This window comes from Nesoenas mayeri (genome assembly GCF_963082525.1).
Source record: "Nesoenas mayeri genome assembly, chromosome: 25".
NCBI classification, from domain to species: Eukaryota; Metazoa; Chordata; class Aves; order Columbiformes; family Columbidae; genus Nesoenas; species Nesoenas mayeri.
This window is the reverse complement of record NC_137549.1, coordinates 2,343,604-2,412,673: the sequence shown is the minus strand read 5'-3', so window position 1 is coordinate 2,412,673 and position 69,070 is coordinate 2,343,604. Positions and strand designations below refer to the sequence as shown.

The following is a 69,070-nucleotide window of genomic DNA, read 5'->3' as shown; positions in this document are numbered from 1 at the left end:
CATAAGCTTATGAGGATGGGACTATGTGAAACACATGGTTCCATTTTAATAAATATTCTTACATTTCCACTGCCCTTTTTTTTTTTTTAATACTGAGCAGTGAATAGCAGTGCTTGTTTTGTTGTTATTGTTGTGTTTTATGAGGACAATAGCATGTCCATAGCCGCAGACATCAGATATTTTGGTGGGGCAGATAAGCTGCCGGCAAGAGCTCTTGGCTCCTGCCCAGGTCTCTATTAACTCCTCCTGGGATCGCTCAGGGTCTGACAGCCGGGGATGGGCAACAATGGAGTGGTCAAGGAGCCCTATATGCTCCAAAATATTTTATCTAATCTTCCCCCTTAAACAACTTCAGCCTCTGGAGTCGGATTCTTCAAAGTCCTTCATGCTTTCTTGGTGCTCACAAGCAATTTCCCAAGAGATAAGAGCACGATTTTAATCGCTCCCAGTGGGTGGATGAAACCCGGACTAAGATAGAGAGAATATTCAGATGCCCAGAATATTCCTGGAGATTTCCACGCTCTGCCATTCCACTGCAAGACCCTTCGCCCCCACCAGCCTCTTTTTCCACTTCCCGTTTTATTCCTGTTACATCGTCTTGTTCGTAAGCAGGGAAATGAATCTGCTGCAGTTACTTGTGTTTTCCCCATCGCTAAGAAGAAGTGCCCTGGAACAAACCCCAGATGCTCAGCACTGGTTTCATAGTCTCTGCCCAAGTAAAAAGGGAAAGAAATCCCTCAATTAACCCTCCTAAGGCTGTAGGAGCTGGAAAAGGACTCAAGTCCCATCCCAGCTTTGCTGAGCCCATTGGTATTTTACTTTATCACCTCCAGAACTCCCCAGGCTGGGACGTACCACTCTCTGCCACTCTGCTCCTTTTACAACTGAGCCCCACACTCTCCCCCTTCTCTCTTTCCTCCCCGTTGGATAGTAATGTGTTTATTTTGGTATTAAGTAGAAAAGCCCATTTTCTGCTGGCTGTAGAGAAAGAGGTTTAGGTGAACGAAAGGGAATAAAGAGAGGAAAACAGGTTAAATGGGGGGCAGTGGGTCTCGGACCCCTAAACATCATCTGAACACCACGGGCTGCTGTGCCACATGGGCGCTCGGAGAGACCCCGAGGGGAAATCTCAAGGCTTTTTCCAACTTTCACCAAAACCAGTAGGATTCTGCCCACTTCCTAGAACATTCCTGGAACTGGGGATCGCAGAGGTGCAGCTCTCCAACGCCGTCACGTTCCATGTGGACGGCTGCCACGGTGCTGAGCTCGGGGCCGCGCTCCGCTCGGAGCCCAGGACGGCGGCCAAGCTCTTGGCCGCTTCCCCACGCCGCGCGTTTGGATCTGCCGGGCTCAGCCTGAGCATTTCTGGCGCTAGGGACATAACACAGAAGTCCCGCTGGGGTGTTTTAGCCCCAACATGCCACTGCAACATGGCAAAACAGCTCCCAAGAGATGCCCAGCAAGTCCCTTCAAGCTCATCCAAGGAACAACCCGTCGTGGTCCAGGAGCCGCAGCGCAATTATCACCTCCTCACAATTATCTGCAGTGGTGCGCACACACAACCGTGACTTCACTTTAAAATAACCCTGTCTTCAATAATTCACACAAGCAGAACGCATCCTGTTGCATATATTGGGAATCGGAGAAATATGACAAATATACATTACCCATCGAGGTGTGTTCAGCGTTTCAGTTGCTCTATCGACGTAGACACTGCTGCAGCAGTAGAAAATGGGCAGGTAGGAAATTCATTCTGTGCCAGTTTGGGGTGCGGAAGGACTCGTTCCATCTATCCAAAGTGTTACAAGCTGTTAAAAAATATTATATAGAGTCAGCCTCTCACTTCCTTTGCCACTTCCACATCATCTGCATCAGATTTTGGCTCCTGTTTGAGCAGTTTACACTCAGCCTCTGTGCTGTGTCCTTTTCTTTTCCCTGAAGTCACCCAATGGGACATTTCCAGTATTAACTCTGAGCACATCTGCCTATAATGCAACAAGAACATTTGCCAACCAGTGATAACCGCAGCCATGGGCAGGAACGGAGCATATTAGAAAACCTGACAACTGTAGCTACGCTTAACAAAGCAATAGAGGCTTTAGGAGAACATGGGGGAATAGGGGCCCATGAAAACCACCCTGAGAAAACAGTTTAATTGCCTTTGTTCGCAGAGTAAAGCTTCGAAGAGACAAAATGCACTGGGAGTCGTATCACTCTGCTTTATTAGAGCGTCTGACACGGTTCATGGCCTCAGAGAGAAACCAGAGAAATATCCAGCTGCTCTAAGATGGATAGGAAAGAAATGAAAGGCGTGAACACAGAGTGATTGTGAAGGGTCGGTGTGACGCCAGGAGAGGCAGTGGGGTCAATGGGATCCCCAGAGCTTCAGCTTCACATGCGACAGAGCAACCAAAACCCAGTTGGGTTTAACAACAGGCTTGGATATCTCCAAGGAACCTCATTTCTGGCAAGTTGGCAATAAAACAAACCAATCTTGTGGTATTTAACCTCTGTGTTCAGACACAACTAAGCAGCAAGGGAGCCCGAATTTGCTGTTTGCACAGCGAGCGAGCACAAGATGTTCACAGCCCGAGAGCGCTGCGCTTCTGGTCAAAGCTTTTGGACTATTTCTTCTGATGCAAATTATCTATTCCAGCCACTGTGCTGACAGACTCGGTCATTCCCTACAAGGAAGGGCTGGAATCAAACTCAGGCTGACCCACGGAGGCAAGAAAACCACAAAACTCCTCTGCATTATGTACAGCTGAAACTCCCAGAGAAATAGTAGAAGCTGGAGTCCAGGAAAGCGGGGTAAGTTGTGCCCACTAAGCAGAAATATCCCTGTGAAAATAAACCTGGAAGTATCTACTAGCCCTGTGCCAAAAATCACCAAAAGGCCACATCTTGCCATTGCACAGAGCTGTCAGATCTGGAAGATCCAATAACAAGAGCAACATGTCCCTTGTACCTGAAATGCTGCCCTGATTCCTCCTCAGTTCGAGGTCATCTATTGATTAATTACTTATATTGGTTCTGGCTGGGATGAAGTTAATTTTCTTCAGAGTAGCTCACTGAAGTTTTGGATTTGTGACTAAAAGAGTGTTGATAACACATCGATGGTTTAGTTCTTGCTGAATGCTGGTTACTCAGCATTTATTTGTATGTGATAACCGGCCACGAGCACTGTTTGGTTGTTCACCTACCCTGGAATTCCTAAAACACTGAGTCAGCTGCACTTCTAATCTCTTAACAGGACAAATTTTTAAAGTGGTGTGATTTGGGGAATGAGGAAAATATCATCTCTGTAAGGCTGGATTTCACTCGGTTAATCTACTTCTGATGTCACTCCTTTTGGTATAAACTGCCTCCCAATGCAGAGTTAACCAGTGTTGGGTTTGCTCTCCAGCTGAAGTGACGTTTTTGTTTTGAACAGTGGCTCTTCCCAGCCTCTCCTGCCCAGGATCCACCCTGTGCACACCTGCACATCCTGAAGCCACAAAACCACTGGAGCTCCTGACTATTTGCAAACGTTGTCTCTGTCTGGCACTGTCAGCCACACCACCATCCACCTGCTGTTGACTTTGAGTCACTAATGGTTTGGGTGTCACACACCTTTTTCTTACTACACCGGAGTTACCTATCGCATAAATCAGATCGGAGTGTTGCCCACTCTTTTGAGCCCTTAATGACCAGTGCAGACCTTCCTTCGCATCAATTCACAGGATCCCAGAATGTCAGGGGTTGAAGGGCCCTGGAAAGCTCATGCAGTGCAATCCCCCCATGGAGCAGGAACACCCAGATGAGGTTACACAGGAAGGTGTCCAGGCGGGTTGGAATGTCTGCACAGAAGGAGACTCCACAACCCCCCTGGGCAGCCTGGGCCAGGCTCTGCCACCCTCACCCCAACAAGTTGCTTCTCATCTTTAAGTGGAACCTCCTGTGTTCCAGTTTGTACCCATTGCCCCTTGTCCTGTCACTGGTTGTCACCAGAAGAGCCTGGCTCCATCCTCCTGACACTGCCCCTTTCCATATTGATCCCCAGGAATGAGTCCCCCCTCAGTGTCCTCTTGTCCAGCTCCAGAGCCCCAGCTCCCTCAGCCTTTCCTCACACGGGAGATGCTCCACTCCCTTCAGCATCTTGGTGGCTGCGCTGGACTCTCTCTAACGACTTGATTAAAAGTCCTCCAGCAGTCACTGTGTCTAAGGTTCGAGACATCACTTAAATTCCCTGCCATCCTCCCAAGCCTGCAGTTCTGCCTTCCCTGACCTCGAGTGCTGCTCTCACTTGCTTCTAATTAAACAGACTTGTGTTTAATTCAGCAATTGCTCAGCACCTGACAGAGCTGCTCCATTCAACGCCGAGGCTGCAGCTCATCTTCATCACGTTACATGGGTCACTTCACCTCCTAACGACTTGTTTCCAGCTAAGAGAGCGCTTGCCCTCCCCAGAGTCCAGCTGCAGGGTGGGAGGTTGCAGGGCAACGTGTCCAGACAGTCCTACGAGACCAAGAAATGGTGCTCCCAAGGGGCCTGGATGACACAAACCTTCAGAAATACGTATGAGCAAGGCGAAGGTCATGATAAATCGCACACCTTAGCAAAAGGCTGATGAAGGAAACTCTTGGCTCACACTTAGGACACTTTTTTCCAAAGCGTTTCTCACTGGCACTCCCATTAACACATGTCCAGGGTGGAAAAATCTGTCCAACAGATAAAACAACGCTGCGTCCCCTCCCTGGTGCATTCTGCTCCCGAGGCTGCCGCTAGACAAAGGCAAGTTCAGCTCAAAGTAAGTCCAGCCTGAAGCTGGGTGTTGTCAGCCCCTTCTGTGCTGAACCCCTTTCCAGAGACACCTGTGCAATGGGTCCTAAAGAGCTGTTAGCTCTGCTTATTCTCTGGGTCTTCCCATCCATCTTCCCTACTTGTTTGCCTTTTAAGAAGTAGATGAGCTAATTCCTGCACTAGACGGAAAAGCCTGGGTGGAAACCTTACGTCGCAGAGAACAGAGCAGGAAGGGATGTGGCGTCATTCTTGCTGGTCTGGACACCAGTCTGACTTCATAGCGCTGTCCGGGTGTTGGAGAAGACTCTGGCTGTGCGCCCTAATCCCTCTCTAAATACAAAAACCAGATTAAACAAGCTAAGTCATCCATAAACCTAATCTTGGGAGGACTGCAGAGTTTTCCTGGTGCCCCAGGCAAGCGGCTCTGGGTCTGATGAGCCCATTTTACTACCCAAAACTCATGGGGTCCCAAGAAATTAATCCCCCATTGAAGCTGGGGCAATGTCGCCGTACGTCTCCATCCGCCAGGTTCAATTCCGAAAGGAAAGAATGCTGCTAAAGCCACACAGCCCTGCTGCTCCTTTTGGGAATGAACCAAAAATGTACCTCCCTTCCCCCTGCGTTTCCCCCCGACACACCTTTCCTTCCACTGGAACATAACCCCAAATAAGATGTTGGCCTGACATTAAAGCAAAATATATAAATATTTTCAAAAAGAGAAGAATTCCTGCCTCTCTAACAGTTTGCTCCAACTAATAGGTTTCAGATGTCTCACATACTTCATTCATTCAGCCCCATTCAGTCTCCTAGGAGCCCCCGCTGTATTTATTAAACACAGCAATTGTGGAATGTTCAGCACTTACAGAATAAAACACACCATTTCTTTATTATTTTTTTTTTTCCAAAAAAGCGTAATTAGAAAGCTTTGTGAGTGACCTAAAACTGTCATTCTGGTTCCAATCCCAGTGCCCACTCCAGCATTCTGCAGCTGTCCCAAATGCTGTGCCACAGCTTAACCCTTTCTGGATTGCACAAGAACATATATATATATATGTATATTTTTCATTCTTCGCAGGATCGTTTTGCTGCCTTGCTGGAGCACTGTGTTATTATTAAACATCTACTTTGGGACACTTTTGGCTCTCAAACACCTCTTGTCCCTGCAGCCTCAGTAACTCTTCCCAGCGCTAGATGGGAGAGTCAAGCCCTGAAATGCTGCAAGATGCCAGTGCTAATTTCAGCAGCAAAAGGCTGGAGAACACGAGATCTTTCCTAGAGGGATTCAGATGGAAGCAGACATAATAGAAGAGCCATTTTTCATTACAATGCTGGCAGTAAAAAGCGGAGGAGGATGTCTGGACTAGAAGCATCATAGAGAGGCAATGGATGGAGTTTGTTCCAGCAACATAACCTGCCAGCGCTGGGTGACTGGTCAGAACGGTTTACTGGAGTCTGGCGTCGTCCCAGCCCTTCTTTGGGGAGAGAGACATGAAAAGCAGATCTGAAAGGGTATGTGAGGCCCTGAGTCTGGGCTGGGAAGATCTGGCGGGAGCCAGCGGCGGAGAAACGGCCTTTGCTTGAGGCCACAACCAGTTCGTGTGACTGATGCGTTTCTGTCGGGGTCTCCAGTGCGCTAAAAGGTCGTGATTGTCCCCAAGCAGCCCCAGCCAGGACATTGCTCCCACCCTGTCCCTGGGCCAGGAGCTTCAGCTCAGCCCTGCCCAAGTTGCATTCAAGGTGGGACCGAGCGGGATGTTCATAGAATTGCAGAATGGTTTGGGAGGCACCTTAAAGATCATGTCGTCCCACCCCTGCCATGAGCAGGGACATCTTCACCAGTTCAGGTTGCTCAGAGCCCCGTCCAGCCTGGCCTGGGGTGTCTCCAGGGATGGTTCATCCACCACCTCTCTGGCCAACCTGGGCCAGGCTCTCACCACCCTCAGGGCCAACAATTCCTTCCTCATGTCCAGCCCGAATCTCTCTCCTCTAGTTTAAAACCATCACCCCTTGTCCTATCACAACAGGCCCTGCTGTGTTGCCAAACCATCAGCAAGGCCTGGGGGAGACAAAAGGATTTAGGAGAGCTGTGATGTCCCCAGTCTGCAAATTACCACCTGTGAATGTCCTTACAGCCGCTCTGCTGTCATTCTGTGTGACCAGAGGAGATTTCTCCATCCCCATGTACAAGCTCTGATCACCACCACACTGTGCCGCTGCTCTGGGATTTTTCTTCCCATGGTGGCAACAGCAACAGCCGAGCCCGAAGCAAACACATCATGGGAAGACTGACCTCTCCCCCAAGGTGTTATGATTCATTTTTCGCCCTTTTTTGGCTGAAAAGCACCACACCCATGCCCACACGGGAGACCCCCTGGTTCATGGGAACTGCCCCAGTGTCACTGTTTCCACATTAACGCTGCTTCAAAGCCCCCAGAATGAGTCTTGTCCCAGTCGCGTCCCCAAGGGAGTTGCTGTTTTAAAGTCGGGATCCTTGATCCCTCCCGCTTCAGGAGGTTACATAGGAATAGATGAATATTAGTGTGTTATAAAACACACCAAACGTGCCCAGAATCACTTCAGAGCAACCGTAATGCTTCATTCCAGCACCCGCTATGGCCAGCACATCTGCCACTAGAAGGCAGAGGGACAACTCCTTGCTCTGAGCACTTCCAGGGGTTTACAGTCATTGCTATACTTTCCACCAGCTAATTGCACAGAAAACAAAACACCCCTGGGAGCTCTGATTCCTGGAGCATTGCAGCTGCTCCAACTTGCTCTCTCTCCAGCTATTCTGCTTTAGCACCACCTGGTAGCATCATATCAGCAAACTCTTCATTTCCCCTCCACCTGTCCCCTTTGCATCATCTCACACTGTTGCTTTTCCTAAATTTCACATACGTCAAATCTTATCTGGCCACCACCTGCAGTCAATGTGAAGGATCTAGTAATGCAGATTAATTCTCCAATGGGTTCAGGCCCATTTTACCGACACAGAGTGTTTACACAGGCCCAGGTGCCCACCTAACACTGGGATATCTCCAGCAGCGCCACGTCTCCGGCTCTTCCCATCAGTTCTCTTACCTCCATCAGATACCGTCTCCGTTCTTCAGGGCTTTGCCTATTTGCAAACATTAGTAACTCCCACTCCAGGGGCAGTTACGGTGTCACCTGAGGCAACCTGGTGTAGCTTTATGTGGGTACAGCCCTCACATGCTCACAACAAACTCAATTATGTCACGCTCTACCAGATGGAAGCAGTGCCACCTCTACGTCGAAGCTCCACAGAAATTTGCGTGTTGGTTTTTAATTATACCATAAATAATAGTTTCTGCAATATTGCATATTTCTAAGTCTATATCCAAAGAAAGTTCCGAAGTTTGGGGAATACTTTCAGCGTAGTCACTGCTATAACTTCTTCAACCAGAGTTCCTTTAATTTTGGCAATATATTCTGCAGCAATGTAAATATTTTTTGGTTCATTTCAAGAACAAGCCAGGGCTTAAAGAGGTTAAGAAAACCACCGAGAGCAACATCGCTCTGACACCCCCGAGTGACAAGGACGGAAACACGCAGCCTGTGACCTGTTGTGTGTCACAGTGAAGAAGTAGCAGGAGTCAAGGAGACATTCTTGAGGGACAGAGATGGTCTGGGGACCCAACAAGGCAGGACCGTGGGCTCAGGAGTATTAGTCTGTTTATCAGGTTGTTTAGTCTGGAGAAGAAGAGGTTTAGAGGTGAGCTCAGCACTCTCCAGAACTACCTGAAGGGCAGTTCTAGCCAGGTGGGGATTGGTGCTGGACTCACCGGCCCTGGAGGTTTTGAAACTGAGATTGGCCATGGCACTTAGTGCCATGATCTAGTCAATGGGCTGGAGTTGGACCAAGGCTTGGACTGGATGAGCTCTGAGGTCTTTCCCAACCCAGTCCATTCTGTGGTTCTGTGAGATTCTGTGATTCCACCAGCCTTTCAAGTCCAAGGTTCCCACATTGAACACAAATCTCCAGAGATCTGGGGTTTCCACTGAAATCTTCAAGGACCTGGAACAGCAACCCACGGAGCAACCCAAATTTTCAGCTCCCCCTTTCAAAGTTGCTTCATCTTGAATTGTTCCCTGATATTTCAGTGTCATCTGCGTGCTTAGGGCATATTTACAGATTTTCTGGAGAGATGCCCGGTCCATGAGGTTGAACTGGTGCCACAGCCTGAGCATCTGACCATGTATTGGAAAAACTCCTCAGGATGATTCCTGCCTATTCCTGAAATTTGGTGCCACTGGGACAATATTCCCCATCCCATTACGGGTTTCCAGCTCGTTCTGCGAGCCTGACTAAGCATCTGCTGGTGATTAAGAGCTTTGTCATTTGGAAAGAGCTGACAATTACATTTAATTATTCAAACTAGGTCAGGTTCTTCAGCACAAGTTTATGTGGTGACTGTTGGCTGGAAATAAGGCTTTCAGACCCCACTGGAGCAGAATCCACCTCTCATCTCTCAGGAAAAAGATTCCTCCCATAAATAACAGGTTCTGGACTTGTCCTTTGTGTGCTCCTGAGTTACCCAACATGACTTTGTACAAATTCTCCAGGTGTTATGGAGTTTGCCTATAGAATTACTGGTGAGAAGAGACGACAGGCAGTGGGACCCAACAGATCAAGCAAGAACAGACCCTTCCTTGTCAGTTCTAAATACCTGGAGAGGTTCTGCGCAGCCCGGGCAGGTAACACAGGAGCTTTCTGTCTGATTCGCTTTGCTTTATTAAACTGCCTTTATCTCAACCCAAAAGCTTTTCACCTCATTTTCTTCCCACGTGCGTGTCTGAGATGACCACAAATCCCTCCGGGGCCTCATGTGCAAGGGAAGAGCATAAAGAGTTTTAACCCCACGTGGGCAAAGGACACCTCAGTCTTCTTTCTCAGAGGCTCCCGCTACCTGTTGTCTTTATCTGACAACCGTGGCAGCCCTGGGCAAGCATATAAGAGTTCTCTATATACTTCTTCCCTCAAAAGTCAAGCCAGTGATGCCATTGAGGACAAACGCGGGAACAGCCCAGCACAGGTACCTCATATCCACTTCCCAGGCAGTTTTTAGACAGGTTTTTGGCACTGCTGTCTACTGATTCCTTTGAAGACAGGAGCGAGTCACAGAAACCCCAACGCAGAGCACAACCCCAGTTAATAAGATAGTTAAAATGGTACAAACACAACTGGAAAATATGCTAGGCTGAAAAAACAGTATATTCAAATTGCTTCTACCTAATTACATGTGATTGCTTTTTGGCAAGAGCTCAACCTGCCAGAGCAGTGAGGTTTTACAAACATTCACAGAGGCATTAGATCATTGTTTGAATGAGTTATTGGCAGCCCAAATCTGAAGTAAAAACACAGTTTAAAGAAGACCATATTGAAGAGGGTGAAGCTGTCTGCTTTCATGTCACCGGACACCCAAGACCCATTTAGCTTCACATCACTCACATCCCAACAGCATTTGTGGGTGAGGACGTCACCGTTTTGCGGTGTCCCGACACAGACTTGTCACTCATGCAAACAACAGGCCAAAGATCACAGAATCATTTGGGTTGGAAAAGCCCCTCAAGATGATGGAGTTCACCCATAACCCACCCTTGTCCCTGCCCCATGTCCTGAGAACCTCATGTCCGTCTGTCCAGCCCTCCAGGGATGGTGACTCCAGCACTGCCCTGGGCAGCCTGTTCCAATGCCCCACAGCCCTTTGGGGAAGAAATTGTTCCCACATCCAACCTCAACCTCCCCTGGTGCAACTTGAGGCCGTTTCCTCTCATCATCTCTTGTTCCTCGGAGCAGAGACCTTGGGAGAGCCCCTGGCAGGTTGGCTGGTGGATAAAAACACCCTTTGCTCCGGCAGCCTGAGCACTGCACAGTGTAATCCCACCCCAGAACACCCTTGCCTTCCATGTGCTTCCTAAATTAGGTCTCCTGAGACCGACATCAGCTTTTTAAAAGAGAGGTGAGCTTGTTAGTAACCAACATTATCCATTAAACAGGAATCGGCGGCTTTTATTAGACTGCGAAGTGCTGTAAAAGGAAAAGAGGGAGGGTAGAGCATCATGAACCCCCTCACCTCCCCAGGGGAGCCCCTTTGCCTGGCACACAGCGGGTTTCAGTCAAGGTTTCTTGCAGGTTATGGTAATCGTGAAGTTACCTAATGCTGTTAAGCCACAGCAAGGTCCAGGCTAAATACAGGAGCCTTGTGGAGGTGCAGGAAGATAGAGACAAGTTTGGGAAGGGCAGCTCTCCGGTGGCCCCTTCTCCTGAGGCCAAAGAGAAAGAAAAGCCCAAGCTGGAAAGGAACGATCTGAGGACTTGCCAAGCTCTCCACCCAGGAAAGTCAGGGTATGCGGCTGCTCTTACCAAATCCCAGTTTTAGTCAGGCTCTGTCTGCCACCAGCTGTGCTGCTGGCACACAAATCCCAGCTAACTCACGTTTTTACATAGCGACAAAAAAAACAAATGCACTGTCACAGTGATTCCCTTCCACAACATACTCCGGGACAATCTCTACCTGTTGGAGAAGGATCTCATGAAGCTTTGGTCTGAGGTTTCATTGTTGGAGAACGGGAGATGAAGGAAGACCATTGAACTGCCTGAAAGGAGCTTGGAGCCAGAGGGGTCGGGCTCTGCTCCCCAGGAACAAGCGCCAGGAGCAGAGGAAACGGCCTCAAGTTGCCCAGGGGACGTTGAGGTTGGATGTGGGAACAATTTCTTCCCCAAAGGGCTGTGGGGCATTGGAACAGGCTGCCCAGGGCAGTGCTGGAGTCACCATCCCTGGAGGGCTGGACAGATGGACATGAGGTTCTCAGGGACATGGGGCAGGGACAGGGGTGGGTTATGGTTGGACTCCATGATCTTGGGGGTCTCTTCCAACCCAAATGATTCTGTGATTCTATAAACTAAGAGACTACTGGTCTTGTAGTGGCGTCTGTTCTCACATTCCAGCTACAGACACACCAACTGCCTCGGTTGCTTTGTATTCCAGAAACTCAGCTTCCACAAAGAAATTAATAAAGCGGTGTATTTTGGTCACAGAGGAAACTGCAGAAATAGAATCTGAATGTAAATGATGGAGAAACATCTGTGAAAGTTTTGAGACCTGCCAGGCAACAATAAAAAACTGCCCTGTCAAGGACGTTTTTAAACCAGAACCCAAATTCAAAGATTTCTTATTAAAAAGGTACAAAGAGAAAACAAACAAAAACTACACATGATGTTCAGATGTCAGGAACCATCCTGTAAATTGTCTCATGAATTTGCTGTCACATTTTAGAAACAAAGTGAAATTTATGCCGTTTTAAACTGACTTGTGTTGCAAGCAGCGGCTTTATTATGATCTGTAGCAAGAAAAAGCTTAAAGATCTTTATGAACATGAAACCAGTTCCACCCCAGCACCCTGTGAGGTCTTAGTTATTACCTTAATCCTAAGGATACACAAACTTCGCAGCAGAGCTGATGTCCTTCCCAAGGTCTGATGCAAGTGACAAAGCCAGGAAGAAAAACACATAATCAGTCTTGGCTTTTAAGTATTAATTAACTCTGCCTCCCTGAAATAAGTAACAATTATCTTTTTAAGCCTCAAACAGCAGAATCCACAAAATGCAAAGCAAATGAGGAGGTGGACTTATGTCCCCATATGTATAATGAATTTTGTAATTAATGAATTTGTAATTACAATTGTTCCCAATTTGTAAATATGCATTCCTAACTTAGACATGACTGTTAGTTGCTCCAAACCGCACAGATTTCCCATCCCAGAGACCCGATTTCACTCCATACCCCACAGTATCAACCCAAAATCTGTTTGGCTTATAGAATTGCCCCAGGAAAGCCCAGGTGTTGGACCCAGCCAGTTCGGGGTCTCTTTGAGCGCAGCTCAGATCACCAAGCGGACGCACAATGGCTGATTGTCAGCGTGGGGCCAAAGGGAGCCGACACTTTCCCAGAGAAAAGCGCCTTTGCTGTGTGTTTGGAAGGTTACGCAGCTGTAAGTCAGACACAGAAGGAGCTGAAACCCTGGAGGGATTACTGCCGCAAGCACATGTGCTGTGGAAGGAAGCTCTCCTGTGGACCCACATGCCATTAACTCCTGCTGGTGGGAGCCCGTTCCTGTGGCTGAAAACTCCTTTACAGCCTCAAACTGCTGGTTGCTCGTCCTCCCGATCACTCTTGTCTCATCTCTGACCCAGTGACTCGGCGTGACTGGTATTTATTTTCTCATTTTATAAGAAACAGGCTCTTCTCTGAACCCGTTATTGGTGGGAATATTGGCATGGCGCGGGGCTGAGACCCGCGCTGTGCAATAGCAAATACTTGAGCGGGAGAACTGGGACTTTGTCCAACACGCCGTCTATCTTCCTGGGGAAAAAAAAGCCCAAAAACCAACAACCAGACTCTGCTCTACACGCTCCCAATCGTGCCATCAGCTGGAGCAAGGTGGAACTTCACTGCAGTACATGAATAAGCCACTATCCAAAATGACCTTCGGGACCGCGAGTGCTGTCTGGGCTCAGGCAAAGCCAATTGAAGGATGTAGGGCTCTCTGAAGGACAGAAGGACACAGAACGGCCCCTCCAAAGGATGGTGAAGGTGCCAAGGAGCTCTGGAGGGCAGCAGGGTCCTGCCTGGGCCCTGAACGCCTGGAAAAGGACTCGGAGAACTCTGGAGAATCACAGAATCATTTGGGCTGGAAAAGACCCTCAAGATCAGAGTCCAACCGTAACCCACCCCTGGCATTGCCCCATGTCCTGAGAACCTCATCTCCACCTGTTAAACCCCTCCAGGGGACAAAAGCTGCTCTGGGGCACAACAAAAGTCCTCAGGAGGTGTTCTGAGGGGACAAGAGGGACAAAAACGGCTGTGGGGCATCAGGAAGAACTCAGCAGGCCTTGTGATGGATGTACATAAAACATCTCTTCTAGACATGAGGAAGGAATTGTTGCCCTGAGGGTGGTGAGAGCCTGGCCCAGGTTGGCCAGAGAGGTGGTGGATGAACCATCCCTGAGACACCCCAGGCCAGGCTGGACGGGGCTCTGAGCACCCTGAGCTGGTGAAGATGTCCCTGTCATGGCAGGGGGGGCACTGGGGGGCTGGGACAGTCCCTTCCACCCAAACCATCCTGTGACTCTATGAAGGGGCAAGAGTGACAAAACAAGGCTTGTGTTAAAAACTGAAGGGATGTGGGAGAACCACGCTTCCCCTGGCTACATTCTGGTTTTTAAGACTTATAACAATTAAAAAGTAGGAAGAGGAACCTGGACAACTAAAAGCAAGCTTGTGGTTGGTTGCTATTTGAAATATTAGTATGTCTAGATCGATTCATTCAGAATGACCTCAAAGATAACGAGCTGGTTCTTATTTCTGTACTTACGTTTAAGAAACACAGAGATTCCCCGGTTTTACCACAACAGCTTCCAGGTAGGATTGCACCGAGGAGCCATTGGGCATGCGCCAGGCGGGGAGCGCCGCGCCGGGCGGACCGCTCTGCGCATGCGCGGACCCGGTACTGGCGGCAAGCGGCAGCGAGCGATGCCACGGCCGCATTGCACGTGTGCGAACAGCGCCGCCTGGCGGTGCCGCCGCGTTAACGCCGCGGGGAGCCGCACCGGGCCCAGCAAAGCCCCAAATCCCCCCCAGGGCTCCGCAAACCTCCATCGCAGCTGCCCCAGGCTGTCCCTGGTCGTACCCCACAGCGCTGTCCCCATTGTCCCCATTCACAGAATCTCAGAATGTCAGTAGTTGAAGGGCCCTGGAAAGCTCATCCAGTGCAATCCCCCCATGGAGCAGGAACACCCAGATGAGGTTACACAGGAAGGTGTCCAGGCGGGTTGGAATGTCTGCACAGAAGGAGACTCCACAACCCCCTGGGCAGCCTGGGCCAGGCTCTGCCACCCTCACCCCAACAAGTTTCTTCTCAAATTTAAGTGGAACCTCCTGTGTTCCAGTTTGCACCCATTGCCCCTTGTCCTGTCACTGGTTGTCACCAGCAGAGCCTGGCTCCATCCTCCTGACACTGCCCCTTTCCATATTGATCCCCAGGAATGAGTCCCCCCTCAGTGTCCTCTTGTCCAGCTCCAGAGCCCCAGCTCCCTCAGCCTTTCCTCACACGGGAGATGCTCCACTCCCTGCAGCATCTTGGTGGCTGCGCTGGACTCTCTGCAGCAGTTCCCTGTCCTGCTGGAACTGAGGGGCCACAACTGGACACAAGATTCCAGGTGTGGTCTCCCCAGGGCAGAGCAGAGGGGCAGGAGAACCTCTCTGACCTACTGACCACCCCCTTCTAACCCACCCCAGGTCCCATTGGCTTCCTGGCCACAAGGGCCCAGTGCTGGCTCATGGTCATTAACTCTTCTCTTACCATTGTCCCCGTCCCCAGTGCTGTTGTAGGGAACGGAGCAGGCAAGTGCCACAAAAGCCACCACCCAAAGCCACTCCATGTCAGGGACACTGAGCAGAGCTGCCCAGTTCCAGGGACCTGTAGGAACAGGCAGGATGGTCAGACCCCGGGGCAGGGGACAGCAGGGACACTGCAGACATAGAGGGGGCACAGAGACACCCCAAATGTCACTTTAGGCAGGCAACAAGCTCCAAACAGAGCTGTTCAACAGAAACCAACTACAAACGGGGTTTATCCAAATTTATTCAGCACTCCAACAACATTACACAATGCAGGTTCGATTACTGGTGGGGAGTTAATTACCACACAAGCACCTGAAACTCAAGGGGATCTGGTCACAAAACTCCAGAGTGATGATTTAAAAATAAACCCAAACTTTTCTGTGTTTCTATGGGGAAAATGTTGCCCTCAAGCACCCTGGGGTGCAGGTGATCAGGGTCCCGGGAGGCCCAGGGTGCCCTGGATGAGGGCAGTTTTGGGGTGTCCCAGATAGGAGGGGTTTTTGGGTGCCCTCGATGGGCTTTTGGAGTGTCCCAAGTGTGTGTGTGTGGGGGCAGTTCGGGGTGTCCTGGGCTGCGGGGAAGTGCGTTACAGATGAGGCTTCTCAGGATGTCCCAAGTGGTGTCTTGGGGTCCCCCATATGGGGATTGTCGGGGTGTCCCAAGTGGGGGGTCTCGAGGTGCCCTGCACAGGGCGCTCTTGGGGTGCCCGAGCTGAGAGGGACCTTGGGGTGCTACAGTCGGGGGACCCACCCAGGGGATCTTCTGGCCGGGAGGGGCTGTGGGGCGGAACCGGAGGCGGAACGGGGCGGGACCCGTAATCCCCCTCCCCTCCAATTAACAGCAATTAGCGGCCATAAAGGGGCTGCGGTCAGCGGGGGTGGGAGCGCTCACAGCAGCGGGGGGGGCACCATGGCTGTGGGGGACCTGTATGTGCAGGTGAGGGGACCGGGGGTGTCCCACCCTGGGGTGCTGGTGGGGGACCTGGGGTACTTGTTGCAGACCTGGGTGGGGGGTTAACCCCGCGGGTGGCTGCAGGTGCTGTGGGCCGGGTGTCCCCTTGGGTCACCTCCTGGGGTGCGGGCTGCCTCGTGGGGTGTCAGCCGTGGGGCGTTCGCTCTGTGTGGGTGCTGCCCCCCAGCTGGGCTGCTCTTGGGGGTCTGGCAACCGCAGCACCTCACAGGGCTGCTCCCCACAGGTGAGGAGGGTTGGGTGCTGCCTGGGCACCCACCTGTCCTGCTCCTTGCGCAGCTGCTTCCTCACCTGCATTGTCCTCTCTGCACTGTGGTCCAGCTCAGCACCATGATGATGCTGCTGTGAGCAGGTGGCAGGACAGGTTCTTGCTTATTGTTCTTGCTACTGTGTATCAGAAATGATCACTATAGCTGTAGGACAGACCCAGAACATGGTCCGTTCTCCCTGGGGGTACAACATTATTCTGCAGGGGTCAGGGGTGCAGCATCCACTGCTGTGCTGTGATTGAGGTGCCAACTAGGGCAAAGCGAGGAGGGTTTCTGTGCTTGAGGCATCGTGTGTTGCTTTGTCACAAATAGCTGGCCAGGTGGAGACCAAAGTGGCTGCAGGACTGAGCCAAGCGCCCCATGGAGCTGTGACGGGACCTCCAGCCTGTGCCAGCCCCACGCTCCCTCGGAGGGGAGCTGGGCCATGGCAGGGATGCTCTTAAGTCCAGATGTGATTTCAGACTCAAATCCTTAAGTGTCTTGCCAGGAAGCTGCACATGGTGCAATTTTTACTACCCCCAGCAGCTACTGCTCATAAAAGATAATGGTTTCCCGCTGCCGCACCTTTGTGGAGCAGCCCTTGTGGCCCCAGCCCACTCTTGATTTCAACTGCAAAGCCAGACCTTCAGTTTTCTGATGACTCCTGGGATGTGAACCTGAAGTTCAACCCCTTCCTTCCCCCTCACCGGATTTGCAGGCTGTTCAGTGCTTGTTTGATCAGCTTTAATAATGCATTAACACATTGCAGGCCATTTGCTGCAAGCCAAGTTCCCTGCATTTGCAAAATGGGTGAAAACAGGGTGTTTTTTCAGGGCCTGGATTTTGGCACAAGGCTGGCTCCAGCACACCGATGGGAGTGATGGGTTAGACCTCCATTCCCACTCTGCAATAGCTCCTGGAGTTTGCAAAAGCAGATTTGTGCTCCCATCTCAGCCTGGAAGTTGCGGTTCCCTGCCCTGGGAGCCTGTGCCAGCTTGGGGCTGAGTATTCACTGTCTTGCTCACTGATGGGGTACCTGCAGCAGGGGTGTGAGGTTTTTTAGCCCAGTTTTTACTTCTCTGCCCCCATGGTGTTGTGCTGCTCTGCTTGTGCTGAGCGTGGGGTCCTGCTCCCTGGGAGGTGGCTCTAAAAAGGCTTTCTCCAGGTGTGAGGGATAAGTTAATGCTCAGGTGTGAGTGCAGAGGGAGGTCAGGGCTCACTGTGCTGCAGAACTCGAACTTCATCAGCACCCAATGTCTGCAGAGGGGAAACTGAGGCTGGCAGGGTGCTGGCAGCACTGAGTCCCATGGGTACCAGTGGGTCCTGTGCACGAGGCTGCCTGCTGCGGCCCCAGGGAGCTGAGAATTTTGGGGGTGAAAAGAGGACAGGGTGATTTTTCTTACTGCTGTCCCTGTTCTCTGGCCTGTTGCTGGGTCTGCAGAGCTGGTGATGGTGTCTGGATCCACCCAGTAGTTGTGTTCAGTTTTGGGCTCACGCAACTAAAAGCCCTTGAGGTGCTGGAGCAAGTGGAGAGAAGGGAACGGAGCTGGTGAGGGGCTGGAGCACAAGTGTGATGGGGCTGAGGGACCTGAGGGTTCAGCTGGAGAACAGGAGCTGAGGGGAGACCTTCTGATCTCTGAACTGCCTGAAAGGAGCTTGGAGCCAGGGGGGTCGGGCTCTGCTCCCCAGGAACAAGCGCCAGGAGCAGAGGAAACGGCCTCAAGTTGCGCCAGGGGAGGTTGAGGTTGGATCTGGGAACAATTTCTTCCCCAAAGGGCTGTGGGGCATTGAACAGGCTGCCCAGGGCAGTGCTGGAGTCACCATCCCTGGAGGGCTGGACAGACGGACATGAGGTTCTCAAGACATGAGGCAGTGCCAGGGGTGGGTTATGGTTGGACTCAATGATCTTGAGGGTCTTCTCCAACCAAAATGATCCTGTGATTCTACCTGCTTCCAAGCCTGGTATCTCTGCCCAGCCAAACCATGTGGCCATGTCCCAGTGTGCTGGGTGTTCAGAAGTGCCCGTGCTTGGCATCTTCTGTGTGTCCAGAAACTTCCCCACAGCAGGTGTGGTCACATCCTTGCTGTGGGGCAGAGACCCCCATGCCAAGGACAGCAGAAGTTTGACCTTCCTGGGGTGGGCAGTGGGGCTCCACAAAGGCACCTTCATGCACATCTGGAGAGCAGCTGGGTGCTGTGTCCATGGCTCACCCCGCTATGGCGATGCTGAGTACCGGGCTGGCTGTCTGAAGTGAGAATTGCAGGTGGGCTGTGATGCTGGGTTCAGAGGCTGGTGGACAGATGCTTTCCTCGTCCCTTGGCCATGGCGCTCCACAGCGATCCCCTCTCTCCCGTGTCCCCGCAGGGTGCCCGGGTGTGGATCCCCGACTCTGTCAATGTCTGGAGGGTGGCAGAAATAACCAGAGGCTACAAGGAAGGAGACACTGTTCTCCATCTCTGCCTGGACGATGGCTCGGTAAGGCTGGAGCTGTGCAGCCCCATGGGTCCCTGCTGTGTTCCCCCCATGGCTGAGCATCCCCAGATGGGAGATGGTTCACCTCTGCACCCCCAGACCAGCCTGGCTCCTCAGCAGCATGTGGAGAGGCTCAAACACTGCCTGGATGTGTCCTGTCCGGTGTCTGAGCAGCAATCCAAACTGTCATGGCCAGTTCTAGCTCACCGTGCCCTGTGTCCCTTGACCGTCCCCTGTCCCCAACTGCCTGGTGAACTGGTCCTTGCTGCCTGATTCCCAAAAGGCCTCCAGCTCAGCTTGCTGTGGTTGGGCTGTGGTTCCGGGTGACTATGCAGGGACAGGAGCTGGACTCGATGATTCTTGTGAGTCCCTTCCAACTTGAGACATTCTATGACTAACAGCCCATATGTGGCCTGCAAACAACATCCCTCCTGCAGACCCATCCTGCCTTTGCAGGGCTTGCTGACCTCGCTCAGCTCTTGTCCCACTCCATCTCTGTCCCCACAGGTGTTGGCCTACCCCATCGAGTCCCAGCTGCCACCTCTCTGCAACCCCGATTGCCTCTCGGGTGCTGATGACCTGGTGGCCCTGAGCCACCTGCACGAGCCGGCCGTGCTGCACTCGCTGCGCCGGCGGTTCCTGGAGGCCAACGCCATCTACACCTACTGTGGTGAGCCCCAAACCCTCCTGCTCCCATCTCCTGCCCCTTCCTTGCAGCTCCTGGGAATAGTGGCCCCTCCTGCCCTTTGCTCTTCCTCCAGGTATCATCCTCGTTGCCATCAACCCCTACAAGCCGTTGCCTATTTATGAGGAGGAGGTGATTTACGCCTACAGTGGCCGTGAGATGGGGGACATGGATCCCCACATCTTTGCGCTGGCAGAGGAGGCGCACAAGCAGATGGTGAGGTGAGAGCATCACTCAGGGAAGGGCTGAAACCCTCTCTGAACCGTGGTGTGTCCATGGAGAGTGGTCCTGCTGGGTCACAGCATCCCAGGCTGGTTGGGTTGCAGGAGCTCTACAGATCCCCAGCCCCACCTGCTCACGCAGGGTCACAGAGCAGATCACACAGGGAGGTCCAGGGGGTTTGAATGTCTCAGAGCAGGAGACTCCACACCCGCTCTGGGCAGCCTGGGCCAGGCTCTGTCACCTCCCAGCAAACAAGTTTCTGCTCATGTTCACATGGAGCCTCCTGTGTTTCAGTCTGTGCCTGTTGCCCCTCACCCTGGCATTGGGCACCACTGAACAGAGTCTGGTCCATCCTCTGACACCCACCCTGAGATATTGATCCCATTGATCAGATCCCTCTCAGCTTCTCTTCTCCAGCTCAACAGCTTTCCTCATCAGAAAGATGTTTCAGACCCCTGAGTGTTTTTGTAGCAGGTTGTCCCCAGCTCATGTCCCTCTCTGGCAGGTTTGGGAAGAACCAGTCCCTCATCATCAGTGGTGAGTCGGGCGCAGGGAAGACGGCATCGGCCAAATATGCCATGAGATACTTCACCACCGTCGGGGGCTGCCTGGGTGACTCCAGCATGGAGGAGAAGGTGCTGGCCTCCAGCCCGCTCATGGAGGTGAGTCCCCAGGGATATCCATGGGGACAGCTGGGGTGTCCCCACAGGCTGTCCCTGTGCTCCTCATGGCCTGTGCCCTGCTGTGATGCCATATCTGTCCCCTCCGTAAAATGTCAGGAGGGGACTGACCTATTCCAGAGCACCTGGACATCTAGGGCAAACTAAAACCTCCTGCCCTCCTTCCCCACTAGGCCTTTGGAAATGCGAAGACAGCCAGGAATGACAACAGCAGCCGCTTTGGGAAGTACATTGAGATCGGCTTCAGCCAAGCGCGTGTCACAGGGGCCACCATCAAAACCTACCTGCTGGAGAAGTCCCGTGTCACCTTCCAGGTGGGTCTCTGGGGTGGTGTGTGGACAGGACTGAGAGCCCAAATCCTCCGAGTAAGAACGTGCTCCTGCTGGTTATCCCTCAGAGCTGCTGGGAGAGGGAAGGTGTCCCTTGTCCTTAAATTTGGGGCTGCAGCACTAGTGCAGGGGAGCAGAGTGACCCATTGTGACCTGGTTTCTCAGGGATTTTTTTCTTGATCATCCACAGGCGAAAGCGGAGAGGAACTATCACATCTTCTACCAGCTCTGCACCTCGGCCACCCTGCCTGAGCTCCAGGGCCTGGGGCTCCGTGAGTACCGCCGTGTTCCCCTTGTGTCTCAGCTTGCTGCTGGGCAGTGCCAGGCCCTGCTGCCCTCCACCTGAGTGCTGGAGGAGGTTCTGCTGCTGGTGGGCACCCCGGGAGGGATGTGGGTGATTGGGAGCCCCCTGGGACAGATTGTGCTGGTTCACAGCCTGACACATGTCACCTGCAGGTGGGGCGGAGTCCTTCCACTACACCTGCCAGGGCCAGGACACCCTTGCCCGAGGCACCAGTGATGCGGCCGACTTGGAGAACACACGGCATGCCTTCTTGCTCCTGGGTACAGTCCTGGGTGGGCACAGGTGGGGAGGGGGCGGGCAGGGCTGGTCCCCAGGGCTGATTGTCCCATCACCCTCACCCTGATGCTGGTGAATAGTTGCTGGTGCCAGACACCCTAGTGCTGGGAACCCCGTTGTCACCAGCCATTCCCGTTGTCACCAGCCATTCCCGTTGTCACCAGCCATTCCCGTTGTCACCAGCCATTCCCGTTGTCACCAGCCATTCCCGTTGTCACCAGCCATTCCCGTTGTCACCAGCCATTCCCGTTGCCCTGGGCTGTGTAATGCAGCATTTCAGACCTGCGTGGGTTGGGGGAGCCTGGGAGGTCCCTCATGCCTGGGTTGTCACCGCAGGTGTCCCTGAGGATGAGCAGCTGGAGCTGTTCAGCATCCTGGCTGCCATCCTGCACCTGGGGAACATCATGGTCAGAGGGAGGGACCGCCGAGGAGACGGCTGCTTCGTGGAGGTGGGTGACAACCTGCTGCCTGCACCCCATGTCCCAAACTGTCCCCTGAGCTGTGCTGGCTGCAGGAGCCACATCTCAGCAATGCCATGGTGACAGCGTCTGTCCCCTTACAGCCTGATGATGAAGCCCTAGAGATGTTCTGCTCACTACTGGGCGTTGAGGTGTCACAGGTGACGCGCTGGCTCTGCCACCGCAAGCTGGTGACTGCTGGTGAGACCTACCTGAAGCCCCTCTCCAGGCAGCAGGCGCTCGACTCGCGGGATGCTCTGGCCAAGCATATGTATGGGCAGGTCTTCAAGTGGATGGTGAGCAGGGTCAACCGTGCCCTGCGATCACTGGAGGGCCACCATACCTCCATTGGCATCCTGGACATTTACGGGTAAGAGCAGATCCCATCTGCTGGGCTGTATGGAAGAGTGTGGTCCTGGTCCTGTGTCAGCTGTGGGTTTGGAGCCACCAACTTCTCTGGTTGAGACATGGGGCAGCACCAGTGCCTGCAGTGGGGCTGGGTGGGTGGCTCTGCTCGGCAGGTCCCTCAGGCAGGTCTCTGCTTCCCGCAGGTTTGAGATGTTTGAGCTCAACAGCTTTGAGCAGTTCTGCATCAACTATGCCAATGAGAAGCTGCAGCAGCTCTTCAACCTGGTGAGTGTCACCCAGATGTGCCTCCTTGCTGGTTGGTACCTGAGCATCGGCCCTGCACATCCCTGCCATAATGTTGCTATTGATGCTCTCTGCCTGAAATGTGGCTGGTGCTTCAGTCCCTGCAAACATGGGGCTCTGGGAGGCTGCTGGAGCTGGACATGGTCCCCTCCTTTCTCCCAAAATGCTCCTGCTCCAGAAGGGCTGCTCAGGTGTCATATGGAAACCCCTACCTTCAGTGTACTGGGTAGCCGGTCACCTTTATCCCCTCCTGGCTCAGTCTCACTCTGTTCTCCCTGCCCGCCAGAACATCTTCAAGCTGGAGCAGGAGGAGTATGTGACCGAGGAGATCCCTTGGGTCTTCATTGACTTCTGTGACAACCAGCCATGCATCGAGCTCATCGAGGGCCAGCTCGGCATCCTGGATCTGTTGAATGAGGAGTGCAAGGTTGGGCGAGTGGTGCTGAGACCAGGCAGCTGTGACCACCCAGAGCTCCCCTTCTGACCCCTTTGCCTTTCAGATGCCCCAAGGCAGTGATGGGAGCTGGGCACAGAAGCTTTACCAGACCCACCTCAGCAGCTCCCATTTTCAGAAGCCAAAGAGACCCACGGATGCTTTCATTGTCTGTCACTTCGCTGGCAAGGTAGGGAAAGCTGTGGCAGCCCAGCCTTGGATGGGGGCTCAGAACCAGTGGGCACCCAGCCTGTCCTACCTAGAGCTGGGATTGTGTCCTGCTGGCTCTGCTTCTGCTAAATGTGCTTTAAAGTGGTGGATAACAAAGGTGGGGACAGACTTGAGCAGGGCCTGTTGTGACAGGACAAGGGGTGATGGTTTTAAACTAAAGGAGGGAGATTCAGGCTGGACATGAGGAAGGAATTGTTGCCCTGAGGGTGGTGAGAGCCTGGCCCAGGTTGGCCAGAGAGGTGGTGGATGAACCATCCCTGGAGACACCCTGGGCCAGGCTGGACGGGGCTCTGAGCAACCTGAGCTGGTGAAGATGTTTAAAAGGCACATAGACAAGGTTCTTGGGGACATGGTTTAGTGCTAGAGTTTGGTTATGGTTGGACTTGATGATCCTGAGGGTCCCTTCTAACTGAAATGATTCCATGATTTGATGTCCCTGCTCATGGCGGGGTGTTGGACTAGATGAGCTTCAGAGAGCCCTTTTAACCCAAACCATTCTGTGATTCTAAGTGCTGGGCTGCAGCTCTTTAGCTGGGGGTAAAAATATGGAAACTCTGGCTGTGATGGTTCCCTGCAGCAGGGCAGGAGCTGGGCAACGTGGCCACCACCAGCTCTGGCTCCTGCAAGGACTTCTCCCAAAAGCTGTGTCCAAGCAGAGCCCTGCACCAAACCAGGTGGGGAAGCAACAGGCTAATGCTGGCACTGGCCTCATCTCCCACCAGGTGGAGTACCAGTGCGGTGGGTTTGTGGAGAAGAACAGGGACGCTGTCCCTGAGGAGCTGGTGGGGCTGCTGAGAGCCAGCAAGGTGAGAACCACTGTGAGCAGGGGCTGTGTAGGGCAGAGCCTGGGTGGCCTGTGGGTCCAGGAGCCCAGGGATGGGATGATGATGGTGTAGAACGTACAAGACATGCAGGGCAAATCCCTGTCTGTCTGCTGGCATAGCCCTGTGCAGCACTGGCCATGGTCAGGGTGTGCTGAGATGTGGGTACTCTCCACCCCATTCCCCTGCCTTGGGCTTCCCTAACTTGGGGACATTTGGCCATGTCCCTGCTGAGGGGGCTGGAGGGTCCTGCTACTGCCACATCTGTAACGCTGTCACTTCTCCCTCCACCCTGCGTGGCCCTGGCAGAAGGTAAGGGACATCTTGGAGAGTTCTTGAGCGCATCTGGGAAGGTGCCTGTGGCTTGTACTTAATTTTTCCTGGGAAAAACAGCACCAGGGGCACAGCTGGATCTGGTACACCTGGGCTGGATTTTCTGGCACATGTGGGCTGTAGCAGGGCTGAGGACCATGCACTGGGCTGGCGCCTGTGGAGCCTGTGGTGTTTGGGGCTGTCTGGTGCTGGTAGCAATCTGGGTGGCGCTGGCTGGGAGCTCTGCCTGGCTCTCACACCCCGCTCTCGCAGTCTGCCCTGCTCGCTGAGCTCTTCCTGGAGGAAGGGGATGGCGCCGTGTCCCTGCAGTCCCGCAGGTCCAGCGGGCCCAGGATGACCGGTCGCTCCAGCCGCAGATCACTGCCCAGTAGCCAAAAGAGCAAGAAGTCCATCTCCAGCCAGGTACGGGGTGTGGGGGAAACGTGTGCTGGAGTCCCCAGGGTGGGCCCATATATGTCCTGGCCTGGGGAACCCCCCCAAGCCCCAGGGTGCTCCTACCAGCCCTGATCCCACTTGCCTTGTCCTCTGCAGTTCAAAGCCTCCCTGAAGCGGCTGATGGAGATGCTGGGCAGCACCACGCAGCACTATGTCCGCTGCATCAAACCCAATGATGGGAAGCAGCCCTTTGTGTGAGTGCCTGGGGGGCTGGGGATGCTGTGGGGCACTGCTGTCCCCCAGTCTGTCCCTCCTGCCCTGGCTCTGCATAGCCTGGAGTGTGCAAGGCTGACTGGGATCCATTCTGAGTCATCCTCTCTCTGCCCCAGGTTTGACTCCAGGAGGGCAGTGGAGCAGCTACGAGCCTGCGGGGTCCTGGAGACCATCCGGATCAGCGCCTCGGGATACCCTTCCAGGTACCCCCGCTTCAGCAGCACTCTGGGTGCTCCCTGCTCCAGCCACAGCACATCTGACCCCCCTCTGCCCCCCACAGGTGCACGTACCAGGAGTTCCTGGAGAGGTACAGGGCTCTGGTGAGCAGAGAGGAGCTGAGGAGCACCAACAAGAAGCAGATCTGCAGCCTTGCCCTGGAGAGACTGCTCCAAGTGAGGGTCCTGCTTGGGGGGTGCAGCTGTGGTACCAGAGTGTCCTTTGCAAATGCTTCTCCTTTTAAGAAAGCTCTTGAGGTGCTGGAGCGAGTTGAGAGCAGGGAACGGAGCTGGTGAGGGGCTGGAGCACAAGTGTGATGGAGCAGCTGAGGGACCTGGGGGTTCAGCTGGAGAACAGGAGCTGAGGGGAGACCTTCTGATCCCTGAACTGCCTGAAAGGAGCTTGGAGCCAGGGGGGTCGGGCTCTGCTCCCCAGGAACAAGCGCCAGGAGCAGAGGAAACGGCCTCAAGTTGCGCCAGGGGAGGTTGAGGTTGGATGTGGGAACAATTTCTTCCCCAAAGGGCTGTGGGGCATTGGAACAGGCTGCCCAGGGCAGTGCTGGAGTCACCTTCCCTGGAGGGGTGGACAGACGGACATGAGGTTCTCAGGACATGGGGCAGGGACAGGGCTGGGTTATGGTTGGACTCAATGAGCTTTGAGTGTCTTTTCAAACCAAAATGATTCTATGACTGTATATGTGGGTGCCCAGTGGGTACAGAAATGGGTGAGATGAGAAGGAGCTTGGACTCCAGGGACCTTGGATGGGGAGGTTGGTGCCGTGAGCAGCATCATTCCTGAGGGATTCTTGCTGGGGAACACTCTATCCCTGGCACTCACTCCACCCTTGCACGCAGGACCCCAGCAAGTACCGGTGTGGGAAGAACAAGGTGTTTTTCCGGGCTGGCCAGGTGGCTCAGCTGGAGGAGCTGCGGCAGCGGCGGCTGCGGGTGGCCTGCACACTGCTGCAGCGGCACCTGCGCGGCTGGCTGGCGCGGCGGCACTTCGCGCGGACACGCGCTGCGGTCGTCTGTCTGCAGCGCCATGCCCGGGGCATGCTGGCCAGGAGGTGAGCATGGGACAATGTGGCTTGGAGGGAACTGCGATGAGCTGAGACAGAGCTCAGCCTTGGGGCCAGCTGGCTCTGGCTGGGCTTTGAGCTGCGTGTCCCTGTGCTATGGGCTGGGCTCCTGGCTTTGTCACCCCCTGCCCAGCTCTGCCCTCCCTGCAGGTTTTCACAACATCCCAGGCTGGTTGGGTTGCAGGAGCTCTGCAGATCCCAGCCCCACCTGCTCACGCAGGGTCACAGAGCAGGTCACACAGGGAGGTCCAGGGGGTCTGAATGTCTCAGAGCAGGAGACTCCACACCCGCTCTGGGCAGCCTGGGCCAGGCTCTGGCACCTCCCAGCACACAGGTTTCTGCTCATGTTCACATGGAGCCTCCTGTGTTTCAGTCTGTGCCCGTTGCCCTTCACCCTGGCACTGGGCACCACTGAACAGAGTCTGGTCTGTTCTCTTGACACCCACTCTTAGATATTTATTGATCATGTCACTCTCAGCATCCCCCAGGCTGAACAGCCCCAGCTCTATCAGCCTTTCCTCATAAGACGTTCCAGACCCCACAGCATCTTTGTAGACCTGAATGTTTTAGTCACCCTCTGTCCAGCTCTCTGCACTCCCTGCAGTCACTGTGTCCGTGCTCTCTGCAGGTTTGCCAGGCTGCTGCGAAGGACCAGGGCTGCTGTGACGCTGCAGAAGACCCTGCGGATGGTTCTGGCCCGGCGTTCCTACCTCCGCCTGCGCCAGGCCACCCTCACCATCCAAGCCTTTGCCCGGGGTTTGTTTGCCCGACGCCTTTACCAGCAGGTAGGAGCCTGGCAGGGCAGGGGGTGCCCCGATCCCACCTGGGGGGCTGTGCCACTGCCCCATCTCTCCCCCCACAGATGGTGCGGCAGCAGAAAGCCGTGGTGCTCCAGGCCGCTGTGCGGGGCTGGCTGGCGCGGAGCCGCTACGGCCGCCTGCGCGGGGCCGTCATCTACCTGCAGTGCTGCTACCGGCGGGCGCGGGCACGGCGGGAGCTGCGGCGGCTGCGCCTCGAGGCGCGCTCAGTCGAGCACTACAAGCAGCTGCACAGGGGCATGGAGATCAAGGTGATCCAGCTGCAGTGCAGGCTGGATGAGCAGGTGGGTGCTGGATTGGGCACTTGGTGGGTCCTTGACCACTTCTTACCAGTCCCTGTGCAGCCAAAGCCACATCTACCCTTATCTCCAGCCTTCTCCCAGTCCTGAGGTGGGAGCTGACTCTGCCTGATGTGTCCCCAGGCAGGATTTGTGCATCTGGAGCTCATTCTGAGGTTTCTAATGCTTGCCATGGATGTGGTGCTGGGAGGGGCTGGGCACCCTCCTGAGTGCTGGGTTGGGTGCAGCAGTGTCACACTGGGAAGAACTCAGTGTGGCATGTTCTCCCACTATGGTCCTGCCAGCACCATCTGCTGTCACCATCTGGGTGACACTGCTCCATTTCTGGGGGTGTCTGTGGAGGGTTCCTCTGGTGTGACCTTATTTCTGGGGGTTGGAAGAAGCAGGCCTGGAAAATCCTGCTGTTGGGGCTGGCCAGGAGGTGGGAAATGGGCTGTAAAGCCACAGCAAAGCTCACACGTGGCTCCATGTGGGGTGGGATGTCATGGAGAACTGCTCTCCCAGGCCTGACCTACTTTGGGGTGATGCCAGAAGCCAAGAGCTCCAAAGAGATGGGTGAGAAATGGAGTGTCCAGGTTCATTGCAGAAAGGCAGCTTGAGTACACATGGTCCATCACTGATGGGAGATGTGTGGGGATGTGTCCTTGTTCATGGCCACCTGCCTGACGTGCTCTGCCTGTTGTCCCCAGGCCCAGGAGAAGCAGCGGCTGGTGGAGCAGCTCTCGGGGCTGAACGCTGCCCATGCCGAGGAGGTGCAGCGCCTGCGGGCCGAGGTGCAGCGCCTGCGGGAGGAGGTGGCCCGGGACAGCCAGGTCCAGCAGCTGCAGGAGCGTTTGGCCGAGCTGGAGAGGCTCAGCATGAAGAGCTGCCTCAGCCAGGAGCTTGAGGAGCTCAGGCAGGTCAGTCTGTCTGTCTGGGGGATGCTCAGGTTGTGCTGGGGATCTCAGGGACCTGGCCACATGCTGTCTCCTGCCATGAGGTGCTCCCTGGAGAACATTGTGCCCATCCCTCTGCTTTCCTGCAGCGCTTGGCAGAGGTGGAAGCCACGAAGCTGCAGCTGGGGGAAGAGAAGGATGCTGTGATCCAGCGCATGTTGGAGCAGTCGCAGGATCTGGAAGGTAAAAGGAGTCCCTGGTATGGGCTGGTGCTGCAAGCTCAGGTGTTCCTGCACGTCCCCTCAGAGGGGTCCCGGTTTGGCCTGTCCCCAGCCTGCGGTGTCTGTGCCCACAGAGCAGCAGCAGCGTGCGGCGCGGGAGAGCTGGGGGCTGCGGCAGGAGCTGGAGGAGGAGCGGGCGCGCTACCAGAGCCTGGTGCAGGAGTACACCCGCCTGGAGCAGGGCTACGAGAACCTGCGGGACGAGGTGGCCTTCCACAGGGTGAGGGGCTGGCAGGGACACGAGAGGACCAGGACAAACCCCACTGGGTTCCCTGTGGGGAGCAGCAGTGCTGGTGGGTCCACGGCGCACACACTGTAGGAGAAGTGGGGTCCCCAAGCCTCCTCCTGAGGCCGTGGCTGCTCTGCTCCAGCTGATGGCCCAGCATGTGCTTGGGGTGTGGGGGAACAACCTTGTTTTCTCTTGCCTGCTCAGCAAAGCACCTTGAGGCGATCCCCTTCGTCGGAGAGCTTCCTGGGCTCCGACAGCAGCTACATGTCCTTGTCCACAGCTCCCTCACGAGATGGCTCTGATCAGCAGGCTGAGGTTAGTGGTGACACTGGTGGGGACAGTGAGGTAGGGCTGATGTGTGGACTGTCCCTTTCCCTGGCTATGGGGACAGCTGTGCCCTGGAGCCCTTGACTGGGGGCTGGTCCCATGGAGAGGGGTGTCAGCAGGTGTTCTGCCGATGGACATGAGGAAGAAATATTTTGACCTTGAGGGTGTTAAAACACTGGCCCAGGTTGGCCAGAGAGGTGGTGGGTGAACCATCCCTGGAGACATCCCAGGCCAGGCTGGACGGGGCTCTGAGCACCCTGAGCTGGTGCAGATGTCCCTGTCATGGCAGGGGGGGCACTGGAGAGCTGGGATCATCCCTTCAGCACGAACTGTTCTGTGACTCTATGGTGCCCAGCACTGGCTGCCATGCCCGACCCTGTCTCTGCACACAGGGACCGGAGGAGCGCTGGCAGCCGTTGACAGAGGGACCAGAGCCCAGCGGTGAGGCGCTGCTGAACAGCAGCGTGGGGCAGGATCCCATTGGGAAGGCGTATCAGCTCCTCCTGGGGCAGCTCAGTGCTGTCAACGAGGAGCTGGCCCGGACCCGGGAGGAGCTGCGCAGGTCCAAGGCACCCGTGGAGCCGGAGGAGAGGAAACCACTGGAGTTCCTGAAGCGCAGGGTGAGCCCCTGTCCCACTGCTGTGAGCAGGGTCAGGGCTGGGCCGCTGGTGCTGGCCTCATCCTGCTCTGTTCCATCTGCAGAACATCGCTGAGCTGCTGGGGCTGGGCAGGAGCCCGGAGAAGGTGGCAGGGGATGATGACTTGAAGCACGCGTATGATGCGGTGCAGGTTGCCAACAGGTGAATGTGGTCCTGGGGAGGTGGTCCCCAGCTGGGGGTGGTTTCCTCATAAGGGGCTACTGGATCCACACTGCTTGTGGTGCTTTCCCTGATATTTTATCAGCTTCAAATGCTCTTTGAAGCAGCCACCTCCTCAGGGGCTGTTGGTACTTTAGCACCAGCTGTGCTGGAAGAGAAAGGCTGGGCAGCCCCTCATTGCCCCACTGACCATGGGGTTGCCCTGGCTGTGTTTTTTGGGGGCTGGATCATCCCCCCCCTTGCTTCAAGCACAGGCACAGCATGAGCAGATGGGATGCCCTGGGCTCAGCAGGAGCCTCCTAAGAGGGCAAGGCTGGTGTACCCTGCCCCTGGGATGTGCCCTGTGTGCTCCGGGCTCAGAACAGATCAAGGGGAGATGCTCCACTAGCACAGTGGGGTCTGTGCTGCCTCCAGGGTGGGGGGAGAGCTCCTAGCTCTGAGTTTTGGAGGAAGAACACCTCGTGTAGCAGCTGGAGGTCGGTGCCTCAGTTTCCCTGGGTCTATGTGCACAGGCTGCTGGTGAATCAGCTGCGGGAGGAGAAGCAGCAGCACGAGGAGGAGGTGGAAGGGCTGCACCTCGACATCTGCTCCCTCAAGCAGCTGAGCCAGCAGCAGGCAGCCCTCATCCAGGACCTGCAGCGGCACCAGGGGCAGGAGGGGCTGCAGACGCATGTCCTGCGGCTCAAGGAGGAGAACTGGGTAAGGAGGGGAACTGGGACAGGCAGGACCGGGCTTGGGGCTGCATTCTGCCCTGTGTCCTGTGGTGAGCTGCCGGGAGCAATGTGGGGAACCCTGTTGCATCCCCCCATCTCTGTTCCATTGGGGGGTGCTGGTGGGGGTGTCCAGCTGGGGGGGGGGGGCTGGCTGAGCCCTCCTGGGGCTGTCCCTGCACAGGAGCTGGCCCAGAAGCTGGAGAAGCAGGGAAGGACCATGCTGAAGCTCCAAAAGCAGCTGAAAGCCTATGCCAAGCAGATCCAGGAGCTCACAGGCAAGTGCTCACATGGGAGGGAGGTGTGGGGCTGGGTGGAGGGTGACCAGCCTGGTCTGGGATGGAGCATCACCCAACCTCAACATGGGGAGCAGAGTCACCCCAGACAGATGCTGGGGAACATCAGCTTGAACTGAGCTGAGGGGACCTGATTGGGGTCCTACAGGCTAGGACACAGCAGGATGTGACCTGCTCTCCTCTCCCGCAGTGAAGAGAGAGGCTACTGGGCCAGCGCAGGAGTTGGCAACATCTGCTCTGGTCCTGTCCCAGTCCCCCATGGTCCCGTCCCTGGCTGGAACATCCCAGGCCATGCTACGGTGGAGGATGGAGGATGCAGGACGCATTATCAAGGCCATCATCACAGGTAGGGTTTGGAGAGAGGGAAACTCTCTCCCCCAGCTTGATCCCTGCTCAGATTTCTTGCCACCCACTGTGTGGGCTTATCCTTTTTGGTACTGCTGGTTCAGCATCCTGCCCAGTCCAGTGCCCACTTTCCATATCTGCCTGGATCCCAACTGTCCTGCTTTCCCCTGCAGATTACAAACCCCAGAGCAGCCCTGGGGCGCTCCCAGACCTGCCAGCCTATGTCCTCTTCCTCTGCTTTCGGCACGCGGACCACTGCGGTGACGAGCCACGGGCCCGCGCGCTGCTGGATGCAGCCATCGATGCCATCAAGAGGGTTATGAAGGTGCTGGGCTTGGGGTGTGAGCTGGGCTGAGGAGCAGGAGCTTCACTGGGCAAGGTGGGGGTGGCACTGGGGCAGCAGCACCAGGACACAGCGTGTGCCAGACTGCAGTGTCCAGCCTGAGCATGTCGGGGGGTGAGTGGTGGCCCTGGGTGCCATGGGGCTCCTGTAAGAAGAAAAACATCTGCCAGCTCTACACATGGCTCACAGAGCTACCACGGGGCATGAGGTCTTGCTGCCGTCACCGCGGAGCCCCGCTGACCCCCGTGCTCTCTGTTCCCTCCCGCAGAAGCACAGTGATGACTTTGATGTGGTGACACTCTGGCTCGCCAACACCTGCCGGCTCCAGAATTGCCTGCGCCAGTACAGCCAGGATGAGGTAGGGCTGGGCTGCTGGTCTCTGTCACCTCCCTGGGAGGGTGGCAGCTTAGTGGGGACAGGGTTTGTCCCCATCTGGGACTACGTTCTCTCTGCCCCCACCCCAGGTAGTCAGGGATGCACTGGGCTCACCCTCTTGCTTGGGGACCCAGCTGTGTCCCCCAGTAGTGCTGGCTCTGACCCAGCCTGTGCCCGCAGAGCTACGGGCAGGGGAACACGGCGCGGCAGAACGAGCATCGCCTGCAGAACGTGGACCCGCAGAGCTGCTGCCGCAGCCTGGGTGCCCTGGCTGTCCAGCTCTACCAGCAGCTCATCCGCACCGCTGAGAAGCGCCTCAAACCCATGATTGGTATGGCCGGGGCTGGGGGGCACTGGGGGGTGCTGATTCAGCCATGTGAGCTCCTGGTTCTGCTGCAGGGGCTGTGCCAAAGGGGGAAGGTGGACTCTGAACTGGAGGTCCCTCCATCTGCTCCTTGAACATCCTGGCTGGGAGCTAAAGTGGCCTCAGCACCCCAGGGACCTCGGGCTGCAGCCATGGGGAGCTCTGTTCCCCTGTGCCCTGCTTTGAAACCTCACAGAGCAGGGCCAGCCCCTAGGCCACCCTGTCCTGGAGGTTTCATCGGCCCCTGCATCCCCAGCTGGGATACATAGCCAAGCACCGGTGCATTGACTGCCTGAAACACAAACCCAGGTCTCTGCCTTGTTCTGATGAGCCTTTTCTACCCTTTAGTTGCCGCAATGCTGGAGAGTGAGCACATCCAGGGCTTGTCCTCCTCCTGCCCTCCCGGCCGCCGCCGCTCCTCGGCAGCCCCTGCCCACACGCTGCCCGAGCTCCTGCAGCAGTTGGGCTCCTTTCGTGCGGCGCTGGACCGCCATGGGCTGGCCCCCGCCGTGGGCCACCAGGTCCTGCGACAGCTCCTCTTCCTCATCAGCGGCACCACCCTCAACTACCTGCTGCTGAGGAAGGACACGTGCTCCTGGAGCCGTGGCATCCAGCTCCGGTCAGTCCCTGGGCAAGATGGGGGTACCTGGGGGAGTGGGGACACGGCATGTCCCCCCTGACCCACTGTCTCGGCAGATACAACATCAGCCAGCTGGAGCAGTGGCTGCGGGCGCAGGGGCTGCAGCAGAGTGGGGCACAGCAGGTGCTGGAGCCCCTGCTCCAGGCTGCGCAGCTGCTGCAGGTGAAGAAGGTGACAAAGGAAGATGCTGGAGCGCTCTGCAGCCTGTGCACGGTGCTGTCACCCCAGCAGGTATGGGGGGCTGGGACTCGCTGCCTCACCCTCTCCTGGGGTTCCCCAGGGCTGCTCTGGCACTAGGGTGGGATAGAGTGATGTACCCAGCCCCTCCCTGCTCATGGTCCCCATCGTCTTCTCCAGGTTGTGAAGATCCTCCGGGCTTACACCCCGACGGTGGGGCTGGAGGAGCGCATCAGCCCCAGCTTCATCAGCAGCGTGGAGGTGAGTGTGACCCGGGAGACTGTCCCACGTGGGCCGCCTCCCTGGGGCAGCCCTGACCATGAGCTCTGTGTCCCCACAGGAGCAGCTGCAGCAGCAGTATGGAGGGGGACCCGGCCAGCTCCTGGTGGACACCAGCCACCTCTTCCCCGTGCACCTGCCCTTCGCCGCATCCCCCCTGCACCTGGACGAGCTCCACATCCCCGATGCCCTCAACCTGCCCTTCCTCGTCCGCCTCTGAGCCCAGCCCGGCCCTGGGCCACAGTGAGGGGGCTGAACCCCCAGGGCTGGGGAGGCCATGGAGGTTTGGGGGCAGCACTTTTGCGCATGTTGTTCTTCTGTTGAGCAATTTATTTATTGAAATCCAGGTGCATGTTATGGCACAGCCGGGGCCCATGGCAGTCTGTGCTGGGGCTTTTGGCCACATTTTAATCCTTTGAGGTTATTAAAAGTCTTTGCAGATAACTTTGGTGTCTGGGGTGGTTGTGCTATTTGCAGGCTGAGATGGGGGACCTTGAGGACCATTGCTGGGGTTTTTTTGAGCTATGGAATGGTTTGTGTTGGAGAAGACCTTTAAAGGTCATGTGGTTCCAACCCCTGCAAGTGGGAGATCTGTCACTAGATAATATTGCTCAAAGTCCCATCCAACCTGACTTAAAATGCTTCCGAGGTTGCGTTTCTACACGTCCTGTGGGCAACCTCTTCCAGGGTCTCACCACCTTCATTGTAAGACATTTCTCTGTTAAGTCTGGTCTGAATCTAAAATCCAGCCTAAATGCTCTTTCCCCTTTCCCCAAAGGGCAGGTGGCCCATAGAGGATTTGGAGGATAGTGAGGGTCCCACAGGACCTGTCCCCATGGTGGTGGCCGTGCCGGAGACGTTGAGTGGGCCCAGTGGCCCCTCGTGCCCATAGGTGGTGACGGACGTTGGCAGCAGGGGGGAGGCTGGGGCCACCAGAGTCTCATGTCCTTGTGTGTCCCCACAATGGACACATCGCCCCCTCTCTCATCCCCCTTGCTCTTTTCACCTTATCTTGCTTTGTCATTCTCTCTTCTTTCCGTCTTTCTTTTCCTTTCCCAGGCCAATGTGTTTTAGCACAGGACAAAAGTGCTGCATTGAGTCCAAAAGTCTGGGTTCAGGTCATCAAGTTCTCACTGGCCCCTGCAAAAGGAACTTGAAAAAAAATACCAAACACAAAACCCAAAAAAACCCAAACAAAGCAAACAATGCAAACCACAAAATGTATTATATATTATATGTGCAGCCCAAAGCAATTCCTGAGTGCAAACAGGCAAGTGACTGGCAGGGACCCTCAGCACCACATGGAACACTCTGTGCGGGTGTTTCTCCCCATTTCTCTCAAGGGCGAGGAACAAGCCCATGAAACTTTCTCCCCGGGCCGGGCTGGGTCAGGATGGGCTCTGCTGGAAAACCCGACGTGTGGCCTTTGCCAATGCGGACAGAGCCCTCATGTGGGAACCAAAGATCCTGCACACCCAGTCCGGCTGGGAAATCAAACTGCACACAGAGATGATCGTGGAATGATCAGGAACAACATGAATCATAGAATCATTTTGGTTGGAAAAGCCCCTGGAGCTCATGGCGTCCAACCATAGCCCACCCCTGCACTGCCCCATGTCCTGAGAACCTCATGTCCGTCTGTCCAACCCTCCAGGGATGGTGACTCCAGCACTGCCCTGGGCAGCCTGTTCCAATGCCCCACAGCCCTTTGGGGAAGAAACTGTTCCCCTGACCCTCCCGCAGGGGCTCTGAGCCCCCTCCCGTCTGACTGGAAGGGCTGCAGCATCCAAGCTCTCCCTTCCAGCCCGTGCGACAGCTCCACCTCGCCTGCCCTGCCCACCCCTCCTGCCCAGCCCGGACCCTCCTGCCCAGCACTGCAGGCGGGGGACTCGTCCCTCCAAGTCCCCCCATGCCAAGGATGTCCCAGCTCTGGGAACGGCCCAAGGCTTCCAGCCAAAGGCACTTGCAGCCCCAGCCCCTGGGAGCCGCCCGTGGGGGCCGGGGGCAGCCCAGCCCCCCTGAACCCTTTCCCTGCCCAGGAGGAGCTGGGGAGGCTCTTGGGCTGGGGCGGAACACGGGGAGCCCGAACATTCCATCCCGGGACACCCAAAGAGTCCTTAGTTACCAGAACCAGAGGGACGATGGCGCAGCCACCACTGCAGCTCCCAGCGCGTGGCGCCCGGGCCCCCCCGGTTTTTCAGCTCCTGCAGCCCCTGCAGCCGATTATGCTCCCCCAGAGCTTCTGCCCCCCAGGTAGGGACCCACCGCAACCCCTGCAGCCCGGGACGCTCCTGGGGGCAAGAGCGGAGGTGAGTGCCGGCCATGGCTCCTGTCTCTCTTGCAGGCTCAGCCCCCCTGTGCCCACTGCCCGGGCAGGAGCAGCCCTTCCCCGCAGCCTGGGCACCCCCGGCGGGGGGGGCACCCCCGGCCCCCCAGGCCCCACCAGCAGGTACGGCACCCCTGTCTGCTCGGACACCCCGGCACCTTCGGCCCCTTCGCCATCCTCGACCCCGGGCACTCCCAGCACCCGCCACCCCTGTCCCCGGCACATACGGCGCTGGGCAGAACCGGGGCCGTGGGCGCTGGGGGCCGGCTCGGAGGTGTCCATGGAGGGTCCCCCCGGCCCAGCACGGCTCCCTCTCCCCCACACAGGGCTGCAGAGAGCACCGTGCGGCTGCTGGTTCGACCCCCGGGTGTTCCAGTTCCAGTGGGCCATGCCCTACGGCCACCAGGGCACAGCGGTGGCCCCAGCCCCTGTGTTGATGCTGACGCCCATCCCCGGCTACCAGCACATCCAGGGCCAACGGGCACAGCCCTACAGTTCCAGCACGGCCACCGCTGCGGGGACACCTGGGGGCAGGAACAACCCCCGGAGGAGCAGCAACGTCCCCACCAGCTCCTCTGCTGCTCCCCGACACCAAGCCCAGGAAGACCCAGCAGCTCTCCAGGATGTCACCGAGGAGATGCTGCTAGAAGAGGCCCATCGGCTCTTTGGTGTCTCCCGGGATGCCGTGGAGGTCACTGAAGACGGTTCCAGCAGCGGCCCCACAGCTCCTGACCCTGCGGAGCCTGGGGACCTGGGAGCCAGCCTGGGCATTTCTGACGAGGAGCTGATGGAGGAGGCCCTGCAGCTCCTCGGATGCCCCCCGGCCCTGGGGCAGCTCTGCCAGACTGGTGCCAGCAGCAGCCCCACGTCTGGGGACACTGGGGACACACAAGGACACGAGACTCTGGTGGCCCCAGCCTCCCCGCTGCTGCCAACGTCCGTCACCACCTATGGGCACGAGGGGCCACTGGGACCACTCAGTGTCTCCGGCACGGCCACCACCATGGGGACACTGCCAGGCAGCACCAGCCCCCTGGGCAGCACCAGCCCCCCCAGCACCTCTGCTGCCCCCCACCACACAGCTTCTGGGGACACGGTGGGACACCTCACGGCTTTGCAAGAGGTGCCACTGGAGGAGGCCCTTGAGATCTTCGACTGGTCCCTGGACGTGCTGGGGGTGGCCCAGGACACTCCCGCCAGCAGCCCCAGGCCAGGGGAGCAGCGGGGGCAGAAGCGGGGGCAGAGCCCCTCGGCAGAGCCCCCCAGCAAGCGCAGGGCTCTGGCAGGGAGCAGGGGGGTGGGAGGGGGGGATTAGAGCAGAGAACACCGGGGGTGGGGGTTGGGAGACGAGGGTGCAGTATTTGGGGGTGGGGGGTCTGGGGTGTGTGGGAGGAGTGCGAGTGTGTTTGGGGGTCTGGGGGGTTGGAGGGTGTGGGAGGAGGGTGGTGGGTTTGGGGTGGGGGGTCAGAGTAGCTCTGGGACCTTTTCTCTTGTGTTTCTGTATTAAACCTTGTTTGTCCAGAACTGCTCCGTTTCTGTGTGGGAGGGGGAGGGAGCGCAGTGAAACAGCCCCAGCCTGGTGTCTGCCCATTCGGGATCCCCCAGCAGGGGAAGGGCTTCTCATCCACAGATTTCTCCTCAGGGCTTGCACAATAACTTCTCTGTGCTTCGCCACAGCCCCTGTGGGACCCTCACTATCCTCCAAATCCTCTATGGGCCACCTGCCCTTTGGGGAAAGGGGAAAGAGCATTTAGGCTGGATTTTAGATTCAGACCGGACTTAACAGAGAAATGTCTTACAATGAAGGTGGTGGGACCCTGGAAGAGGTTGCCACAGGATGTGTAGAAACCCAACCTTGGAAGCCTTTTAAGTCAGGTTGGATGGGACTTTGAGCAATATTATCTAGTGAAAGATCTCCCACTTGCAGGGGTTGAAACCACATGACCTTTAAAGGTGTTCTCCAACACAAACCATTCCATAGCTCAAAAAAACCCCAGCAATGGTCCTCAAGGTCCCCCATCTCAGCCTGCAAATAGCACAACCACCCCAGACACCAAAGTTATCTGCAAAGACTTTTAATAACCTCAAAGGATTAAAACGTGGCCAAAAGCCCCAGCGCAGACTGCCACGGGCCCCGGCTGTGCCACAACATGCACCTGGATTCCAATAAATAAATTGCTCAACAGAAGAACAACATGCGCAAAAGTGCTGTCCCCAAACCTCCATGGCCTCCCCAGCCCTGGGGGTTCAGCCCCCTCACTGTGGCCCAGGGCCGGGCTGGGCTCAGAGGCGGACGAGGAAGGGCAGGTTGAGGGCATCGGGCATGTGGAGCTCGTCCAGGTGCAGGGGGGATGCGGCGAAGGGCAGGTGCACGGGGAAGAGGTGGCTGGTGTCCACCAGGAGCTGGCCGGGTCCCCCTCCATACTGCTGCTGCAGCTGCTCCTGTGGGGACACAGAGCTCACGGGCAACATTGATCACCGGCTTGGGCTGCGGAGACGGGACGGGCGGCTGCAGTGGGTGAGCGGCAGCAGCTTAAACCACACGTGAGTCCCGTTGCGAGCCAGGGCCGTGGGGAGACCGTCCTGCGGTGGGACGTGGCTGTGGGGACTGTCCCGTGCAGGCAGCCCTTGTCCCCTCCTGCTGCCTGAGGGGACAGCCGCTCCCCCAGGGTGCCAGCGCTGTCTGTGCTTCTTGTCGCAGGTACCTGGTGTACGACCAAGGCGAGTGTGCGTTTTTGAATGGCCGTGGTGTTGTGAGTTCAAGCTGCTCACGGCTCCGGCCGTATCTCTGCAGCAAGCCCCAAGTCATCATGTGAAAGAGAGGATGGAGAAAGGACCTTCTCCATGCTGGGACCTCCACAGCTTCACCTCTTCCAGCAGCACAGCGTGACCTGGGGCTGTTCTTCCCTCAGCTGCAGCTCTGGGTTTCTCCAGGTCTCAGTAACAACTCGCTGCCCGGTCTCAAGGAGAGGGACCTGCAGGAGGGGCAGACACCGGGGATGGTGACATCTGGCTGTGTGGATTGGGAGCCGGGGTTGCACATGGAACTGGTTTCTTTCTCCTGGGCCCACTGCAGCGCTCATCTTGCTTTTCTGACAATTCCCCTGAATCTGCTTTTGCACTGTGGTGATGGAGCTCGAGGTGCTGCTGCCAGATGAGATGGGCGCAGGGAGCTCGGCCCATCTCCCCAACCCTGTGCTGGGACGTGAAGTGACCTCGCGTGGCACCTGTTACCGATACAGACCTTACTACTATTTTCTGTAATTAAAAATTGGTAAATAATCACGTGTGTCCCTTCTGTTCCTCAAAGTGCTTGTTGAAAGCCACTGTTGTCCCCATCAGCCCTTGTGTTCCTGCGCACGGGGGCTTGTGTGCCGCCCCCCAGAAGCTGCTGCCGCAGGAGCCCCAGCAGCAGCTGAAAGCAGCCGTGGGCGCTGGGGACAAACCCACCTGCTGGTGGGTGAACAGACCTCCCTGCGTCCCCTGCGAGCGGTGGCTGTGCGGGACGGCCCCTTCCCAGTGCTCCCAGTCCGTCCATCCTTGGGCTTTCCAGTCGGGGCAGATTCCAGCAGCGCTGGGGATGCTGTTGGGACAGTCTCAGCCCATTTTTCTTCCTTAGCTGGGAAAACCCTATTTGTGGAGGCTTCTGCCATGGGCAGAGGTTCCACTTTCTTATTTTTCTTCCCCATGACATTTGTTTGTTTTGGTTTTATTTCCCTTCTCGTAGCACTCACATCACTTCACTTCCTCTCGATCTTTGCCCCATTCAGGCTGCGAGTCCAGCTCAAAGAGAGAGAATCCCGCACATCAGAGCCGGGTTCAGGCTGCGGTGGGTGAAAAGTGGGAGACGTAGGATCACATCCCCCTTTTTGAGGCGCCTTTTCCCCCGGGTCAGGGTTGCTCTGGCCTTTTGGGGCTGCAGCAGCTCAAGATGACCTGATGGACGTGGCAGCTGTGACAAGCTGCCCTTCTCATGGCACCTTTTGATGCTGTGAACCGCAGCCCCCCCTTTTTCATAAGGGACACAGCACAGGTAGCTCAGCGAGGCTGTCAGCTCTGCAGCATCTCTGGGAGCTCGGCTTTTGTTGCTTTGCCTCTGTGCAGTCAGATTAGATGCAGAAAAGCCTTTAAAACCTGCAGACCTTCACACTAAAGTGTGTGTTGCTGGTCGAGAAGCCGCAACCCTTCCTGTGTTTGGTGTTTCTCAAATAAAATTTCCTAATGTATCTCCGCAGGGTTTTCTCTACCTGCTCTGCTCACAATCGAGCCCCTTCCGTGTGCTCACACTGCCCAGGCTGGAATCCACTTTCCCCTAAAAAGGGCTAAATACCTAATTTGGGGCTGTTTCAATAGGTCCTGACAGTTTGTTTTTTCCTCTCATTGGGGCTGAAAAATCCTCGCATGGGATTTCTTCCTCGGTGCAGAAAAAGATGAGCAAATCTTCCAAAGAAACCAGTAAACGTGTCACTTCCCACCTTTATATTTTCTATAAGTTTGGGGCTGTGTTTTCATTTTTGACCTTCCCCGCCCTTCAGTTGCTCCAGTCCCGGGTCCCAAAGGGAGCAGCTGAGTGTCTCTTGGAAATGCCTTGAAAACAAGGAACGAAGAGGAACAGCTTGATTTCCTGAGCTTTTTGGGCCATTTTCCATCTTTCCCCCCAAAGGGCTCATTTCTAACCCCTTGTTTCCAGAATCTCCCGAGTTTTTTTGGTAAAGCAGCAAAATGGTGATGTGCTTTAAACCCAGGCTGGAAAACCAGTGAAATTGCAGGGAAATTGGTAAAAGTGGCGATGCTGGGATAGGTTTGGGTGGGGAGAAGCAGTGACCGAGGCAAGAAAACACCTTTCGAGCAGCTGAAGGGAGGAGATAAGGGTGGAATGGATCTGGTTTTATTTATTTCATAAAATTCCCGATTCTCTCAATCCTGGTAGGAACGTTCTGGGAGGTCGCGGATCATTCTCGCCACGACACCTTATTTCTCGTGCAAAATGACCCATTTGGACAGAGTGAAGCAAAATCTGGAACGGCCCATTTGCCGAACTGTGGATCTTGGGTTTCTTTGCGCCTTTTTTCAATTATTCAGGGTGTCTTGTTTGGTACCTTAGAAGAATATGGCTCAACGTTGAATAGAAAAGGCTTCACGTTGTCAGGAGCTGCTTCCCTTGATGAGACAAACACATTTTCCCTGGCTCAATTCAGCACAAAGGGCGTAAAGTTTCGTTTTCGGGCTGCCCAGCGCATCGCATGCGCTTTCTTGCAGCCTCGCTGCGCTTGCCGAGCGCTCAGAGGCTCTTACTTCTCCCCGCAGAGCTCTGGCCTGGAGAGGAACTTGTGGAGATAAACCAGAGGAGCGAAAAACCGCAGAAAAAGCCAGTTTTCTCAGGGCTGGATGGGCCCCGTTGGAGCCAGAGGCACCGCTGGTGATCCTCCCGCCTCTCCCGCTATGGCCGAGGAAATTGTCTATGCTGACCTGAATATCAGGTCTGGAAGGTGCAGCAGGAAAGTGCATTCGCTTCCTCAGCCTGGCAGTAAGTGCACTGAGGGGTTTTTTGGGGGATATTTACTTTCTGGCTGTGGTTGTGCTGGGAGGCTCCTGCCCCCCAAGCGGGAAGGGAAGGGCCCGTGGCTGTGGGGAGCGATGGAGGATCCCGTCTGCTCTTTGTGATTCCTTCAGTAGTTTTCTCTGGAAATGGTTTTAGGGTTTATTTGAAATGGGGTCAGTGTTGCCCGAGTCCTACCAGCACCTTTGAAATGCTGCTTTCCTGCCCGCGGCCACCACGTTGTCCCCTTACACCTCCCTCACCCTTCCTGCTGCGCCTGCTCTGCCTGCAGCCAAGATTTAACTGCTGCTCTTTCCCCTCTGGAAGAGATCTCTGCGTGGTGACGGCATCTTCAGGCAGCATCCCACAATGTCTTTTCTTTGCAAGAATTCCACGATTTGCCCCAAACACACCCCTTTTGAGCTCAAAGGACTCTGCCAGACCCACCACCTGATGTTAAGGCGGAATCGGATGTTCCTCCTTTGCTGTTTTATTCCGAAGCAGATGACGAACCTTTGCTGGTCCAGGTGAGCTCTGGCTTTGGCCAGAAGCATCATCCTGCCCTCCCATCTTGGTCCACATCTACCCTTGGCTTCTAGTGACTTTACAACATCCAGGAAATTGCCAATTCTTGCATATCTGGGTAGAACCAACACAACTTCATCACGCGCATCTTTTCCCCAGCGCCAGCAGGGTCGGGAGGAGGGTGGCAATGGCAAAACATGGACAACCGACCAAAGCTGTAGAACGACCAGCAGCAGCACCACAGAGGGATTTTGGGGAGGAAAGAGCCCGAATCTGCGCTGCAGGTCTGGCTGGCTGGATGCGGGGCTGGGACAGGGCTTTTCTGCCAAGAGCTCCTTTCCCTTGCAGCATCGAGCTGTCCCCGGTGGCACCGAGCGGCTCTCTGCGCCGGCTGGACCGGGAACCTTGTCCTCGGGGTGGCCCTGGTGGCGATGGGATGCTCGTGTGAGTAGATCTGCTTGTTGGCACGGGGACAACCAAAGGACGATCCGGAGAGGGGACCATCCAAAGAGAGGGTCCCTGCTCCGGGAGTGCTGGCTCAGGTGCTTGTGTAGGAGGCAAATCTGCTTTTTATGGGCTGTGGCTTTTATCAGAATTTCATAGAACTGGTGGGGGGAGAAGACTTGGCTATTTTGGTTGGCCAGCGAGACGAAAACCACTGGAAACTTCTCAGCTGTGTCGGGGTGAGGATTTGACACCCTGTGGCCGAGCTCAGGGTCACACGCAGCCCTGTTGGAATGAGTTTTGTGCTGGGTGTGATGTTGCTGGTGGCACCTGTTGCTGCCCCGACCCACGGCACCCCCGAAGCACAACAAGCAGCTGGAACGGAGTCTCAGATGTCTGGTGGATCTTGGTGAGGAGATCCTTCTCCAAAGGGGAAGGGGATCCAATGGATCTTGTGCTGGGAAGGGTCTCGGGTGTGGATTTGAACTTTGGGGATGGATCTGCCAAGCGTTTGGCACACGGGTGTGGAGGGAAGAGCAAAGGGATGAGGCTCAGCTCCCTTCGTGGCTCCGAGAGCTGCAGAACGCAGGTGATGCTCTGAGGATGCGGGAGCGATTTGGGTACCAGCCCTGAGCCGGTGGCTTTGTAGGGATCTGCTGTCCCTGCTGCGGGGTGGAACCGGGACCAGCAACGACTGGTGGTCTGATGCAACGTCCGAGCAGCAACGGCTGATGGTTGAATTTCTGTGGGCTCAGAACTGGAGAGAAACCCCAAAATGCATCACCTGGAAGCCTTTTGTGCGCACTGCAGCTGTCTGTGATGACGCTGTGCTGCGAGGGGTAGTGGGAAGGTGGTGCAGAGCCCCTCGCCCTTGCGCCAGGCCCCTCTGGGCTGCACAGCTGGGGCTGGCACAGCTGGTTTGTGCTCTAGAGGCCATTTCCGCAGCGGTCAGAGGCTCCCGGGCTCTCTGCAGCCGGCCGGGCTGATGGCTCCGTATCTCATGCTCCATCTCGCGCAGGGGTGCAGGGGCCACATCCTGTTGGCAACGCAGAGCAGCAGCGAGTGAAGGCGGTTGCAGGCGCGGTGCTGAGCTGAGAGGTGGGGACCCCGTACCCAAAACGGGAAGTCTGCTCTGGGTTGGGGCCCCCAGGCTGGTTCCCACCCCCATGAGATGCTCAGATCGAGGCCTGGGCTGAGCTGAGACCACAGGAAGGGTGAGGGGGCTGGAGGGCTCCAAGTACCCACTTTGTGTGAGGATCCAGCCCAGACGCTTCCCTGCAGCCCGCGGGGACCAGTGCACGTAGATCTGGGTGGTATCGTGCCTGGGGAGCCCGTCCCTCTCCCCTGCTCGCTCCGTCCCTTGCAGTTCTGCACCAGCAGCCGGAGAACCCAGAAAGCTGCAAAAACGGGAGCGGGAACGCAGGAGGTGGCAACAGCACCCTGGAGAAGATCCGCTCAGAGCTGCGGAAAGAGCTTTGCTTGCCAAATCTGCAAGGTAACGCCAACCACAACGCATCTCCACACTGTCTGCTTTCCCAAAACCCTGCAGCACCCCCAAACTGGAGAAGCCAGTGAAGCTCAGGCCGTCCCCGTGTTCCTGGGGAGCCAGCAGGACTTAAACACTTGTCCTTCTTTGGATGGGCAGGGGACAAGGTGGCTTCTTGGTGGCTGAAGATGGCACCGCCTGTCTTTCAGAGGCTGGGGGGTGCAAGATCTGCCCCGGGGGCTGGATGGCGAGTGGGACCAAGTGCTTTTGGGCTGCTGACGGGATGCGCTTGTGGATCGAGAGCCGGGGGGACTGTGCGAGTCGGGGGGCCGAGCTGCTGATGCTGAAGGACGAGGACGAGCTGGTAAAGGGACCGATGGCATCGGGGATGTGGGACGGGTCCCGGGGCTCAGCACCCACCCCTGTGCACAAACCTCTGCGGAGCCTTGGCCGGTGTCAGTGTGGGGGACACTGGTGGGGCTCGGGGCTGCGTGGGGACAGGCTGGAGCCTGTTTTGGGATGGCGATCAGTGACACATCAGTGTCACCACCTGCCCTCTCCCCCGACACAGGATTTCCTAAAACAAGTCATTGGGAAACCCAGCAGCTACTTCTGGATCGGCCTCTCCCGCCCCTCTCATGGGAAGCACTGGACTTGGCTGAACGGCTCCCGTGTGGACTGGAGACGGTGAGCGCTTGGGGTGCGATGGGTGTCGGGATGGGGGCACCCCAGGGACTCTCGTGCTGTGACACAGGATCTTCCTGCAGCCCCAGGTTCTGGCTGGGCCGTTGGTCTGGAGGAAACTGTGGGGTGCTGAAGGGGAACAGCATCACGTCTCAAAGCTGCAGCTCGGGATCTCACTGGATCTGCCAGAAAGAAGCCACCCAGCTCTGAGGGGGCGGGGGGGCACAAAATGGGCCAACAGCAGGAGAGACACTTGGGCACGGGCCAGGATCAGGCCCTCGGTGGGGGCTGCGGTACTTGCATTGCTCAGCAGATCTGCACCAATTAATTATGACGTTAATTTGGCTCCGTGTGGTGTTCCCAAGCAAGTTTGCTCACGGGGAGGGGTGGAAGGAGCATCCTGCTGTACCAGAGAAGCCTCCTCGTGCACACCCGCCCTGGTGCACACCCTCGTGCACACCCTCGTGCACACTGTACCCATCCCTTTCTGTCCAGGGGGGAGGATTAAGAAGAAATAAAGCAATCCAAAAGTAAACACGCGGCAGGTGAATGGCTGCGAGGCAGCGCCTGGGCCAGACCCAAGGAGCGCGAACACCCAGACCCCAGTTTGCTGACCCGAGGAGGGGGACAGGGGACATGGACATGGGGGTGGCTGCAAGTCCAAGCCACGGCTGCCACATCGGGGTGACAGGGAGGAGATCAGAGCATCTCCCTATAGAATAAACCTCCAAAAATAGCGCAAACCTCCCAAAGCAGTGTCCTGGGTAGGGTAGAGTAGGGTAGAGTAGGGGAGAGGAGAGGAGAGGAGAGGAGAGGAGAGGAGAGGAGAGGAGAGGAGAGGAGAGGAGAGGAGAGGAGAGGAGAGGAGAGGAGAGGAGAGGAGAGGAGAAACCAGCATCTTTATCAGGTACAAGCCCCCTCCCCAGCACCACTTGTGCTTTCTTGATGATTTCTCTGCAGTTGTGATGTGGGTGGCGGAAATGTGGTATCACCATCCCACTGTCAAGCCTATAAATAGTTGTGTTTGCTGCCTTTGGCCCCAGCAGTGGTTTAGTGACGTGTTTGCAGGCCGTTCTTCATGCTGACTGTGGAACGGAACCGTGTACTTCACAAGGGGAAGAGGCCTTGGCTGGGGAACCGGCAGATATTCATGTGTGGGGAGGGCAGGTCGATCTGCCGCCTGAAAATCCCGTGTGTCACTGTCATGGCTGGTGGGGACAGAAATGCTGACGATGGGCGGCGAGAGCTGCGTGCGGGGATGTTTTTGAGCCGATGCCGTCTCCACTGCCCACACTGCCCTGAGTTTTGTTTTCCTGCTGGAATTTACAGCAGCTGCTGGTTTAATCCAGAAAATGAGCGTGAGCGTATTTACTAAGGTCGGTGCGGAGGAGCTGGGGGAAGGAAAAAGCTGCGAAGGGGGAAGGTCCATCTCTGGCTCCATCCCCTCTCTCCCCCGGGCGGAGGACACAGCGGCACCGCCTGCAGCTCCCGCTGGGGCCGGAGGGAGCCGGGGAAGGTCAGTAGCTTTAAATCCTGCAGTTCAATTGTCTTATAGCCGACCTGCTTTGTTTTGATGCTGTCGCAGCGTTTCCTCTGGTCTTTATTTCCACTCGGAGGCCACTCTGAAGCCGAGGGTTCCCCTGTGTTTCTATTTGTGGCTGGAGACAAGAGACGCCCACCCGTTGCCACCTGGGCAGGACAACCCAAGGGAGCCCAACCCGCCCCACCTGCTGCTGGGGCATCGCGCCGTGGGCTGAAACGCTGGGAGTGGGTTGTAATGGAGCTGAGAGCTGAAATTTGGGGCTTCCAGACATTTGCCCCCCCCGGCCTCTCCCTGGGACCAAGCGGTGAATTATGGAGCAGGAGCCGGGGTAAAAACCTGAAGGAAAGAGGTTTGGGCTTGAGCCTAATTCTTTGTTATGTCGAGAGGAATTCTTGGCTCCATAAGTATGTACAATGTTTTAGTGAAATCGTGTTACTGCGGCTCATGGCCTTATCTGGCCTCATTCCTTGGAGTGGTGCATTACAACTTGGAAAAAAACCAGTTCTTTGAGGTCTTTAGTCATCACATCAGCAGCAGAACCGCAATCGGTGCTGAATCACGTCCCGGCAACCACGGGACTTGCTCCTGCTGTACCCACAGCGTCCAGCCCTGGGGCCTCTCGTAGCTTTGCCCCCATTCTGCAGGTGCTGGTGGAGCCTGACCTGGGTTTGGAACGCAGAGCTTCCCGGGTCTCCCTTTGGGAGACAGAGGAGGGTGGGAGACGTTCACTGAGAAAACGAACCAGAAACGGCGATAAGAAACGGCTCCTAAGGGGCGGTGCTGCCCAGAGGAGTGGTGACCGCAGGGAGCACTGGAAGGGGCGGCTCTCAGCACCGGCTCGGTATCGGTTCTCAGACGCTTCTGCTTGTTTCGATTTGCTGGATTCTGGCTCCCGTCCTACGGGTCGGGGATACGATTGGGTTGGGGAGCAGAGAGCGTCCCTGCGTGGGTTCAAACCCTCAGCTGGCTGGAGGCTGCGGGCGCGGAGGGGAAACGCAGTTATTTCTCCACGTGGAGAAAAGAACTGGCAGTGGAAGTTGGTTTCCCTTTTCTCTTATCTCATCTCTTATCTCTTATCTCATCTCTTATCTCTCTCTCCTCTCCCAGCAGCTCCTGGAAGCTGGAAACTGAAGCTGCTTTGGACCAAGAAGCCGGCACAGAAAAGCCCATTTTCCGCTCAGCATGCACAGGGTGAGCTGGGGCCTGTGGAGCAGTGACATTTCCTTTCTGTTTTCCCAGTTAAAGGGTTTTTCTCTTGCTGCAGCACCATCCCGGTGCTGTTGGACAGGGGACTCACTCCTGTTTGCTGCGGGGATTCTTTGTCCCTCGGGCACCAGACAAAAGTGCCTTTATTTCCATGAGCCACTGGCCATAGTTTCCTCCTACTGAGGTCACGACCTAGAACAACGTTCTCCTTTAATATTTGAGACAGGCTTTTTTGGGACACAAAAACATGTTATTTCCCACAAGTATTTGGGGTTATTTCCTGATGATTTGGTTTCTCCGCTGTTCCTCACTTGGTGCTTTTGCTCCTCTTGCCCCATCACCTGCTGTTTGCGCCCACACTCACCGCTGCAGCGGGAATCATTTGGTGCTGGGGAGAGCAGCGAAATGCTGCGTCACTTAAACCCTGTTCGAGATCAAATGTTTGAGGATTAAAACCAAATCCAGTTCTTACCTTTGCCAACTGGTGGAGGTGGTTCTCACCTGGAAAATATTGGCTGCAGACAGAGGAAGATCCAAAGGGCAGGTGGAGATAATGTAAATCTTATCAGTATTATTGGCAATAAATCTGAACATGAGCTTCTTCAGCACCACGTTGGCCACTGTGCTCACAGTGCCTCAGAACTCGGAGTGAACGGACCGACCGTGGAACGAACAGCAGAAAAGGAGCTTTTAGACACAAGTGTTGCGAGTGCAGCACTGAGGTTTGGAGGGGATGATGAGTTTTGTTGGTGGTTGTTGTTTTATTATCGTTATTATGATTTTGTTAATTGTTTCTTTCAGTGACGGCAGGAGTGCCCTGGCAAAGCCCTGGACGGAGCAGGACCGGCGGAGCTGAGGGACACGCTCGTCCCCAGAGGGTCCATCTGTCCCCTCCGCAGCACCAGGGATGGCAGGAGCTCTTAGTGATGCAGGTACCTGAGCACCAGCCCCTTTCCCAGAGGCTTTAAAGCTGCCCTGGAGACGAGCGGCTGGTTTCTGTGCTGGGGACGCGGCTCAGACGGGTTTGAAGGACCATCCAGCAGCACGTGGGGTGACCTGAGGGTCCTGGTGCTGAAAACACCTTGTAGCTGAAGAAATGGGGACAGAATTGAGACGAAACCTCCCCAGGGCAAACAGGGCTGGCAGGAGCTGGTAAAATCAAGGCTGGTTTGGAAAAACAAAGTGGATCATGGTTTTTTGAAGGCAGAAATCGTGTTTTTCTTCCTGCTGTGCATGTAAACCAGCTGCAGGAGAAATTATGCTTTTCCCTTTTGCTGTCCCAAGAGGAAGACAGCCACCATTAGTTAGTTCCTACTGAATAATGACACAGCATCAGCAGTAACTCTTTACATTCTATGGGCTTCTTGCTTTGGCACAGGCGAAGACCCGACGGCTGTAACGATGCTGCCGCAGCAGAGAGCAGAGCAAAGGACCGGTGAGCACCAGCCCTGCCACGGGGACCTTGGGAGGTTGTGGTTGGGCCGAGTGTGACGCGGGCAGCTAAAATTTGGGTTAAAATACCTGGGGAGAGGGGCAGGAGGATGCAAGTAAAGCTGTTTGCAAGCTGCGGGAGGCACAGGGTGGCCCAAACGGTGGGTCTGGGGGATGGTGCCCATCTCTTGTGATTGTGGTGGGATGGAGAGGATTCAGTGAGGTCAGACAGCCCTAAAAATCCTTGAGACCTTTGAAACACTGGGACGCACCCCTGAACCGAGCCTGCACCCCACTTAACCCCCACGTGCTTTGTGGCCGGATTTCAAGGCGCTGAAGGCCCCTGAGCGGGGAACACAAGAGCTGCGGGAGCTGGGGCTGCTCTTTGTGATCTTCCATGTGGTTTGTACCCAGGTTTTAGCCTTAAGTGCATTAAGGATCAAAAGGTCCCCATCGGGGTCACCGTGGTCGTAGCCGCGTTGCTCCTCACCATCATCGCGCTGGCGGGTAAGTGGCTGAGGGTGGAGGTGCCGACCCCCAAAGTCTTCTCCTCCCCTGGAGAAAACCCACCGGCTTGAGTCACCAGGATGTGTTCTGCTCCTTTCCAGTTAAGAAATGCCCGTCCTGCCCCTCTCACGTCCTTCCCAGCTGCCTGGACAACGGCATTGCATACAGGGAAAAGTGCTTTTACTTCATTGAGGACGAAGCGGAGTGGAACAGGAGTCGGATCGCGTGCGTTTCTCTGGGGGCGCATTTGGCCACCATCGACAGCTGGGAGGAGCTGGTAAACAGGAAATTCCTGAGAACCGGTGTTTCCAAGTCGATTTGGGGTTCCCATGGAGGGTGTGACATGAACATAGATCACTGATGTTGATTTTTTCCCACCCTAGCGTTTCCTCTTGCGCTATGGGCGCTCCTTGCACTACTGGTTGGGTCTCCAAAGGGAAGAGTCTGGACCTTGGAAATGGGTCAACGGGTCTCTCTTCAACAATTGGTACATCCCATGTTCTTCTGGAGAACAAAACCATGTCCTGGGCTGGGCTGGGGACTGAATGCCAGAACACACATATATATTTTATATATATATAAATTTAATGAGTTGAGAGCAATTAAGCACGACTTTTCTTGCTTGAGCTGAAGCGCTTGGACCAGAGTCTGTGGGTCCGTGGGATGCAGATGCTGGCGGGGGTTGAGAGATGAACCCTCCCGGGGTCACACAGCCGACACTATTCCCTCCTTTGTGGAGGGGACGTGGGTTTTGTTCTTCGTGGGGCATTTTTTGTGCTGGGAAGGGTGTTCCTGCTCCCTGCGGCGCTGTTTCCCGTCTGGGAGATGCTCAGCCACCGACCTGAGGCCAACAGCAACCCCTTTGAGTTTTCCCTTTGCTCTTTGATGCAGGTTTGATGTCCGGGGAAAGGGACAATGTGCCTATATCAACCAGGACGGGATCAGCAGCGACTGGTGCTCCCAGACGAAATTCTCTCTCTGCAGCCACCGGCAAAACCCGCCCAGCGCCATTCGGAAGGATTCAGAAACTCTCCCCAATTTCACCTGAAATGTCCCCCTGGGCAGAGGGGATCAATCACAAGCTGCTATTAACCCTCCACGACGTGTTAGCAATGGTGTAAATTCATTTTGGTTTCGGGTTACAAAAGCAGAAACGCCTCACAACGCTGACACAAAACTGAGACCAAAGAATCCTCGCTCGGGCTTTGACCACAAGTGCCTTTCCAGCGTTTGCAGCGGCGGGGACACTCGGGGACACTCGAGGGGTTTGGAAAACTCCCCGCTCTGCCGCTGCCCCGCGGAGCTCAGTCCCGCTGCTTTTCCCGTCCTCGGTGTTGTGTGTGTTGGTTTTGGTTTTGGTTTGATTTTATCTGGGTTTGGAGGATCTGGAGGCAATGGGCAGAAATACAAAGTGGAGACCCCGACCTCAGCCAGGAGCCCCAACCGCTGCTCTGGGATGTGTTTTGGCGTCCCGGTGAATTACCCAGCGCTGAGTTTGTCCTGGTTCTCCTGGTCATTTCCTCCGGCTTAAATCTCGGTGGCTTGTTTCTGGCAAACCCATTGCAGTGGAGCGCTGCAGATGTGGGAACGCAGCTGATCGCCCCGAATCGCGGCACAAGCCTTCGCCTGGACGGGACCCAGCACCGGCGACCTGGGGAGCACCGAGACGGCCATCAGCCTGGCGCCGTGCGCCCGCGCCGTGTGTTCAGTTACAATAGTTCTCTCATCACAGTGTTTTCCCCCCACAACCTGAACCGGCACAGCCGCTGCCAGCTCAGCTGATGGTACCACCCTCTTGTTTTTCCAGCTGTTGGGAAAGCAGAACTATCGGTAATCCCGTGCTCACCCCAGAAGATAATTACCCCTCCCCACACCCCCTTGTGTGTACTAACAAATATTAGCTCTGTCGGATCGATTGCAATTTACACATTATTGCACTTTGCATTTGGCTATATAATAGGAATAAGGGTTTAATTGCTTTTTCCCCTCTCTTCTCCCTGTTTCGCAGCTGGGCTGCAGAGAACAAACCCGTGTTGCTCTGGTTTCTATTCGCTCCTACGAGCGTTGCTGCCGCCTCCAGGGGGATTTTGGGGGCAGCCGGGTCTGTGCTGAGCATCGCGCTGGGAAACATTTCCCCTGGGCCGGGGCTGTTGGAACCTGCTCGTGAACCGGAGCGAGGGGCACTCACAGGGCTGCTTGTAACGCGGATCCGTCCCACCAGCTCCACTCCTGCCCGCGCGTCTGGTCGATGCTCAGCCCCATCCAGGCTCCGGGGCTGGTTCTGGTCATCTCCCCGATGAAAGCCTGGGAGAGGAGAAGAGACTCAGAGGTGATCGCACGGCCAAGAGACCTGATCCTGCCCATGAGGGTCTGGCCGGGATGGGCCCGGCACATCGCGGGTGCTGACTGGGGGCTGGAGGGGTTGGTGGGTGCTTTGGAAGAGATGGGAGTGTGGTCTGGAGATGACGGACAGGGCTGGAGACATTCAAACCCGCCTGGACACAACCCTGTGTGATCTGCTCTGGTGACCCTGTGTTAGCAGGTGGGTTGGACTGGATGATCTCCAGAGGTCCCTTCAACCCAACCAGCCTGGGACTCTGTGTGGATGATTCAGTGAAGCAGGTTTTTTTGGGGTGACAGAGGAGCCTGGAATCTCATAGATGGGGCAACATGTATTTGCCCTTTTCCCTTAACCTCACTTGAGTTCTGATTTCTATTTTGAGGCTCTTTTTCCGCCTGAAATAATAGAATCATTTTGGTTGGAAAACACTTGCAAGACCATTGAGTCCTACCGTTCCCCCACCGCTAGCACTGCCCCATGTCCCGAGAACCTCATGTCCGTCTGTCCAGCCCTCCAGGGATGGTGACTCCAGCACTGCCCTGGGCAGCCTGTTCCAATGCCCCACAGCCCTTTGGGGAAGAAATTGTTCCCAGATCCAACCTCAACCTCCCCTGGCGCAACTTGAGGCCGTTTCCTCTGCTCCTGGTGCTTGTTCCTGGGGAGCAGAGCCCGACCCCCCTGGCTCCAAGCTCCTTTCAGGCAGTTCAGAGATCAGAAGGTCTCCCCTCAGCTCCTGTTCTCCAGCTGAACCCCCAGGTCCCTCATCCTGACCCATCACACTGGTTGTGTGGGCTCGGGCGCTTTGCCAGCCAGGAAGGAGAAACCTCAACCACAACGTGGCTTTTTGCCAGAAGAAAAGCTTAAAAGAAGCTCAAAGCAGAGGCGCCGCTCGGGCCCTTCCCGCCGCAGTTACTCACCTTCTCCTCCGCGCTCTCCAGCACCGCCAGCTGAGATCGCTGGTACCCGCAGTTCTCCGCCGCCTCCTCCCAGGTGCTGGTTTCTCTGGACACCCAGTAGCACTTGGCTGCGAACGGCCGCCAGCCGGCGGGACAGAGCCGGCACGCCGCGGCGCCTGCGGCACAGGATGAGTGTGAGCGCTGCTTCAGCCCCTGGGCACCGCGGGCGAGGGGCAGGGCTGGGGCACCGGGCTCTTGCACCCCCTTGGGACACTTGAGGCTTTTCCTGCCCTTGGAGCACTTCCAGGTGCAGTTTTGGGGAATGTGAACTCTGCCCGTGCTGGAAAAATGTCCCTTGGTAATGGGGGAAAAGCAAGAGGAGCAATAGAGGAAGGTGATGGGCGCAGGGTGGGGCAGGGAGAGGGCGATGGGGATGGGGACAGCAATTGGGATGACTTGGGGATCCTGCGGTGTTTTCCCAATGTTCCTGGCCTTGTTGTCCCCCTTCCACATGGAAAAGGGGCAACAAGGCGAGGTCCCCAGCACCGAAGCTGCGGGTGATGCTGAACGGTACCTGTGACGTTGTGGCTCCCTGGCTCACACAGCCGCTGTCTGAGCTGCAGCTGGAAGCAACTCAAGGAGCATTTGAACTCCGGGACGTCCCGGCGGCTGCTGGTGACCAGGCAGGATTCCCAGGAGCATTTGCTGGCTGGGGTCTCCATGTCCTGGCTCAGGACGGGGCCGTTTCCACCTGAAATGAGGACGGTGTGACCCGCACATGGTGCTGCTGTGTTGGGACCGGGGGACGCAGCCGCTGGGGTGACCCCCTTGTGCAAAGCAGCTCTTGGGGACGGAGAAAGGTGCTGCCTGGGGACGGGACTCTGCGGGGGGACCCCTGGGGTCTCTGAACCACCGTCAGGGTGGAGAAAGGGACTTATATCAGGACAGGCTCCAAAACCAGACAAATCAGCCCGTGAAGGACACGCTGGCAGCTTTTCCCCTCCTGCCCCGTGGGGATCGCTGTGCAGAGCTGGCCCAGGAGCTGCTCCCTGCTAGAAATACAGGAGGAATCCGCTCCGGCCCAGGCAGGGGCTGGGCTGTGATGGTTTGGGGGAGATTGTCACCGTTCCGGGGTGACAGACCCTGCCGCTCACCCTGTTGCTGCAGCAGCCACAGCACGACACCCGTCAGGACCGCGGTCCCGACCCATCCGGCTCCCAGCAGCGCCCAGTACCAAGGACCTGCAACAGCGACCAGAACTGGCAGTGAGGGAGGAAGCAGCTTTTCTGGGCTCTTTGCCCAGTTTTCAATGCCCTTTGTTTCAGGAAACTGAGCGAGAAACCCTTGCGAGTGCCTGTAGGAGCCGTGGAGCTGAGAAAAGCCACAACTGCTTTGCTTGCTTGGCCGGGGAAGCTGCAGCGAGCGAAGCTGCAAAGCCTCAGCCTGGGAGCTGGGCTGCTCTCCTCCTTGTGCTGCACCCGGGGGGCTCCGGGGGTGGGAAGGACCCAAAGCAAAGCCCTTGGGGTGCTTGAAGAGATGGGGAGAGGGCGCAGGTCACTGTGCGGGTCCTGCTCAGCCTTGTTGAGCTGCTAAAAGGGACCAGAACACAAAGCCCTGTGTGAAGGGGTAGGGGTGTCCTTGGGGGTCGGCTGTAGTTTTGCTCCCTTTTCAAGAAAATTGGGCTATGGGAAAGGAATCTGCATGTGCTATCGCTCTGTGCCGGGCTGGAGATGGGTAACGATCCCACTCCAAGCAAAACATTGGGTGTTGGCCACCGTGGGCTCAGGAAAGCGCTGGAAAAGGCCCAGAAAGTCCATTGTCCCTGTGCTTCCCTGCAGGGCAGGGGTCTGGCAGCACCGGGACACCCGCTCCTCCAACCCCCCCCATCACCAGTCCCACGGGGCCAGGATGAGCGGAGCAACAGCACCCGACACGGTCACTCACCGGGAAGCTTCGCGCGGGCGCCGGGAGCCGAGCGCGGCGGCACCTCTGGCCTGGCGTAGACGGTGGTCAGCGCCACAGCCGCTCCCTGCCCTCGTGGCATTAAGAGTCAGACTTAAAGGTGCCTTTGGTCCCCACCTTGGAGCAAAAGCGAGCTCAGAGACCTGCGGCAGTGACGGTTCCTGTGGCTGCAGTCACAGCTCCAACCCCACACGCGTCGCCGGCCCCGGCTGTCACGTCCCCCGCTTCGCGCTCTGCTCTTCCGCTGCTGCACCAGCCCCGAGAGCTGCTTCCCAACCACAGCTGCTGCTTTCCAGATGTTGAGGTGACCTGGGGGGAGAAGGGGAGGTGTCTGAAGGTCTTTACCCATTGGGGAAAGTGGGTTCCTCCTCCTGGTGCCAGAGACATGCCGGTGATGACATGTACTAATATATATGTATATATTGATAGTTATCTATCTCCTACCTGCTTTTAACCAGCAGCAGAGACCAAGGATGTGACTCACTTGCGATGTGCAGGGGCTGGTTGATTTGGGGTTGGTTTTGTTTCCGCAGCTCTTTGGGTCTGTCTCGGCGCTGCTCCCAGAGGCGAGAGGAGCAGAGCTGCTGATGCGGGAAGCGCCAAACCCGCTGCATCCAGCCACAGCCACGGCCATGGGATTGTTCGGTCTTTCTAGGGGCAAATTTGGAGAGAGTCCACGTGGTTTCGTGCTCCTGCAAATGCTCAAAACGCAGCATTAAAAACCCTCTCTGGAAAAAAAGGTGACAACAAAAAGCAGAGATGTTCCCCCTAAAAAAATAAAGGAAGAGGTATAGCATACATTTTATTTTCAAGGTGCAATTTGGCTCATTGAGTGTTGGATCTTGTGGTTGATCCCCTGCTTCAGCTGCTTACAGGGGAACACATCACCCCCTCTCTCAACCCCCTTGCTCTTTTCACCTTATCTTTGTCATTCTCTCTTCTTTCTGTCTTTCTTTTCCTTTCCCAGGCCAATGTGTTTTAGCACAGGACAGAAGTGCTGCACTGAGTCCAAAAGTCTGGTTCACGTCATCAAGTTCTCACTGGCCCCTGCAAAAGGAACCTGAAAAAAAACACCAAACACAAAACCCAAAAAAACCCAAACAAACCAAACAACTCAACGCAAACCACAAAATGTATTATATAATATATGCAGCCCAAAGCAATTCCTGAGTGCGCACAGGCAAGTGACTGGCAGGGACCCTCAGCACCACATGGAAAACTCTGTGCGGGTGTTTCTCCCCATTTCTCTCAAGGGCGAGGAACAAGCCCATGAAACTTTCCGATGGCGCAGCCAACCCCTGCTTTGCACAAGGGGGTCACCCCAGCGCCTGCGTCCTCCGGTCCCAACACAGCAGCACCATGTGCGGGTCAGACCGTCCTCATTTCAGGTGGAAACGGCCCCGTCCTGAGCCAGGACATGGAGACCCCAGCCAGCAAATGCTCCTGGGAATCCTGCCTGGTCACCAGCAGCCGTTCGCAGCCAAGTGCTACTGGGTGTCCAGAGAAACCAGCACCTGGGAGGAGGCGGCGGAGAACTGCGGGTACCAGCGATCTCAGCTGGCGGTGCTGGAGAGCGCGGAGGAGAAGGTGAGTAACTGCGGCGGGAAGGGCCCGAGCGGCGCCTCTGCTTTGAGCTTTTTTTAAGCTTTTCTTCTGGCAAAAAGCCACGTTGTGGTTGAGGTTTCTCCTTCCTGGCTGGCAAAGCACCCGAGCCCACACAACCAGTGTGATGGGTCAGGATGAGGGACCTGGGGGTTCAGCTGGAGAACAGGAGCTGAGGGGAGACCTTCTGATCTCTGAACTGCCTGAAAGGAGCTTGGAGCCAGGGGGGTCGGGCTCTGCTCCCCAGGAACAAGCGCCAGGAGCAGAGGAAACGGCCTCAAGTTGCGCCAGGGGAGGTTGAGGTTGGATCTGGGAACAATTTCTTCCCCAAAGGGCTGTGGGGCATTGGAACAGGCTGCCCAGGGCAGTGCTGGAGTCACCAGCCCTGGAGGGCTGGACAGACAGACATGAGGTTCTCAGGACAAGGGGCAGTGCTAGCGGTGGGGGAACGGTAGGACTCAATGGTCTTGCAAGTGTTTTCCAACCAAAATGATTCTATTATTTCAGGCGGAAAAAGAGCCTCAAAATAGAAATCAGAACTCAAGTGAGGTTAAGGGAAAAGGGCAAATACATGTTGCCCCATATATGAAATTCCAGGCTCCTCTGTCACCCCAAAAAAAACCTGCTTCACCGAATCATCCACACAGAGTCCCAGGCTGGTTGGGTTGAAGGGACCTCTGGAGATCATCCAGTCCAACCCACCTGCTAACACAGGGTCACCAGAGCAGATCACACAGGGTTGTGTCCAGGCGGGTTTGAATGTCTCCAGCCCTGCCCGTCATCTCCAGACCACACTCCCATCTCTTCCAAAGCACCCACCAACCCCTCCAGCCCCCAGTCAGCACCCGCGATGTGCCGGGCCCATCCTGACCAGACCCTCATGGGCAGGATCAGGTCTCTTGGCCGTGCGATCACCTCTGAGTCTCTTCTCCTCTCCCAGGCTTTCATCGGGGAGATGACCAGAACCAGCCCCGCAGCCTGGATGGGGCTGAGCATCGACCAGACGCGCGGGCAGGAGTGGAGCTGGTGGGACGGATCCGCGTTACAAGCAGCCCTGTGAGTGCCCCTCGCTCCGGTTCACGAGCAGGTTCCAACAGCCCCGGCCCAGGGGAAATGTTTCACAGCACGATGCTCAGCACAGACCCGGCTGCCCCCAAAATCCCCCTGGAGGCGGCAGCAACGCTCATAGGAGCAAAGAGAAACCAGAGCAACACGGGTTTGTTCTCCGCAGCCCAGCTGTGAAACAGGGAGAAGAGAGGGGAAAAAGCAATTAAACCCTTATTCCTATTATATAGCCAAATACAAAGTGCAATAATGTGTAAATTGCAACCGATCTGACAGAGCTTATATTTGTTAGTACACACAAGGGGGTGTGGGGAGGGGTAATTATCTTCTGGGTTGAGCACGGGATTACCGATAGTTCTGCTTTCCCAACAGCTGGAAAAACAAGAGGGTGGTACCATCAGCTGAGCTGGCAGCGGCTGTGCCGGTTCAGGTTGTGGGGGGAAAACACTGTGATGAGAGAACTATTGTAACTGAACACACGGTGCGGGCGCACGGCGCCAGGCTGATGGCCGTCCCGGTGCTCCCCAGGTCGCCGGTGCTGGGTCCCGTCCAGGCGAAGGCTTGTGCCGCGATTCGGGGCGGTCAGCTGCATTCCCACATCTGCAGCGCTCCACTGCAATGGGTCTGCCAGAAACAAGCCACCGAGATTTAAGCCGGAGGAAATGACCAGGAGAACCAGGACAAACTCAGCGCTGGGTAATTCACCGGGACGCCAAACACATCCCAGAGCAGCGGTTGGGGCTCCTTGCTGAGGTCGGGGTCTCCACTTTGTATTTCTGCCCATTGCCTCCAGATCCTCCAAACCCAGATAAAACCAAACCAAAACCAAAACCAAAACCAACACACGCAACACCAAGGACGGGAAAAGCAGCGGGACTGAGCTCCGCGGGGCAGCGGCAGAGCGGGGAGTTTTCCAAACCCCTCGAGTGTCCTCGAGTGTCCCCGCCGCTGCAAACGCTGGAAAGGCACTTGTGGTCAAACCCCGAGCGAGGATTCTTTGGTCTCAGCTTTGTGTCAGCATTGTGAGGCGTTTCTGCTTTTGTAACCTGAAACCAAAATGAATTTACACCATTGCTAACACGTCGTGGAGGGTTAATAGCAGCTTGTGGTTGATCCCCTCTGCCCAGGGGGACATTTCAGGTGAAATTGGGGAGAGTTTCTGAATCCTTCCGAATGGCGCTGGGCGGGTTTTGCCGGTGGCTGCAGAGAGAGAATTTCGTCTGGGAGCACCAGTCGCTGCTGATCCCGTCCTGGTTGATATAGGCACATTGTCCCTTTCCCCGGACATCAAACCTGCATCAAAGAGCAAAGGGAAAACTCAAAGGGGTTGCTGTTGGCCTCAGGTTGCCGGCTGAGCATCTCCCAGACGGGAAACAGCATCACAGGGAGCAGGAACACTCTTCCCAGCACAAAAAATGCCCCACGAAGAGCAAAAACCACGTCCCCTCCACAAAGGAGGGAATAGTGTCGGCTGTGTGACCCCGGGAGGGTTCATCCCTCAACCCCCGCCAGCATCTGCATCCCACGGACCCACAGACTCTGGTCCAAGCGCTTCAGCTCAAGCAAGAAAAGTTGTGCTTAATTGCTCTCAACTCATTAAATTTATATATATACATAATATATATGTGTGTTCTGGCATTCAGTCCCCAGCCCAGCCCAGGACATGGTTTTGTTCTCCAGAAGAACATGGGATGTACCAGTTGTTGAAGAGAGACCCGTTGACCCATTTCCAAGGTCCAGACTCTTCCCTTTGGAGACCCAACCAGTAGTGCAAGGAGCACCCATAGCGCATGAGGAAATGCTAGGGTGGGAAAAAATCAAAATCAGTGATCTATGTTCATGTCACACCCTCCATGGGAACCCCAAATCAACTTGGAAACACCGGTTCTCAGGAATTTCCTGTTTACCAGCTCCTCCCAGCTGTCGATGGTGGCCAAATGCGCCCCCAGAGAAACGCACGCGATCCGACTCCTGTTCCACTCCGCTTCGTCCTCAATGAAGTAAAAGCACTTTTCCCTATATGCAATGCCGTTGTCCAGGCAGCTGGGAAGGACGTGAGAGGGGCAGGACGGGCATTTCTTAACTGGAAAGGAGCAGAACACATCCTGGTGACTCAAGCCGGTGGGTTTTCTCCAGGGGAGGAGAAGACTTTGGGGGTCGGCACCTCCACCCTCAGCCACTTACCCGCCAGCGCGATGATGGTGAGGAGCAATGCGGCTACGACCACGGTGACCCCGATGGGGACCTTTTGATCCTTAATGCACTTAAGGCTAAAACCTGGGTACAAACCACATGGAAGATCACAAAGAGCAGCCCCAGCTCCCGCAGCTCTTGTGTTCCCCGCTCAGGGGCCTTCAGCGCCTTGAAATCCGGCCACAAAGCACGTGGGGGTTAAGTGGGGTGCAGGCTCGGTTCAGGGGTGCGTCCCAGTGTTTCAAAGGTCTCAAGGATTTTTAGGGCTGTCTGACCTCACTGAATCCTCTCCATCCCACCACAATCACAAGAGATGGGCACCATCCTCCAGACCCACCGTTTGGGCCACCCTGTGCCTCCCGCAGCTTGCAAACAGCTTTACTTGCATCCTCTTGCCCCTCTCCCCAGGTATTTTAACCCAAATTTTAGCTGCCCGTGTCACACTCGGCCCAACCACAACCTCCCAAGGTCCCCGTGGCAGGGCTGGTGCTCACCGGTCCTTTGCTCTGCTCTCTGCTGCGGCAGCATCGTTACAGCCGTCGGGTCTTCGCCTGTGCCAAAGCAAGAAGCCCATAGAATGTAAAGAGTTACTGCTGATGCTGTGTCATTATTCAGTAGGAACTAACTAATGGTGGCTGTCTTCCTCTTGGGACAGCAAAAGGGAAAAGCATAATTTCTCCTGCAGCTGGTTTACATGCACAGCAGGAAGAAAAACACGATTTCTGCCTTCAAAAAACCATGATCCACTTTGTTTTTCCAAACCAGCCTTGATTTTACCAGCTCCTGCCAGCCCTGTTTGCCCTGGGGAGGTTTCGTCTCAATTCTGTCCCCATTTCTTCAGCTACAAGGTGTTTTCAGCACCAGGACCCTCAGGTCACCCCACGTGCTGCTGGATGGTCCTTCAAACCCATCTGAGCCGCGTCCCCAGCACAGAAACCAGCCGCTCGTCTCCAGGGCGGCTTTAAAGCCTCTGGGAAAGGGGCTGGTGCTCAGGTACCTGCATCACTAAGAGCTCCTGCCATCCCTGGTGCTGCGGAGGGGACAGATGGACCCTCTGGGGACGAGCGTGTCCCTCAGCTCCGCCGGTCCTGCTCCGTCCAGGGCTTTGCCAGGGCGCTCCTGCCGTCACTGAAAGAAACAATTAACAAAATCATAATAACGATAATAAAACAACAACTCTGAGTTCTCAGGCACTGTGAGCACAGTGGCCAACGCGGTGCTGAAGAAGCTCATGTTCAGATTTATTGCCAATAATACTGATAAAATTTACATTATCTCCACCTGCCCTTTGGATCTTCCTCTGTCTGCAGCCAATTATTTCCAGGTGAGAACCACCTCCACCAGTTTGCAAAGGTAAGAACTGGATTTGGTTTTAATCCTCAAACACTTGATCTCGAACAGGGTTTAAGTGACGCAGCATTTCGCTGCTCTCCCCAGCACCAAATGATTCCCGCTGCAGCGGTGAGTGTGGGCGCAAACAGCAGGTGATGGGGCAAGAGGAGCAAAAGCACCAAGTGAGGAACAGCGGAGAAACCAAATCAACAGGAAATAACCCCAAATACTTGTGGGAAATAACATGTTTTTGTGTCCCAAAAAAGCCTGTCTCAAATATTAAAGGAGAACGTTGTTCTAGGTCGTGACCTCAGTAGGAGGAAACTATGGCCAGTGGCTCATGGAAATAAAGGCACTTTTGTCTGGTGCCCGAGGGACAAAGAATCCCCGCAGCAAACAGGAGTGAGTCCCCTGTCCAACAGCACCGGGATGGTGCTGCAGCAAGAGAAAAACCCTTTAACTGGGAAAACAGAAAGGAAATGTCACTGCTCCACAGGCCCCAGCTCACCCTGTGCATGCTGAGCGGAAAATGGGCTTTTCTGTGCCGGCTTCTTGGTCCAAAGCAGCTTCAGTTTCCAGCTTCCAGGAGCTGCTGGGAGAGGAGAGAGAGATAAGAGATGAGATAAGAGATAAGAGATGAGATAAGAGAAAAGGGAAACCAACTTCCACTGCCAGTTCTTTTCTCCACGTGGGGAAATAACTGCGTTTCCCCTCCGCGCCCGCAGCCTCCAGCCAGCTGAGGGTTTGAACCCACGCAGGGACGCTCTCTGCTCCCCAACCCAATCGTATCCCCGACCCGTAGGACGGGAGCCAGAATCCAGCAAATCGAAACAAGCAGAAGCGTCTGAGAACCGATACCGAGCCGGTGCTGAGAGCCGCCCCTTCCAGTGCTCCCTGCGGTCACCACTCCTCTGGGCAGCACCGCCCCTTAGGAGCCGTTTCTTATCGCCGTTTCTGGTTCGTTTTCTCAGTGAACGTCTCCCACCCTCCTCTGTCTCCCAAAGGGAGACCCGGGAAGCTCTGCGTTCCAAACCCAGGTCAGGCTCCACCAGCACCTGCAGAATGGGGGCAAAGCTACGAGAGGCCCCAGGGCTGGACGCTGTGGGTACAGCAGGAGCAAGTCCCGTGGTTGCCGGGACGTGATTCAGCACCGATTGCGGTTCCGCTGCTGATGTGATGACTAAAGACCTCAAAGAACTGTTTTTTTTCCATGTTGTAATGCACCACTCCAAGGAATGAGGTCAGATAAGGCCATGAGCCGCAGTAACATGATTTCAGTAAAACATTGTACATATTTACCGAGCCAAGAATTCCTCTCAACATAACAAAGAATTAGGCTCAAGCCCAAACCTCTTTCCTTCAGGTTTTTACCCCGGCTCCTGCTCCAGAATTCACCGCTTGGTCCCAGGGAGAGGCCAGGGGGGGCAAATGTCTGGAAGCCCCAAATTTCAGCTCTCAGCTCCATTACAACCCACTCCCAGCGTTTCAGCCCACGGCGCGATGCCCCAGCAGCAGGTGGGGCGGGTTGGGCTCCCTTGGGTTGTCCTGCCCAGGTGGCAACGGGTGGGCGTCTCTTGTCTCCGGCCACAAATAGAAACACAGGGGAACCCTCGGCTTCAGAGTGGCCTCCGAGTGGAAATAAAGACCAGAGGAAACGCTGCGACAGCATCAAAACAAAGCAGGTCGGCTATAAGACAATTGAACTGCAGGATTTAAAGCTACTGACCTTCCCCGGCTCCCTCCGGCCCCAGCGGGAGCTGCAGGCGGTGCCGCTGTGTCCTCCGCCCGGGGGAGAGAGGGGATGGAGCCAGAGATGGACCTTCCCCCTTCGCAGCTTTTTCCTTCCCCCAGCTCCTCCGCACCGACCTTAGTAAATACGCTCACGCTCATTTTCTGGATTAAAGCAGCAGCTGCTGTAAATTCCAGCAGGAAAACAAAACTCAGGGCAGTGTGGGCAGTGGAGACGGCATCGGCTCAAAAACATCCCCGCACGCAGCTCTCGCCGCCCATCGTCAGCATTACTGTCCCCACCAGCCATGACAGTGACACACGGGATTTCGAGGCGACAGATCGACCTGCCCTCCCCACACATGAATATCTGCCGGTTCCCCAGCCAAGGCCTCTTCCCCTTGTGAAGTACACGGTTCCGTTCCACAGTCAGCGTGAAGAACGGCCTGCAAACACGTCACCAAACCACTGCTGGGGCCAAAGGCAGCAAACACAACTATTTATAGGCTCAACAGTGGGATGGTGATACCACATTTCCGCCACCCACATCACAACTGGAGAGAAATCAAGAAAACACAAGTGGTGCTGGGGAGGGGGCTTGTACCTGATAAAGATGCTGGTTTCTCTTCTCTTCCTCTTCCTCTTCTTCTTCCTCTTCCTCTTCCTCTCCTTCTTCTTCTTCTTTCTCTTCTCTCTCTTCGGCACAAACCTCCTGTTTTGATTGTGGGAGGAATCTGCAGGCGGGAGGAGCTCGGGATGTCCCAGTGTCCCACAGGGGTGTGTTCCCTCACCCAAGGCTGCGTTACGGGGCTCTGGGGGCCCCCCAAGTCCTGATCCCCCCAGAAGCAGCCGAAAGCAGCCGTGGGGCTGCTGGGGACGAACCCGAGCTGACTGGAGGGCGAACAAACCTCCCCGTGTCCCCCGAGAGCAACGAGGGGGCTGCGTGACACCAGGGCTGCTGCAAACGGCCCTTCCCAGTGCTCCCAGCCCACCCACCCCCAGGCACCCAGTTCAGACCGCACAGCATACGGGGCAGTCCCGCCGAGCTTCGCCGCTCGCTCTGAGCTGGGGAAACTGCTTTGGGAGGTTTGCGCTATTTTTGGAGGTTTATTCTATAGGCAGATGCTCTTATCTCCTCCCCGTCAAACACAGCAAACACAACTATTTATAAGCTCGACAGTGGGATGGTGATACCACATTTCCCCCACCCACATCACAATTGGAGAGAAATCATCAAGAAAGCACAAGTGGTGCTGGGGAGGGGGCTTGTACCTGATAAAGATGCTGGTTTCTCCTCTCCTCTCCTCTCCTCTCCTCTCCTCTCCTCTCCTCTCCTCTCCTCTCCTCTCCTCTCCTCTCCTCTCCTCTCCTCTCCTCTCCTCTCCTCTCCTCTCCTCTCCTTTCCTCCCCTCCCCTCCCCTCCCCTCTCCTCCCCCTCCCCCTCCCCCTCCCCCTCCCCCTCCCCGGGAAACTGCTTTGGGAGGTTTGCGCTATTTTTGGAGGTTTATTCTATAGGGAGATGCTCTGATCTCCTCCCCGTCACCCCGATGTGGCAGCCGTGGCTTGGACTTGCAGCCACCCCCATGTCCATGTCCCCTGTCCCCCTCCTCGGGTCAGCAAACTGGGGTCTGGGTGTTCGCGCTCCTTGGGTCTGGCCCAGGCGCTGCCTCGCAGCCGTTCACCTGCCGCGTGTTTACTTTTGGATTGCTTTATTTCTTCTTAATCCTCCCCCCTGGACAGAAAGGGATCGGTACAATGTGCACGAGGGTGTGCACGAGGGTGTGCACGAGGGCGGGTGTGCACGAGGAGGCTTCTCTGGTACAGCAGGATGCTCCTTCCACCCCTCCCCGTGAGCAAACTTGCTTGGAAACACCACACGGAGCCAAATTAACGTCATAATTAATTGGTGCAGATCTGCTGAGCAATGCCAGTACCGCAGCCCCCACCGAGGGCCTGATCCTGGCCCGTTCCCACGTGTCTCTCCTGCTGTTGGCCCATTTTGTGCCCCCCCGCCCCCTCAGAGCTGGGTGGCTTCTTTCTGGCAGATCCAGGGAGATCCAAAGCTGCAGCTTTGACGCGTGATGCTGTTCCCCTTCAGCACCCCACAGCTTCCTCCAGACCAACTGCCCAGCCAGAACCTGGGGCTGCAGGAAGATCCTGTGTCACAGCACGAGGGTCCCTGGGGTGCCCCCATCCCGACACCCATCGCACCCCAAGCGCTCACCGTCTCCAGTCCATGCGGGAGCCGTTCAGCCAAGTCCAGTCCTTCCCATCAGAGGGGAGGAAGAGGCCGATCCAGAAGTAGCTGCTGGGTTTCCCAATGATTTGGTTTAGGAAATCCTGTGTCAGGGGAGAGGGCAGGTGGTGACACTGATGTGTCACTGATCGCCATCCCAAAACAGGCTCCAGCCTGTCCCCACGCAGCCCCGAGCCCCACCAGTGTCCCCCACACTGACATCGGCCAAGGCTCCGCAGAGGTTTGTGCACAGGGGTGGGTGCTGAGCCCCGGGACCCGTCCCACATCCCCGATGCCATCGGTCCCTTTACCAGCTCGTCCTCGTCCCTCGGCATCAGCAGCTTGGCCCCCCGACTCGCACAGTCCCCCCGGCTCTCGATCCAAGAGCGCATCCCGTCAGCAGCCCAAAAGCACTTGGTCCCACTCGCCATCCAGCCCCCGGGGCAGATCTTGCACCCCCCAGCCTCTGAAAGACAGGCGGTGCCATCTTCAGCCACCAAGAAGCCACCTTGTCCCCTGCCCATCCAAAGAAGGACAAGTGTTTAAGTCCTGCTGGCTCCCCAGGAACACGGGGACGGCCTGAGCTTCACTTGCTTCTCCAGTTTGGGGTGCTGCAGGGTTTTGGGAAAGCAGACAGTGTGGAGATGCGTTGTGGTTGGCGTTACCTTGCAGATTTGGCAAGCAAAGCTCTTTCCGCAGCTCTGAGCGGATCTTCTCCAGGGTGCTGTTGCCACCTCCTGCGTTCCCGCTCCCGTTTTTGCAGCTTTCTGGGTTCTCCGGCTGCTGGTGCAGAACTGCAAGGGACGGAGCGAGCAGGGGAGAGGGACGGGCTCCCCAGGCACGATACCACCCAGATCTACGTGCACTGGTCCCCGCGGGCTGCAGGGAAGCGTCTGGGCTGGATCCTCACACAAAGTGGGTGCTCGGAGCCCTCCAGCCCCCTCAACCTTCCTGTGGTCTCAGCTCAGCCCAGGCCTCGATCTGAGCATCTCATGGGGGTGGGAACCAGCCTGGGGGCCCCAACCCAGAGCAGACTCCCCGTTTTGGGTACGGGGTCCCCACCTCTGAGCTCAGCCCCGCGCCTGCAACCGCCTTCACTCGCTGCTGCTCTGCGCTGCCAACAGGATGTGGCCCCTGCACCCCTGCGCGAGATGGAGCATGAGATACGGAGCCATCAGCCCGGCCGGCTGCAGAGAGCCCGGGAGCCTCTGACCGCTGCGGAAATGGCCTCTAGAGCACAAACCAGCTGTGCCAGCCCCAGCTGTGCAGCCCAGAGGGGCCTGGCGCAAGGGTGAGGGGCTCTGCACCACCTTCCGACTACCACTCGCAGCACAGCGCCATCACAGACAGCTGCAGTGCACACAAAAGGCTTCCAGGAGATGCATTTTGGGGTTTCTCTCCAGTTCTGAGCCCACAGAAATTCAAACCACGAAGGGAGCTGAGCCTCATCCCTTTGCTCTTCCCTCCACACCCGTGTGCCAAACGCTTGGCAGATCCATCCCCAAAGTTCAAATCCACACCTGAGACCCTTCCCAGCACAAGATCCATTGGATTCCCTTCCCCTTTGGAGAAGGATCTCCTCACCAAGATCCACCAGACATCTGAGACTCCGTTCCAGCTGCTTGTTGTGCTTCGGGGGTGCCGTGGGTCGGGGCAGCAACAGGTGCCACCAGCAACATCACACCCGGCACAAAACTCTTTCCAACAGGGCTGCGTGTGACCCTGAGCTCGGCCACAGGGTGTCAAATCCTCACCCCGACACAGCTGAGAAGTTTCCAGTGGTTTTCATCTCGCTGGCCAACCAAAATAGCCAAATCTCCTCCCCCCACCAGCTCTATGAAATTCTGATAAAAGCCACAGCTCATAAAAAACAGATTTGCCTCCTATACAAGCACCTGAGCCAGCACCCCCGGAGCAGGGACCCTGTCTTCCGATGGTCCCCTCTCCGGATCGTCCTTTGGTTGTCCCCGTGCCAATAAGCAGATCTACTCACACGAGCATCCCATCGCCACCAGGGCCACCCCGAGGACGAGGTTCCCGGTCCAGCCGGCGCAGAGAGCCGCTCGGTGCCACCGGGGACAGCTCGATGCTGCAAGGGAAAGGAGCTGTTGGCAGAAAAGCCCTGTCCCAGCCCCGCATCCAGCCAGCCAGACCTGCAGCGCAGATTCGGGCTCTTTCCTCCCCAAAATCCCTCTGTGGTGCTGCTGCTGGTCGTTCTACAGCTTTGGTCGGTTGTCCATGTTTTGCCATTGCCACCCTCCTCCCGACCCTGCTGGCGCTGGGGAAAAGATGCGCGTGATGAAGTTGTGTTGGTTCTACCCAGATATGCAAGAATTGGCAATTTCCTGGATGTTGTAAAGTCACTAGAAGCCAAGGGTAGAGGTGGACCAAGATGGGAGGGCAGGATGATGCTTCTGGCCAAAGCCAGAGCTCATCTGGACCAGCAAAGGTTCGTCATCTGCTTCGCAATAAAAGAGCAAAGGAGGAACATCCGATTCCACCTTAACATCAGGTGGTGGGTCTGGCAGAGTCCTTTGAGCTCAAAAGGGGTGTGTTTGGGGCAAATCATGGAATTCTTGCAAAGAAAAGACATTGTGGGATGCTGCCTGAAGATGCCGTCACCACGCAGAGATCTCTTCCAGAGGGGAAAGAGCAGCAGTTAAATCTTGGCTGCAGGCAGAGCAGGCGCAGGAGGAAGGGTGAGGGAGGTGTAAGGGGACAACGTGGTGGCCGCGGGCAGGAAAGCAGCATTTCAAAGGTGCTGGTAGGACTCGGGCAACACTGACCCCATTTCAAATAAACCCTAAAACCATTTCCAGAGAAAACTACTGAAGGAATCACAAAGAGCAGACGGGATCCTCCATCGCTCCCCACAGCCACGGGCCCTTCCCTTCCCGCTTGGGGGGCAGGAGCCTCCCAGCACAACCACAGCCAGAAAGTAAATATCCCCCAAAAAACCCCTCAATGCACTTACTGCCAGGCTGAGGAAGCGAATGCACTTTCCTGCTGCACCTTCCAGACCTGATGTTCAGGTCAGCATAGACAATTTCCTCAGCCATAGCGGGAGAGGCGGGAGGATCACCAGCGGTGCCTCTGGCTCCAACGGGGCCCATCCAGCCCTGAGAAAACTGGCTTTTTCTGCGGTTTTTCGCTCCTCTGGTTTATCTCCACAAGTTCCTCTCCAGGCCAGAGCTCTGCGGGGAGAAGTAAGAGCCTCTGAGCGCTCGGCAAGCGCAGCGAGGCTGCAAGAAAGCGCATGCGATGCGCTGGGCAGCCCGAAAACGAAACTTTACGCCCTTTGTGCTGAATTGAGCCAGGGAAAATGTGTTTGTCTCATCACGGGAAGCAGCTCCTGACAACGTGAAGCTTTTTCTATTCAAAGTTGAGCCATATTCTTCTAAGGTACCAAAAAGGCACCTTGAATAATTGAAAAAAGGCGCAAACAAACTCAAGATCCGCAGTTCGGCAAATGGGCCGTTCCAGACTTTGCTCCGCTCTGTCCAAATGGGTCATTTTGCACGAGAAATAAGGTATTGTGGCGAGAATGATGCGCGACCTCCCAGAACGTTCCTACCAGGATTACGAGAATCGGGAATTTTATGAAATAAATAAAACCAGATCCATTCCACCCTTATCTCTTCCCTTCAGCTGCTCGAAAGGTGTTTTCTTGCCTCGGTCACTGCGTCTCCCCGCCCAAACCTATTCCAGCATCGTCAGGTAGAGAAAACCCTGCGGAGATATATTAGGAAATTTTATTTGAGAAACACCAAACACAGGAAGGGTTGCGGCTTCTCGACCAGCAACACACACTTTAGTTTAAAGGTCTGCAGGTTTTAAAGGCTTTTCTGCATCTAATCTGACTGCACAGAGGCAAAGCAACAGAAGCCGAGCTCCCAGAGATGCTGCAGAGCTGACAGCCTCGCTGAGCTACCTGTGCTGTGTCCCTTATGAAAAAGGGGGGGCTGCGGTTCACAGCATCAAAAGGTGCCATGAGAAGGGCAGCTTGTCACAGCTGCCACGTCCATCAGGTCATCTTGAGCTGCTGCAGCCCCAAAAGGCCAGAGCAACCCTGACCCGGGGGAAAAGGCGCCTCAAAAAGGGGGATGTGATCCTACGTCTCCCACTTTTCACCCACCGCAGCCTGAACCCGGCTCTGATGTGCGGGATTCTCTCTCTTTGAGCTGGACTCGCAGCCTGAATGGGGCAAAGGTCGAGAGGAAGTGAAGTGATGTGAGTGCTACGGGAAGGGAAATAAAAACAAAACAAACAAATGTCATGGGGAAGAAAAATAAGAAAGAGGAATATCTGCCCATGACAGAAGCCTCCACAAATAGGGTTTCCCAGCTAAGGAAGAAAAAAGGGCTGAGACTGTCCCAACAGCATCCCCAGCGCTGCTGGAATCTGCCCCGACTGGAAAGCCCAAGGATGGACGGACTGGGAGCACTGGGAAGGGGCCGTCCCGCACAGCCACCGCTCGCAGGGGACGCAGGGAGGTCTGTTCACCCACCAGCAGGTGGGTTTGTCCCCAACGCCCACGGCTGCTTTCAGCTGCTGCTGGGGCTCCTGCGGCAGCAGCTTCTGGGGGGC

The 69,070-nt window shown here is 56.0% G+C and overlaps 4 protein-coding genes across 4 annotated transcripts; 3 read left to right on the top strand and 1 right to left on the bottom strand.

Annotated features, from left to right (window-relative positions):
• Positions 1-18,746: 18,746 nt before the first annotated feature.
• Positions 18,747-33,657, top strand: LOC308049487 (unconventional myosin-Vb-like; the record flags this gene model as incomplete). The annotated part of the gene is made up of 36 exons (XM_080359169.1): positions 18,747-18,899; positions 19,404-19,566; positions 19,658-19,802; positions 20,309-20,465; positions 20,657-20,797; positions 21,003-21,084; positions 21,269-21,376; positions 21,729-21,841; positions 21,955-22,220; positions 22,402-22,483; positions 22,788-22,928; positions 23,002-23,124; positions 23,888-23,971; positions 24,572-24,721; positions 24,851-24,948; positions 25,084-25,170; positions 25,248-25,359; positions 26,038-26,249; positions 26,890-27,046; positions 27,124-27,363; positions 28,068-28,277; positions 28,403-28,496; positions 28,609-28,754; positions 28,968-29,078; positions 29,483-29,710; positions 29,793-29,890; positions 30,421-30,607; positions 30,803-30,896; positions 31,105-31,260; positions 31,433-31,584; positions 31,871-31,960; positions 32,158-32,308; positions 32,690-32,960; positions 33,038-33,212; positions 33,339-33,419; positions 33,499-33,657. 36 exons carry the CDS (start codon positions 18,747-18,749, stop codon positions 33,655-33,657), a joined length of 5,217 nt encoding a protein of 1,738 aa, XP_080215295.1.
• A 7,548-nt stretch (positions 33,658-41,205) lies between these two features.
• LOC308049486 (killer cell lectin-like receptor subfamily B member 1B allele B) lies at positions 41,206-44,699 on the top strand (the record flags this gene model as incomplete). The annotated part of the gene is made up of 5 exons (XM_080359168.1): positions 41,206-41,290; positions 43,638-43,766; positions 43,967-44,121; positions 44,329-44,444; positions 44,525-44,699. The coding sequence occupies 5 exons, from the start codon at positions 41,206-41,208 to the stop codon at positions 44,649-44,651; spliced, it is 612 nt and encodes a 203-aa protein (XP_080215294.1). The 3' UTR covers positions 44,652-44,699.
• A 3,892-nt stretch (positions 44,700-48,591) lies between these two features.
• Positions 48,592-50,176, top strand: LOC308049485 (C-type lectin domain family 2 member A-like; the record flags this gene model as incomplete). The annotated part of the gene is made up of 5 exons (XM_080359167.1): positions 48,592-48,625; positions 49,036-49,128; positions 49,230-49,405; positions 49,512-49,615; positions 50,020-50,176. The coding sequence occupies 5 exons, from the start codon at positions 48,592-48,594 to the stop codon at positions 50,174-50,176; spliced, it is 564 nt and encodes a 187-aa protein (XP_080215293.1).
• A 14,088-nt stretch (positions 50,177-64,264) lies between these two features.
• On the bottom strand, positions 64,265-67,542 carry LOC308049484 (killer cell lectin-like receptor subfamily B member 1C; the record flags this gene model as incomplete). Its single annotated transcript, XM_080359166.1, has 5 exons — positions 64,265-64,391; positions 64,472-64,587; positions 64,795-64,949; positions 65,149-65,277; positions 67,458-67,542. 5 exons carry the CDS (start codon positions 67,540-67,542, stop codon positions 64,265-64,267), a joined length of 612 nt encoding a protein of 203 aa, XP_080215292.1.
• Between the last annotated feature and the right edge of the window lie 1,528 nt (positions 67,543-69,070).